The sequence below is a fragment of the Saccostrea echinata genome, unplaced genomic scaffold (genome assembly GCF_033153115.1).
Source record: "Saccostrea echinata isolate AGI-Se365-2 ecotype Australia unplaced genomic scaffold, CSIRO_AGI_Sech_v1 ptg000046l, whole genome shotgun sequence".
Lineage (NCBI taxonomy): Eukaryota > Metazoa > Mollusca > Bivalvia > Ostreida > Ostreidae > Saccostrea > Saccostrea echinata.
In genome coordinates, this window is record NW_026889795.1 from 11,331,561 (window position 1) to 11,403,649 (window position 72,089).

At 33.3% G+C, this 72,089-nt stretch overlaps 2 protein-coding genes across 2 annotated transcripts in view; one reads left to right on the top strand and one right to left on the bottom strand.

Annotated features, from left to right (window-relative positions):
* Positions 1–25,617: 25,617 nt before the first annotated feature.
* LOC133202037 (uncharacterized transmembrane protein DDB_G0289901-like) lies at positions 25,618–52,974 on the top strand. Its single transcript, XM_061337811.1, has 4 exons — positions 25,618–25,683; positions 25,823–26,571; positions 51,798–52,195; positions 52,394–52,974. The coding sequence occupies exons 1-4, from the start codon at positions 25,618–25,620 to the stop codon at positions 52,972–52,974; spliced, it is 1,794 nt and encodes a 597-aa protein (XP_061193795.1).
* A 17,504-nt stretch (positions 52,975–70,478) lies between these two features.
* LOC133202038 (uncharacterized) overlaps positions 70,479–72,089 on the bottom strand; it is a 23,822-nt gene continuing 22,211 nt past the window's right edge. Inside the window, exons 8-9 of the mRNA XM_061337812.1 lie at positions 71,929–71,959; positions 70,479–71,152 (exon numbers count right to left, since the gene is read on the bottom strand). Coding sequence (XP_061193796.1) covers positions 70,809–71,152; positions 71,929–71,959 — 375 coding nt within the window. The 3' untranslated portion in view covers positions 70,479–70,808. The remainder of the gene's footprint in view (positions 71,153–71,928; positions 71,960–72,089) is intronic.

The following is a 72,089-nucleotide window of genomic DNA, read 5'->3' on the forward strand; positions in this document are numbered from 1 at the left end:
AAAGATGTGATGTTGCAGAGTGTTGGTGAGCGTCGACGCAGATTTTTTTAATCATGTGTTTTTTCGTTTTGACACGTCTAGTCTTTGTCGTAGTTCTGAACGCTGTAATCTATATCGTAAATAAATTTAATTCATACCTAGATCTTTACGTCCTCTAGTTTTAAATAAAATACTAGAATTTTATTTGAGATCGTTTTTTTTTACTATAGGATTTACATCTATGAATAGATAATCATTTCCTAGAAGCTTCAGACGGCGTGATTTTCTCAGTAATTATAATGAATATAGGCCTATATGGAAGCTTAAACGAATGCGATTTTCATATATACGTGTATAGACCAGTTTCAGGTTGCATGCTGGACATGAACGTATTTTAAAAAAATATCGCAGAGGAAATTGTTTTCCTCTGTAAGATCTTCTCTAGCATTTTCAACGCTTACATCGAACATGTACATTGTAAGCATTGAATCATCGGCACATATATTGCGTAAACATTTGTTGTATTAAATTGTTTTATGCGTCGTATTTGGTAAAAAAAAAAAATGAAACTCAACTCAGTTCTTCTAAAAAGAAGAGAAAGGAACCGTTTCTTTTTGCAAGTTTTCACAAATCTAGCAAAAAATACGCATGTAAGAATGACAGACGAAATCAAGAGAGGTGAAAAATTAATTTAATTTTTGAAAATTCACGAGGACATGAACAAAGACGCTTCACCTCAGCATATTTCATGAACCGCGTGATCATGAAGCGCAAATTTATAAATGTCATTCAACTATTATTTTGGAAACAAAACAGTTTGCACTATAGGCCTATAGTTTTGACGTCAAGTGTGGCATTATGACGTCACAATGGAGATATGTAGGCTTACCTAGTTCATGAGAAAATGAACTGTTTTCTAACTTGCAATGAATGTGTAGGAAAAATATCTGCAAATGTAAATATTACGTAGCAAATCAATAAAATTTGTCAAATAACATAATAGCTAGGATTTATTTTATATACGGTATAGATTGCAGATACAAGTTCTCTGAAATAATCTACTCATTCAATGTGTTCAAGTGACTACCCCCCCCCCCCACCTTTCCGATTCCAAGTCACAGTGCAGAGACCTCGATGAGTGTTTAGAGCATGAACAATTTGGCCCTTGGACCACTGTGCACTGGTTTAGAATGTATATATTTATATTGAAATAATAACGGAATGAATATTTTGGAGATGGAAAAAAAAATGTGCATATTGTTGTTTTTGTGTGTGTGTGTGTGTGTGTACATGATACTTATATCATTCTGCTATCATTCTGCTCTACGTATAAAATGAGCAACCACCACAAGATTTTCAGAAAAAAATATTTTATTAATCTGTACGTACTGTTTTTTTTTTTTTTGTTTTTTTGTTTTTTTTTTTTTTGTTTGTTTGTTTTTTTTATATATAGTCTTTTAACAGATTATGCACTTTAAAGGTTCAGCAACAAACCATCAGATTAAAACTTATGAAGTCTTTTAATATTTTAGGAAAGGGGGGGGGTATTGAAATGCATGTAGCTTAAAAAAGAATGTGATGACCCCACTTCATATTTTAACCATAAGTCACTTATAATAATTGTTACAAAATATATCAATTTTAGGAAAATTCATTGGGCAATTCGCGGGTATGTTAAGGCTACACCCAGAGATATCCTACTTGCCTTCACAATATGACGTCATAGTAAGCTGTATGACGTGAACTAATGAAATAATGATTTCTTAATATCTATATTTAAAGTTTAATTTCAGGTCCAAGAAAAGAATGGAATCATTCAAAACATAACATAAACTAAATCTTGTCGTTTTTGGGTGGTATAAATAGCTAATTATTTAGCACGGGGGTTAAATACCAAACCCATGACGTCATAACTATTGATCAAATATTTGCCGAGTGAAATGAGAATTCATGTAAACAAATATATGAAATGGGAGTTTTAAGGCATATACCATGAATGTTATGTGTGATTCATAAGGAATTGAAGATTAAGAATCAGGTACGCTGATATATTCTTATCATGTTTTCTTATAATGAACATAGTCAGTGCTTTGAAATCCCGATCAGCCGTTCCTCTGTCGTTCTATAACAACAAAGATGCAAAAGTTCAACACTATGCCGCATACTTTGAAATATAATTTTTCTTTGTATCGAAAGCTTGTATTCTATAGTACTTGGAAAGTGCTGCTAGAATCGTGTGGTTAACATGAATTGATAAAAATTCCTTGATCGTATGTATAAAATGTAAAAATTTTGGTAAGGTTTCATGCGAAATTTTGGAATATTTTTTTCTGTATCAGGAGAGTAGGATTCTAGCAGCACTTTTCATGGCCCAGTGATGTTTTTACATAATCATTTTCACTCAAAGAAATGAATTATCTCCGGGGTAGTGTTGAACTTTTCACTTTTTCATTAAAGCAATTTTTCTATTTATAGACGTCACGTAATGACGTCGTAGTGGAGTGCTTCTTTTAGCCTAAGACTCAATGACGTCTATACAATGGATAATAATAGTAAATGTTTTATCTATGGTTTTTCCGATTTATCAATGTTACATTTTACGAAAAAAGTCTAAATTCGCCGAAATATGATCTGGGTACTGCCTTAACATACCTGCGTTTTTTGTCAAGACGTTGAAAACTGCTCTTGGGGTGAAAATATTACTGCAAATTTACAATGAATACTCCCCAAAACAACTGTGGCATTACTATATCTATCAATAGCTTCCGATACAACTTTTATTTTCAATGAATATAAAGCATATTTAATATCTGGTGAAAATTATTTAATTGTTTCAATTTTGATACCTGTATGGCATACTTAAAATTTCACTACATAAATATCAAAATATTGAAAATCGGTGGTTACCATGGCAACTATATCTTCTTTATAACCCTGATGACCATGGTTGACATTTTCATATTATGATACCATTAACGTAAGGCAAACTATATGTAAATATGAGAAAAATTCATAGATCGGATTTTTTTCACGGACCCTTGCAATCTCTTCCCTAAAAAAACCTTGACGAATTAGCGCTTCTCTCACTGTTTTGCCATCGTTCAGAGGTCCTAGGTAGGTAAGGTCTCCGTCCGCATCAGTAATATCGTCACTCTCTTCTTCTTCTAGTATAGGAAGGTTCAAATCAACGCAAATATTATACAACTGACAGCAAACATATGTAATCAGGCAGCATTTCTCCGCTTCATGATTTAGAGCACCTCCGGTTTTATGAAGACATCTATGTGTATGTAAAAATAATGCTTTACTGGCAAACTTAAGTTACATGTATATAATGAAGAATAAACTATATAAGATGTACAATTTATATACATGTGAATTTATCATTATTTTTTTTTTCCGCTTTAGAATTTAATTTATATATAAAGGGATTTTTAAAAACTTGTAATTTCTCTCCTAGCTAGCATGTATAAGTATGTCAACCCGATCGAACTCTGTCCAAAATTTCTTCGTTGGACATTATTACGATTATACATGTAAAGGACACTTTCTTCTCCTACCTGAATCGGGACTTTAGAACCCCGAAAACCTGTTTCACAACTTTTGAACCCCGAAAGCCTGTTCTACAACAACAAGGGTTTTTCTATGGGATCCATTGTAATTCTGTTACCCTTTCGATTTAGGGTTATTCACTGGAGTTAAAAGCCAAGGCCTCAAAGGATAACCGGAGTCGCCAAGTAACCAACCGTCAATTTCCCTGCTCTCAAACTTGCATGCAATACCAGAATTTGCCCAGATCAAGGCATCGTGTGTTGCCCCAGACCATTTGCTCACTACACTCAGAAACCTAGGATATAATAATAATAATGTTATTAAAGTATACGCTGATATGCTCATAAAAGTAACCCTTAGTTATGGACATATACATGACACGACTGTATGAAGCGGGGGAGGGGGGACGTGCCCCCAAATTTTGCCGATATAAAGTATACTTTAGAAAACATAGCTAATACATGCGCGTGTCCCCCTCAATAAAAACACGTCTCATTACCTTTTTTTTTTTACTTTCAAGGATTTTTTGGTAGTTAATAGTGCCCCCAACTGCAAAAATATGGCTGCCCCCCCCCCCCCAACTGAAATTGCCTCCTACGGGCCTGCATTCAGATTTCAAATTATTCTCTCTTTCTCTCCAATTTGGTTAAAAATTAGACTTGTATTTTCGCTCCTCTGCTATACATGTACGCTTCAATTCTGTATTGAAGCGTATAGCAAAGGAGCGAAAATACAAGTATTTTAATTAGATTGTCTTTTTCTCTCACCGCAAATCATATATTTTTTTTACCATATTCAAAGGAAATTTCCGTCGATTAAAATGATTGCAAAAATAAAGGTTAAAATTTTAGATTCTTATAAATATATAGGGTCTTACTTGTCAGAATCGACAATAGCTTGTACATTTACGTAATGAAATCCTTTCCGACATATGTACAGGTGCTCGCCACAATTTGGCGCCGTAATAGGTATAAGTGTGCTGTCAGTTGCCCCGACCACGTTAGGAAACCCTCGAGTAGAAGTTATGTTTGGTTTTCAGAATGTCCGCATCATCAGTGGAAAATTTGATGATGCTCAAAGAAGTGGATAAAACTTCTATAACTTTTTCAATTGATCTGCAAACAGAGTATGATCTCGAGAGTTTGTGCTATAGATTAACCGCACATTGCAGCTTTTGTTCAGCTTGCCAAAATATATTCAAGTTTTTACCTCATGAAGACTTAAAAAAAACCCAAAGGAATACAGTCTATAAATCTCTTGAATCATAAGTGCTAATTCAAAAAAAAAATTACAAACATGAAGCATTATTAAATATGCATTCAATTCCTTTCATTATTGTAACATGCGCCGACCTGCACACTGATGACTTTGAAATTCCAAGGGAATCATCGAAAACTCTGTTCTGTTCCCAAAGCCAAAAATCTTAGAGCAACGAAGAGCTGAAGGGATTCTGGCAGACTTTGTGAGCGCTGTGTCAGTCTTTCCAACTGCTTACCAACAATATCTAAAAGTCTAAATATCGACCTTCTGTCCAAAGGGAACCTCTTAATAATTTCGTCATCAATGTATGAAGTCAATGGATTCAATCTATCTCCAAATACACACTGCCGCTTCAAACTTTTCCGAGACGCATGATCGTACACCCGCAAAAACGCTGCCATTTTCAAGTACTTGCGTTACGACGTAATTTTACGTCACCTCTGAGGTGACGTAAAATTACGTCGTTAAGTACGACGCAACGTGATTTAAGACGCTTTCGTGAAACGCCGAAATTTAGCTACGCACTACTTACGTTGCACTTACGTACTACGTACAACTTACGATGCTCTTGTGAAACGATCTCTAGAAGTTTACAGTTTATGTATAAATTTAAAATTGGACCCTTAAAAAATGCGGTTCTACCTCAAGTTTGTTAAATTTTAGTAATTGCCCTTTTTCAAAGGACTAGTATTCGTAAAATATGCCGGTGAAAAACACCAACTTAGTTAAGATGCAAATAAAAATGAATATCACGAATTGATTTTTGTTATATTTTGAACGATATCTTGCTTGGGTATTACTGACAATATTTTGAATTATTGTATATCGTAAAGACATAATATAATTAATTTCAAAAATGCATAAATATTTAGTAAACGTAGGAAGGCAACTTCAATTTTGATAATTGTCTTGCGTCTTGACACTACTGGAAAGGGTTAATTCCCCTTTAATAACCCTGTATTTTAATTAAAAAAAAAATAGGAATCTTTCTGATTAATTTAATACTTGGTTTTCGAATTATCAGTGTTCAAGATACCAACGTTCAACTTTATACTCCTATGTTTCATTTTACCAACCTCCCCCTCCCCCTTTTTAATCTACACTTCCTGAGGATACGTCCATATCAATATGACTATTCATGGATTTGTTGTTCTTGAAAAAAAAGATTTTCCCTATAAATTCCAATGTAAAATTTTGATAACCCAGTGTGGGTTGAACTTACCTAACCTAATCATTTGGGGTGGGGTCATGATTTGAATAAACTTAATAATAATAAATATAATACTTTATTTAAAGAGGGTGACTCGATTAGTGCAAAGCACTAGTCTTCCTCGGGGACCTCTATGCATGTATAGTACAATTATGAATACAACAGTACAATAGTCAGAGAAAATACAAGTACATAACATAAGTGAAATACATTTGAAAAATATATCTTATTAAAACATAGATACAAGTTACAAATTAAGACATTAAGAAGTGTTGCTTTCATTGATAATTTTTCTACATGAGCTAAAATATTGGTTTACAAATGAACTGCAAGATTAACAATAAATGGAAATTTTTATGGCAACTACACTCTATATATCCATGCAATACCTTCCAAAAATATATGTACGTTAAAAAAATTCAAGCAACCTTTGCATTCATAATCACTCATAAATGTATATTTCAGAGAGCCCTTAAGAAGGATGGTGAAACAAGAAGCTCAAGGTCATTAACGTTTACCTGAGTATGACACATCATTATAAATGATCCATAGAAGTATAAAACTGGAGGTACTGTGAGCGAGCTCACAAAATAATACTCCCCGATTCAATTTTTTTGAAGTGCCCATTCATATTTTGTTATTTGTGACCTTAACTAGACAAAAAACCCTTGGTTTAAAAAAATGACGTTCTCTGGTCACAAGTTATCTTTTAGGGAATGTGGACATCCAATGTTTCTACGATGGAAAATTATAGACTTGTCATGAATTTAGTACTGTTTATTTCAGTCACATTGAATTTGCCACAATGAACTATGGTCAAAGTCAAGGACACGCACGCATGTCATGATAAATCTTTAGAATAAGTACGACTTTCTAATGATTCTCCATTACAGAATTTTAGCCTTTAAAAGAATTTTATGCTTTTTCTGCTAGTGACCTTGACCTTCTTGGAATGACATTTAGTTAAAGTCGTGACACACCCTCTGGTCATGGACAATTTTTTACCAAACTATATAGTTATATACTTTTATAAACTTCCAATGATTCTCTATTACAAAGTTATAACCCAGATAAAAATACTATATTTTTTCAGTGACATTGAACTTGCCACAATGATTTTTCATCAAGGTCATGACATATTCTGATATCATAAACAATTTCTGTACCAAACAATTCCAATGATTCTGCATTAAAAAGTTATAGTCCAGATAAGATTGCACAGATAGACGTACAAGGTGACTCCTATCTACCCTCTAAACTGTACTTGCCCTCACTTTGTCACTATTTCCATTCTGACTAAATAAATCAATAGTGCTTGATTTAATCTTATTCCCTTTCACACTGGCCCGTCTTGATTTGGTGCACAAATACAAGGCGTTTTTGTCTCTTATCTAATATTTACAACTCTTTCGATCAGTAATAAAAAGAAGAATTTAAAAGATTTTCCAAAGTTTCTTTTGTAAATATTTTATAGCTCATTGTGGTCCCAACTCACCCCAGAGGGTCCTGATTTGGACATTGCCCTAGGATGTTTCCTTATAATTAAGATAAATCAAGACGTTGTTGTTCTTAAACATGTTGAAAAGAAGAATTTTAAACATGTTCCCTTATCCATACCCATGTATAACTTTGAACACCCATAGTGTCCCTCCATAACCCTGGGGGTCATGATTTGCAAAAACTAAAATTCACACTACTTGAAGGTGCTTGCATATAAATATGATAAATCATGATTTTGTATTCCTTGAGAATGTTTAGATTTTTTTAAAGTAAGAAAACATTGATCGCGCATTGTGGCCCAATACTTCACCAGGGATCACAATTCGGACAAATTTAAAGCTACACTACTTGAGGATGCTTTCATATAAATATGCCTTATCATGACTTTGCTATTACTGAAAAGAGGAATTTTATTTTTTCATAAGTATTCCTATGTAAAATTTAGATTGCTCATACTGGCCCTGTGATACCCCCGAGGGTCATAATTTGAACAAACATGAAATACTTTAAAGACCTTGCTGTTATTGAGAAGAAGAATTCTAAAGATTTCCCCTATATATTCCTATGTCCATAGTACCCCGCCTACCCCCGCGTGTCATGAATTTAAAAAAAAACCCTTGAATTTACACTGTCAGGAATGTTTGACATAAGTTTCATCTTTCTGGTCCAAGAGTTCTTGAAAAGAAGATTTAAAGGAAAAAAATATCTATTTTCACTTTTTCTTTATTATCTCTCCTTGGAAGAAGGTGTGACCCTTCAAACGAAAAAACTTGAACCCTCTTTACCCAAGAATACTCTGTGCTAAGTTTGGTTGAAATTGACCTAGTGGTTCTTGAGAAGATGACGAAAATATGAAATGTTTAAGACAATGACAACTACGACAAAGACAGCGAACAGACAAATTTTGATCAGAAAAGCTCACTTGAGCCTTTAGCTCAGATAAGCTAAATATTATGAAAGTACGTTTTGTATTATAAATGATGAAAACTCTTGTACGTTTCTCTTTTTCAATTGACCTGTCATTTACATTATTTACAGTGATTAAATATCATAAGTGAATAGCAAATGAGATCTCTCAGTTGACTAAAAATTACCATAGCTTCACCCTAGCACCAAAGGCCCTAGACCCAGGGGGTAAGAAATACACATTAATGGAAAGAGACACCCTAGCCAATTATTACCAAGGTAAGTATCAAATTTATAATTCTGGAAGAGGCACCATTGCTCATCATAACAACTACACATTAAGTTTGTTTTCTTCATACCATGATCAGAGAAGATTTTCAAAGAATAACGCATTTTCTTTATATAACCAACAAAGTCCCTCCTTAACACCTGAACCCCTGACACAGGGTCCACAAATTTCACAATTTTAAAAGAGGCACTCTTGCACATCATTACTGAGTTTATTTGCTAATTATAAATAGACCGGGGGAGAAAGACGTGTTTAAAAAATGTGTGCATTTTCCGAATGATCGAAAGAGTTCTACCTTAACTCCAAGAAGCCTGAGCTTGGCGCCATGAATTTCAGATTTTTTGTGAAGTGCTCGATGTTCATTTAAAATTTCCCAACTATTTGACTGATTGATGTCCAGGAGTAAAGAAGATTTTTAAAGATAGTACTAATTTTGATGGTTTCAGCCCAACCCTTCGGGTCCCAGAGGTGCAGGGACTATAAAATTAACAGTTTTGTACCCCTTGTGCCATTGATGCTATATGCCAAAATTAAAATCGGTTCTGCAATTCAATAGAAAATGTTCAAAATTTTATGGCGTGGACAGCAACGGAGGAATAATAATAATAATAATAATAAATGTATAAATAATAATAAGCGCACTCATCCTGTATTAGATCGAGTTCTACGATAACCTTTTAAAATTTTCATAATATTGTCATTAAAATGTTCCAGACGACAAAGAGAAGACAGCGCCTCATGAACTTCATATTTTGTTTGAAATTTCTACATTTTTTTAATGTCGAATCCTCGCGTCTAGTATGTTATTTGTTCAAAATATCAATGATATACATGTAGCTAAAATTCGCTGAGATAGGCATCCAAGTTTCACGCATGCATTTTTTTAAGAATTCCACTGTAGGTCTTACACATCGTTCATTGTAACCATGTTCTCTGGCTTCAACACTGCTGTTTTAATATCTTTTACATCTGACTTGACTTCTTGCACATCTGACATAAGTGTCTTCAACATTTCGTGATTTTCCATGTAAAGCTTTCGTATAATCAAATCTTCATCTTCCTTTTTTAAGGTCAGTATTTTAATATCCTTAAGTTCAGCCAAGTATTTCTTTCCAGTGAAGGCTTCCAATCTTTGACAGATATCTGACATCATAGACCAGTTGTCATCGAATTCTGTCTGAGGGGTGGAGGCAGAGCTCACATGTGCGGTCAAACTGTTTCGGATTAACCTAATTCTCTCGATATCATCACCAACTGTCACCTCTCCTGCTGCAGGCTCTTTTCCCCATTTTCCACTTGTTGGTTTAGGGATCGTTGAACAAATGTTTCTGATCAACTTGTATGTTAAAGAAATATCGAATTGCTTATATCCAGAATTTTTTGTTTCTTTAAGAAGATCTTGATTTGGGTTCAATTTCATTTCGTTTTTCCTTTCTTTTCTAATGAATTAACTTTGTTCTCAATATCAGAAGGAGGTACTTCTGATTCTAGAATATCTCTGTATGCCTGATTTAATACATCGTTCATCGCCATTCCAAGTTTTGCAAATCTAGATCGATCCCACAGGTCTTGTCCAGAGGCCACCTGAGTGGTAGAAACAAACACCTTTTTCTGAAACATAATAATCTTCTATCAAAATAAAATTAAAATAACATTTAAGGGGAATTAATATTTCAACAAAACATTTTCATTGAATAAATGTTGAAAACGTTACTTTTGATGTACAATATAAGTTCTGGGTTTTTTTCTTTGATTTTTTTCTTTTTTCAAATGAATTTGTTTTAAAAAAAGCTTTACTTTTTCTTTTCTTTTTTAAAATGTTATTACACTGAATATTTCAAAATATATACAAAATCATTGTATTGACCATAGATTTGTAAAATGTTGACGTTATAGGACATTCTATCATCAACTTTTATTTAAATTGTTTACCTTGTTTTAGAAATTGTTCGTACGTAGAGCATGCTTTTGAATATCGGATAAACTGGGAAACATAAACTGCATATGCTATTGATCATGGTATATTGCCCTATGAGTGAGGGAATTTGGCGATAAAAAAGAGGAAGTCATCACGTTTATCATAGAATTTGTTATTAGGTTACAATTAATGTCTTTTTCTAATAAAATATCCAGATATGAATCAGATTTATCAGACTCTTTCAGATCTTTCATTTCAAGTTCAAAGGGATAGATCGAATCAACGTAGGTATTACTATCTAAAGTGTACCCTCAAACATTTTGAAATATGAGGCTTAACTCCAGTGAAAATTGATAATTTTTTTAGCAACGTGGGCAGTCTCTGCGTCTATGGAAAGAGGGAGGTGCCAAGCGTGGCTGTCCTGGCGCAAGCCAGCCGCTAATTAAGATGTACAAAACAGCCATTTACATATAATGACTAAATATTTACAAACATCAAAAAAGAAGCATTTATCAAACTTTTCTATTGTCCCGAAAAAAAATAATTGTTTACTTATTAATAAGTTTTTAACTTTGTAGCCTTTGACGTTTATAGTCCATTGCCTGATGCAGCCAGGTCTTTGAGTTTTCTTTCAAACTGGCACCTACTTTCGCACATTATTTCTTTGATTACATAGAAATGAACGAAGGTAATCAGAGATTACAGAGCTAACCTCAGCGAATGTTGTCTTTAAGTAAGGCAAAATCCCACATTAAACTAATAATCTAGTAGTGTACATCCCAAGATGCAATATTTTAGCAATTTTGATATGATAGAACTTGCAGTTACTTGGGAATGAACTTATACAAAAACTTTAAACTAGTCACGCATTCAGAAAATTCATTCAAATCCAGCTTCTGAAGCAAGTTTTAGAATGTTCATCCCTTGTTGCATCATCCATGCAAGTTTGGTTCATGTAAGCCTTATAGTTTCTTGGTAAAAATTGGTAAATCATCTTGAAAATGTAGGTCGAATCCAGAATCCGAAGCAAGTCAAGTAGTTTGCATCCTCTGGTGTATGTTCCATGTTTGGTCAAGGTACAACAAATAGCTACTTAAGAATGAATCTGCTCTAAAATAGTTTAACCTGGTCCTCATCCAGAAAATGGAGTTACAAACCAGCATCCCAAGAAAGCCTGGTAGTGTGCATCCTTTGATGTATCATCTATGCACATTTGGTCAACATAGATCTTATAGATACTTTAGAATACTTTAGAAAAACTTTAACCTGGTTACTCATCTGGAATATGTAGGTCAGAACCAGCATCCGAATCAACCCTGGTAGTGTGCATCATTAGATGTATCATCCATGCAAGTTTGGTCAACATAGGGCTTATATTTACTTTAGAATCAACTGCTCAAAAAACTTAACCTGCTCACTCATCTGAAAAATGTAGGTCAGATCCAGCATCTGAAGCAAGCCTGGAAGAGTGCATCCTTAGAAGAGTCATCCATGCAAATTTTGTCAATACAGGGCTTATAGTTACTTTAGAATGAACCTGCTCCAAACACTTTAACCTGGTCACTCATCCGGAAAATGTAGGAGAGATCCAACATCCGTAGCAATCCTGGAAGTGTGCATCCTTAGATGTATCATCCATGCAAGTTTGGTCAAAATAGGGCTTATAGTTTCTTGGAAATGGGACCTGCCCCAAAAACTTTAACCTGCACAAAAAACCTTAACCTGCTCTAAAGCCATTGACCTGGTCATTCATTTTCTGAAATTGCAGTTTTTGAAACCTTAACTGGTACAAAGAAACTCACTAAAAGCATCTTCCAAGCATCTCTTATTGATGTGGGGCATAGAAGTACTTATTAAGAAACAGCACCAAAAACTTTAACCTGGGACGCCAACGCTGACACCGACGCCGAGAGTATCACATAAGCTCCCCCCAACTTCGTTGAGGTGAGCTAAAAATGATTAAATCTTAATCAATAAAGTATCATCTAAATGTTGAATTGAAGGCCAAGTGCAGGTTGTATCCATTTCTTCAAGTCTAAGGACTAAAATGTTTAATACACTATGTTATGGTACGTTATGTATTGATCTGCTTATAAATACTTTTAATCCCAAACGAAGATTATTGCGAAATACCCAAACATTTACTAGTACCTCTAGATATAAATTAGTAGGACAGAATTTGTCTAAAATAGAAAGAAAGTTCCTAGGTCCATAGCAAGCGATGAAACAATCGTTATAAAAGAAACTGAAAAGGTAGAGTGGTGGCTATTATGCACGCAACTCATTTTGAAACAAAGATAATGCATCTACTTTCCCCTGAGGATTATTCTGTATAGAGATTGTTCTTTCTGACGTATCCGTATAAGTATCCGTATCCGCATACGTATCGAGGTGAGAGAGGCATCTCGATCTCGATGTCTAAACTATTTAGTATAATTTCAATCGTAGTTTGTTTGGTTTTAAAGCAGCCCCATTCATTTAATAATAGCATATGGTATTTTTTCTAATAAAAAATGTATTAACCTGCTGTAACCGTCTATCATTTCGCTGGAAAATTTTTTTAAAAATAGATAATGAAATTAAATAAATTTGTATTTTTTTTCATTATATTGTTTAAAACTTTGATTGCAATTTTGTTTAAAAACATTTATCGGGATCCCCCTCTCTCCCTCTTAACATCAGGACATTTTATTGATTTATTCTGTAATTAACATTAGATGACATAAAAGTTACCCCCCCCCCCCCACTCACACTAAAATGCAAAAGACGTTGATATCCACACAATCAATAAAATCTTGTAGCCGTTTTCTAAAGAGAATTTGCTTCCAGACCCTTACCAATATATGCTTAAAAATGCCAGTTCACCCCCCCCCCCCCCCCCCGGAACACACACAAATTTTCATAGCGTCTGTTGACTTTCTTCATTCTTTTTTCAATGAACTATTTGACAAATACCTGTATGTCTTCCCTTCCCCTCCTCAGTTGAAATTGCGTCTTTCGTGCCTATTCTCATACGGCTTGATTTTGCTTTATATTTTGTCCTTTCAGCAGTATTAACTTGAAAAGACTTCATGGCGACAAAAAATAGGTAATGAAATGAAAATGCAATTGTTAAATTTGATTTTTCCTTTTAGTTCTCTTGTTGTCGTACATGCGTATTATATATAATTCATGGTTTGATATAGAAACTGTTTCATAATAGGGTATTCATTATTTTAACTCTCTTTTTATAAGAAAGAAAAGAACATTAGGCTAAAAAATTCCAAAACAATAGATTGATCTATTTTTTTCTATGCTACCTTGTCCATCCAGCTGATTTTTATTTTTTTTTTTTTTGTTAATTTTATTTATTTATTTATTTATTTATGCATTTTGGCCCAGATCGGGACAAGTGTGAGTCAATTCAACATGCAGTTTACAGAATTGAAGAGAAGAGGCTGCTTCAACGTAGAAGAGCAATAAAAAACACAGAATAAAGGATAAAAGTTTTGATCTCGCTTGTACACAAAGAATTACAGTAGTCTTAATTGCAATAAATAAATCATTAAGTAAACTTTAGTCAACATGTATATAAAGTAATGTGTAAGACATAAATAAAACATTTTCTCCGTTTATCTCCTTTTATCGACAATTGTTCATTCATCCCCGATAAAAACTGCGTGTAATTGCATCACTTTCAGAAATGGTAGTCCTTTCTCAAGCTCTCTGGAATTTCGGATACGGCTATCACCTAACAATTTGGGGAATTTAAAGTCTTCAAACCATCCCAATTGCCAGCTTTCCAAAGCTTTTTTGGAAAACTATGTCCATCATATATAATCAAATGATATACAGAATGTTAATGATGATAAAAAAGAAAATGAGGATGGAAATTTTCAGTGACCCCCCCCCCCCCCGACACACACACACACAAACATACACACATCTTCGCTAGCCAAGGGTTTCTGATACGCTACTCTCCTCATAAGTAGCGTATCAGAAACCCTTGGCTAGCGAAGATGACATACACACAGAGTATGCAGTATGGTCAAATTAATCTTTCACAGTTAATGTATATGTAATTATTTTTGTGGAAAAGAGGAACTCAAAACTTAATATCCATACCCCCCCCCCCCCCACACACACACACATACATACCCAGTAATGGGTTTTTAAGAGTTTGATTAATTTCTACACATTTTTATTGTCAAAGTTTTGCTAAGGTGACTTGTCATTTTTTGGTTTCTCCCTGCCTCGGCCCAGCTTCCCCCTTCTCCACTTTGTTAATCAATTTTAAGTGTCTGCTTGAGGTATACAAACTTATACTCAACTAGAATGTTTGATCTCTGACATCTCGTACAGTTAAACTTTGTTAACTCAAATCCTTGGATATATCGAAGTTTTAATTGGTCCAATCAAGTTGCATGAGATAACGAGCGTTGACTGTATGCATTATGGGGAATATGTCTTGTACTGGTAAAGGTTACTTCGAAAATGAAACAATAATATATCCTGATATTGAGAGAGAGAGAGAGAGAGAGAGAGAGAGAGAGAGAGAGAGAGAGAGGAAGTCCCTTTTTAACCTTTTTTTTTAATTTTTAAACAATTTAATGAAAATATACATACTTTTTTACTAATTTTATTTTTTTTTAAATCCTTCCATAAAATGATAGGTGTGAACAACAACTTGATACGTTTTATTAGAAATATTACTGTTTATCTTATTTTCCAATGAATGAGGTTAAAATCAAACAAGAAACGATGGAAATGGTACCCAACGGTTAAATCATCGGGATCGAGATGCCTCTCATACCTCGATACGTATAAGGATACGGATACGTATACGGATACGTCAGAAAGAACAATCTCTTATAGAAGTTATCGAGATGATGAATTATAACAAATCTGATTCTATGTGATTCCTTTAATATTCTTAGGAATTTTACACGCTACATTCCTTGACTCTTTTTGTAAACTTGAATATACTGAAAATCACTTTTATTTTTTGCGTATTTACGCGAGAATAAAGTGAGCTCGCGAAAATTTCATTCTCGCGTATAATACTATTTCTTTAGATCATATAGAGGAATAACCACAATTCATGAAAATTATGTCTCGCTAATAAAGAGTCAATGACTATCTCGCGAAAATAAGGTATCGCAAAAATTTCATGATATACAGTAGTTCACAGAAAAGTTGAAAATCATTTGACATTCTGAGCATTTGTAAAATAATTGTAAAATAATTCATAAATACCTACATCTGTTTTTCCTTCTGTGTGGGTGGCAACAATGAGGACTGGTGCTTCAGGACCGCCGAACGATTTGATGGAATTTAGCCAGAATTCTACATAATCTATCAAAAAAAGAAAAATATATTTATTGTAATTCACTAATATTTTGTTCCCATTTATGCTTTCTTTAGTTTCACATTTAATTGAGCCATTATAATAAGTAAATTAGGCATCAAAAATTTATTCCTGCAGCTTAGATTTAACGAGATCTATCAGTTTACCGGAGTAACATTTCGCTCCCTGAGGAAAAAAATCGTATACTGTGAACTCAATAATTTTCTTAGGATTTTTATTTCCGTTGTTTTCGAGGTATAGAGAGACCAGCGATTCATGTCTACCACGAAATGTAATTTTACACATATATTACTACTCAACAATTCTTCATTCATGAAATTAATTCCCCAGGAAACCTTTTAAAAAGCCACGAAAAGTTGACCCCACGGAGATAATTTTACAGTATCAAATAAAACATTCTTTAAGAAAAACATGTATTTGAAGAATGTTATCTTATTTGAGATACGATTTTCAAAACTATGTTGTTCTTCAGAAATGTACACATTTTTCGGGATTGATATATAAAATTTCTCAAGTGTCTCAAAATTAAAAGTAAGGGCATAAACAGTACCTGTTGGCTCAGAAGAGTTTAAATACCTTTGAATTTCCATGTAGAAAAGACAGAACCCTTTTGCTCTTCTTCTTCACCAATGACAACTTCTTCAAAGCTCTTTGTCATGTCCATTACCAATATATAGAAAGCTGATGATCTCATGTAAATTTGGTGGCATGCGTAATATGCAAATTGTCCAGCGAAATCAATCATGCTGACACTTATCTCATTTTCCTGTGCGTCCAATATCTTCATGATTATTTCCGGTGAGAGTGTTTTAGCAATTGTGTCCTCGGCTTGAGATTCTGATGCTTTGTGTTGAAAACCGCTTGCTGTAGTTGTAACACTTTGATCTTTTAGTTTGTCATCAGAGATAGAAGGAAGGTTAATGATATCTTCCTCCTCACCCATTGCTTTAGTAATCTCCTCAGGAATATCATCTGTGCCCTCTATTTTAGTAAGATCGTCTGTGTCATCTTTCATTCTTTTATCAGCATCTTCATTTTTGTCAGTCTTCTTTGTAAGCAAGGATTTTGGGACTCTGATTAAGGGTTTTTGTTGAAGATTAGCTGTGCATAAAATGAAGCATAAGGTTTAGAAATAAAATGTCAAACCTAAAAAAGAAATCAAGCTGAATACTTAAAGCTTTGCCTCTTATTTAATCAAAGAATAAGAATAACCAATGCTAATTATAACGGTTCTCCAAACGGCTCCCCCATTCCTTTTAAGTTTTATGAAATTAGCAAATGCTTTTGAATCACATATCTAATCTCTTTCGTTCATATTCTCTTGCTAAACTGACAAGGTTTGATGGGTTTTTTTCTACACTATTTACTTATGCATATGTGTTTATATTAGGGTTTAAATGCACTTCACAAAAAAAATGCAAAAAGGTTTGTTTAGTTAAATAATTTCACACATATATGCATTTACTGAAAATAATCTTTGTTCTGCGCTATATACTACAAAACATGTGCGTGCGTGTAAACTCTAAAAAAGTTTCATCTTAATAAGATAAGTAGACTTTTGCCCAGGGGAAGACAAATAGAAGGAAGGAAGATGAATATGACAAACATTAGCTGCAGAATTGCAGCTTTCTGGTGACTAAAATTCGGACAGACCAACCAGAGATCTGTCCGAATTTTCTCAACCAGAGAACTACAGTTCTGCAGCTAGACAAACGCTTTATGCACCGGCAATATTCATGACAGGGCATAAGAATGGTACAAGCATGCAAGATTTTAATCGAAAATGAGTAAATTCTTCTAACCTATTAAAGATCTTTCTGTCACAGTAAATATGTGCTCGTAAACTTGTAATCCTCTTGTTGGTGTTGTTTTGCCAGCTCCACCACACCCAACAACAATTCCTCTTACATGTCTTACTGTTGTCACTTCAGACTTCATGTGTTGCAGAAGATCTTCAGTTGGGACCTCAAGATCTGATGAAAATTGCAATTGACATTTTTTTCTTAACATACCTTAGACAGTCTGCATTTCTAGCTTGATTGCTTTAGTACAGTTCCGAAACAAAATTATGTAATCTAAAGCAACTATATATTTACTAATAAAATGCTTATTACATTAAAAACAGCATTAATATGCTAACCCTAACCCTAACCCTTTTTAAAAATATTATGTTACAGTAGATCTTATTATTATTATTATTATTATTATTATTATTATTATTATTATTTGAAATTCAATCCTGTTATATTTTTCTTTTATATGTTAAAGAAAGCATTTAAAGAGAAAAAAAATGTTGTTTAATGTTATTGTGTCTATTGTGTCCAAACATGAATAAGATAATGAAGAAGAAAATAATGTCAGCACTAACACTAACAATTCAAAAGTTATGAACAAGTCTTTAGTTTTTAGAAAGGAGTACAAACTCCAAGGTCAAGCTCATAGTATCAAAATTGTTGTTACCAAAGGGAAGGGCTAGTCACAATAAATACGCATGTGAAATATGAAAACTCTAGCACCAACTTAACAAAAGTTATGGCCGAGGTTCAAGTTTTTAAAAAGTAGGCCAAACCCCAAGGTCAAAGGGTCCAAAGTGTTGGATTCCAAGGAAAGGACTTGTCAGAAGGAATTAACCTGTGAAATATAAAAGTCCTAATACTAACATTTCAAAGGTTCTGGTCAAAGTTTAAGTTTTTCAAAAATTGATAATTGAAAGCCCTAGCACAAACAATTTGAAAGTTATTAAAAAAGTCTTAGTTTTTAAAAAGTAGGTCAAACTACATGGTTAATACCACAATTAATAGTGGGGTGGGGGGATTCTGTAACTCTAAATTCTCGGAACATTTTTTATAGGCTGAAATTTGCTTGTGTTCAACCGTACAACAGAAGGTGGGGAGGTTTGGGGAAAGCAGCTTCAAAATGACAATTTACAGAGTAAAATTATACATGCTATACATATCAAAAAGACTATTTCTCAGGGAAAAAAACGGACATGCCCCCCACCTTCCGGCGTACTGAGGGCCTGTTTAAGAAGTAAGGACATATATGGGCGAGCATGGTGAAATTTCCACAATGTTAGATGCAGGGCAAAATATATTAAACCAGTTAGCTAAATGTTGACATAAAATATTATGAAGTAAAACTGCACAAGATTTCCCTTATTCATGTGGACATAAAAATCATTAATATATGTCTGAAAACAAAACTGAATGATCGATTGATGATATATTTTGTTAGGTCCCATTCGAGAATTTTACTCGTATAGAAACGTCGTTTGCTATGCTATGGTGTTACTGAAAAAAGAGATAAAATTTGTAGATAAAATTCTGAATCTTAAGAATGAGGTTTTAAAAAACAAACTTTTTAATTTCATGGAAATTATCATACCCTTTCAATAGAAAAATCCAAGAAAAAGGCGCAAAGATAATTTATTCGGGATATTTGCCGCGAAATGATTAAGGCACCCATTTCGTAGAAGACAAATAGACTAATCCAATAGTTTAGAAACGCAGAAAAACTGTTACAGGGACATGAACGTGTAAGGTATCACAAAGAATGGTGCATGCAAAAAAAAAAATGAAATTCATATTTTGCTTCTGTCATATGATTCATTTTTTTCTTCTTTAAGCTGTTTTTTGTTAAAATAAAGGAAACAAATTCCGATGTAAACCAGCTTGCACAAAATCTAGTTCACTAAGCATGATCTTAGTTTCAGACCGTGGAAAAATTGATCATTATACTGTTTAACGCTCGTGGAGTCAGGCAAAAAACATAGGCTTCTTTATTTTAAATTATACGTGTATGTAATGGAGAAATCTGAAGAGATATAAATAACTAGTGCCATAGTGCTCAGGTGAGCGATGTGGCCCCTGGGCCTCTTGTTTCTTCTGCAAGCTTTTTTTTTTTTTTTTTTTTTTTTTTTTTTTTGTTTAAATAAAGGAAACAAATTCCAATGTAAATCAGCTAGCACAAAATCTAGTTCACTAAGTATGATCTCTTAGCTTCGGACCGTGGAAAATTTTCAGGAATCACTGTCTAGTTAGTAGAGTATGCCGGGGCATCAACGATAGTTGGAAACGTGGGATAATTTGCATAACGGGCATCAACGATAGTTGGAAACGTTGGATAATTTGCATAACGGGCGAAGCCCGTTATGCATAAATTATCCCACGTTTCTAACTATCGTTGATGTCCCTGGCATACTCTACTAACTAGACAGTGATTCCTTATATTTCCATTTTCATTTCATTGTGAAATAAAATTGTAAATTTAGATTTTAAAAATGTAGACTCATAGATTTAAATTACACGAGGCCTCACATGTCAATTTCAATAGTCCCCGCCCACTGACGTCAAACACAAAGACAGCAGCACGAGAATTAGATGCATATTGGGCCTTCTTAGCTCCTGACCTTTCGCTTGGCGAAATTTGCATTCCGGTAAAATGATCAGGAAATCAACTCAACTAACTTTCAAAGAGTTATCACAGAGAAAACAAATAGAAATGGAAATATTTATCCTTACACTGCCAGACGCCCGTGGCGTCAGGCTATAAACATAGACTTCTTTATTTTAAATTATACGTGTATGTAATGGAGAAATCTGAAGAAGAGTTATAAATAACTAGTGCTGGTGACTAGAACACTGTAACCCCCTCCTCCAACCCAGGCCCAATATTATGGATTCTTCATTCTACACGCTTGTGTCACAGGTGGTGAAAAATCAAGTCTCAACCGGGACCTGAACCCAGGGCGTCTGGCGTACCGTGCCAGCGCTCTAACCACTGAGCTATAGATCGGGTCTCAATTTCTACAAAGAGGGGGAATATGTCACCGGGTTCACAGGTGCGTGAATGTCAGTCAATATATCGGGTCTCAATAGCTCAGTGGCTAGAGCGCTCGCACGGTACGCCAGAGGCCCTGGGTTCGAGTCCCGGTTGAGACTTGATTTTTCACCACCTGTGACACTTGTCATAAACAACTGAATATATACACACTCTTAATGTAACCATAGTTATTTTATTCTCTCTATCACATCTTTTACTATATTATTCTTTCACATTCATTTTAGATTATTAACATGAAATTAATTATCAGACTATATTTATGATTACAACAAAATGTAATTGTAATGTAATTACACATAATAGAATGAATATAGTCATTGTAACTGACTCCCGGGTATAATCTTTAACGTTGGTTATTAGTATGTACACACATGATTTTTTTTTATATACAACACATAACAAATAAAGTAATGTGTGACTTACCTGTTAGAGAATCCTCGTATATCACACGGTATATGTTTACTGTGTTGTTTTCTGAGCCTACCCACAGTAGGTGTGTGTAATTATCATAACTAAGGCCGCATGGTTCGTCTATCCCGTGCTCTGAAGTCTGTATCTGTGACAGAAATTTACCATTTTGATCTAATATCTGAACTGTGTGGGTGTTATTATTACACACCAGGATGTGTGACAGTTCGTCTGTACAGATTCCACGTGGAAATAGTCCTGATCCTGATGGAGGTCCTCTGTAGGAGAAACGATGTTTACCACGACCATCTGTCACCACTACACCACGGGACCAGTCAGACACAATAACATCTCCATTGCTGTTCTCTGTGATGTATCTAGGTTCTATATACAGTCCCCGCCCTGTGTTGTTGTCGTACTGTATGGTCTGTATGATTTCTCCTGTGGAGTTATACCGGAATAACTTGGCTTCTATATATATATCAGTATTAACCATCCCGACCAGCAGGTCTCCAGTGGAGGGAGAGCTGTAGATACACTCTGGTTTCCATGGTGCTGTGTTATACTTTATTAATTTAGTCTTTATCTTGTTATCTGTAGACAGTTTGTTGATGTTATAGTCACTGTCTATATAAATCAAAACACCGTCATTGTTCACGTTGTGTACTCCCCATATACTACTTATATCTGTCAGATGATGTAGTTTATCCCCTGCTGTGTTTGTCAGGATGAGATTGTTCTATAAATCACTGATCCAGAACCGGTTTGACGATACACGGGAAATGTGACGACCACCCCTAACACCTGTCACTCTGACAGATTTCTGTAACACAAATCTAGACATCATTTAGAGCAGACAGTTATTTTATCTTCATCCTGTGGTTTAACTCCATAAAAGAATTCAGTGTTGAATTCCTCAGTCAGGGAGATTTCTCTGTAAATTACAACATTGTACTAGAATTATCTATATCAATAACAAGTCTCTATTTCTTCTGTATAATGTATTTAGATCAGTAATTTGTTTCTCTTTACACTTAATAAAATGTATCTTTCTGATACATAAATGCCTCTCTTTTCAGATTTTGAATATTGAAACCTCAGTCCTATCTACTTGATTACATATAATGATAATAATAATAAAAATAATAATAATAATAATAATAATATGTTTATTTACCAATCAAGGCCCTAGGGCCCTCAGGGGGCATATACAATTATTTCATAATGATTACATATAAATATTAAATTATATTGTGATATGAAAGGATATAAATCATATCTATCATGAAGGTACAAATGAAAGTTGTACAATACCACAAGTAAGATACTTGTGAAAATGCAAGGTTTGCAACATTATCAAAATAGTTTGAAACTGGGTCAATATGATTTATAAAATTCATCAATAACAAAATCTTTTTTACACTGTACACTAAATCATATTTATAAAATACTTTAGCCCCGGTGTACAAATTATTAGGAATCTGTACCCACAAGTACAAGAAAACATGCATATCTGTAACTTATACTTAACATACAAGTGCTTAATTTTTACAGAGTTCTGTGCCCACTAGAACAAGAATGTATAGCCCCCCCCCCCCCCCCCCCACCAAGAACACATTTGTACCTTATACGTGATACTAAATCCTTACAGAATTATGTGAACCCCCCCTTCTCAAGAACGAAATTGTACCTGATGCGTGGTACTAAATCCTTACAGAATTATGTGAACCCCCCTCCCCAAAAAGGCAATTGTACCTGATACGTGGTATAAATCCTTACAGAATTATGTGACCCCCCCCCCTCCTCCATCAAAAACACAATGGTACCTTATACGTGGTGCTGATTCTTTACATTGTATGGAGACATTGGTTGGTGAAATGGAGATCTAATCATGATATAAAAAAAGAGCAGTATTAGAAAATCTTTGACATTATTAAATAAATAGACATTTTGATAGATAAATGTACTTATATGAACTTGACATATAATATATAGCTCTAGACGTTTATACATTTCACAGTTTTTAAAGTAAACTATCCCAAACCATTTTATATCATATCAATAAAACAAGAGGCCCATGGGCCATATCACTCACCTGAACACTTTGGCTCGAGAAAAACTGAAACCATTGAATGAGAAGGTGAAGGTTTATAATATAAAAATCTACAAACAAAACAAAGAACTAGGCACGCTTTTCTCAATACCCTGCTACATTTTACATTTACACCCATTTAATCAAATACTATTTGCAATTTGGCCAAAAAATCTTTGTTGAATGCAATTGCAGAGAGGAGTTTAAGGGTAATTTAATAATATTTTTAATACCAGTGTAAAATAATTAATTACTCTTAATTAACTCTTAAAATGAAGTGTTTTAGTTGTAAACCCCTTTGAAATTGTAAAAAAAAAAGAGAGAGAGACATTTGTCGTTTTTTTTTTTTTTTTTTTTGTCCTTAAACCTATGTTTGTGAAACAGCAAAAGCCTTGGTATGAAGTTGAAAAATAAGATTTTTTATTACCTGTAAAGAGGAATTTTTGTTTCACGGGGGAAAGGTGATTTAAAAATATTTTCAGTTTATATCGATTTCCATGGCGAAAAATCTTTAGAGTTATCTCCCTTTTTTCACAAAAAGTTATGATTTGTAAAAATCCATATAAATATCTATATGAAAATGAAAAATAGTTCAAATTTAACTTTTGAAAATTGACTTAGAGGTAGGCGGTAGAACAATATTATTTTCCGGTCAAGTGGTTCCTGGGAAAAAGATTTTTAAAAGATGCATTTAAATTTTTACTATTTCTACATTATTTCCACTTGAAAAAGAGTGTGGTCCTTTCAATTGAACAACCTTGAATCCCCTTCACCCATGAATGCTTTATAGCGAATTTAGTTAAAATTGGTTTAAGTGGTTCTTGAAAAGATATCGAAAAATAGGAAAATTTTAATACGACATATGACAGGCAGAATGGCGCAGTGGTAGAGCGTCTGCTCTAGAGTCGCGGAGTAGGGAGTTGATCCTAAAGTCGCGGGTTCGAATCCCACTGTGAGACGTGAAGACCGGTCCTTTGGATGAGACCGTTTAAGCCGAGGTCCCATGTCGCAGTAGATGCTGGCACGAAAAAGATCCTTCACTTCTCAATGGCCTCAAGTGCCAAGTATAGGTCAAAATCTGCAGTTCCTCACCGGCAAGTGGTGGCGTCTTCATATCAGTGAAAAATTCTCGAGAGGGATGTTAACAACAGACAAGCAAACGACAGACAGACGGAAGCCGAACGTCCACTTTAGCCTTTGGCTCAGGTAGCTAAATGTATATTCATTCAAATATATAATCTATTAATTCCTTAAGGAAATACATTAGTTAGAAAAAAAAGAATGGTTACATCCATTCGATATTGCTTTCTTAGAGTTTCTATGGTGATTCCATTGCTATAACAAACACTAGATCTGCTTTGACACTTTATATAAAGTAACAGAGAAATATTTACCACAGTGATTTCCCTTTGGCTATACACAGTGTACCCTAAAGTCTGTGTCACTGCCAGACATTCTGTAAGGAGAAAACAATGTCGCATTAAACAGGGCCGCCACTCCCCTCAAATTCGGACCGAATATCGGACACAATCCCAATGGCACAAAGTGCTAGATTTTCCCAATTTCGTACTTCAAAATTTCCCAAACACGTGTAAATAGTTGAAAGTGGTTTTGAAAACTATAGGATGCAATAAAGAAAAAAAAATAATGTTGTTGTGTAGTAGCCTGAGTTATCGTTCCCGTTATGCTCCAAATAGAAAAAATCGAAGCATTTTTTGAAAGCTTCATCATTTTTATTCAAATCCTATTATCGTGTTAAATGAATAAAAGAAAATTGATTAAACCTGTATAATGATGGTTTCTCTCTTTAGATAAAGTTCTATCCGCCACGTTCTAGAAGACCTGTCAACATAACAACTTCAATAACTTTTGCTTCGAAAATAGATACCTCCACAGAGTCACATATATAACTCTTTATTATTATCTTGATTATATTATGTAGATGTAAGTTTTAAAATCAATGAAGTCAATGTAGTATTTATCATTATATTATGTGGAGTCAATATATTATTGATCAATATAAAATGATATCACTCATTGTCTCCTCTTCTTTATCACGTTGTCTAAATGGCTCCTATTGTATTTACCTATAAGAGATAAAATGGTTGTTTTTTGATAAAAGAAGTATGGGAAAGATGTATAAAACATGCACTTCCATTATTAAAAAAATCAAACTGAACACACATATTTGTTATTCTTTTTATGTTCATGAAAAATTCTGCTCTGTTACATATTTGATAATATTCTCATTAATTGCAAAATATTCTATATTAGACCAGTTAAGCAAATTCTCAAATAAATTAGACTTTTAAAGATGATACCTGGTATTAGAGGTGATCTTACTGGCATGGATAGTGATGTGGATGGTGGTATAAGCAGAGTTTGTGTGGTGCCGGTAGTGATATTGGTGATCAATTGAAAGTCATGTTAATGATGGTATAAATCGTGTCTGTGTGGTGTGGGTAGTTATATTGGTTGGAGTATAAGACTGCGTGGTGTCGTAATGATATTGGTGGGAGTATAAGACTGTGTGGTGTGGTAATGATATTGGTGGGAGTGTAAGTCTGTGTGGTGTGGGTAGTAATATTGGTGGGAATATAAGTCTGTGTGTTGTGGGTAGTAATATTGGTGGGAGTATATGTCTGTGTTGTGTGGGTAGTGATATTGGTGTGAGTATAAGTCTGTGTTGTGTGGGTAGTGATATTGGTGTGAGTATAAGTCTGTGCGGTGTGGGTAGTTTTACTGGTGGGAGCATAAGTCTGTGTGGTGTGGGAAGTGATATTGGTGGGAGTATATGTCTGTGTTGTGTGGGTAGTGATATTGGTGGGAGTATAAGACTGTGTGGTGTGGGTAGTGATATTGGTGGGAGTATAAGTCTGTGCGGTGTGGGTAGTGATATTGTTTGGATTATAAGACTGTGTGGTGTGGGTAGTGATATTGGTGGGAGTATAAGTCTGTGTGGTGTGGGTAGTGATATCGGTGGGAGTATAAGTGTATGTGGTGTGGGTAGTGATATTGGTGGGAGTATAATTCTGTGTGGTGTAGGTAGTGATATTGTTTGGAGTATAAGTCTGTGCGTTGTGGGTAGTGATATTGGTGGGAGTATATCTCTGTGTGGTGTGGGTCGTGATATTGATGGGAGTATAAGTGCGTGTGGTGTGGGTAGTGATATTGGTGGGAGTATAAGTCAGTGTGGTGTAGACAGTGATATTGGTGGGAGTATAAGTCAGTGTTGTGTAGGTAGTGATATTGGTGGGAGTATAAGACTGTGTGTTGTGGGTAGTAATATTAGTGGGAGTATAAGTCTATGTGGTGTGGGTAGTGATATTGGTGGGAGTATAAGTGTGTGTGGTGTGGGTAGTAATAACGCATTCCAAAATCAAAACAGAAAATCTTTTTTTCTGTTTTAGGCATTTTGGCCTTAGGTATTGACAAAATCTAACAAAAAAACACAGTTTTATAAGATATTTATTGATAAGATTGTAAATCTTCAGCATTTTTCTAATAGAATTACGATCTAGTGTCACAAACAAATTGAAATGTAAATATATAGAGGAAATATTGACAATTTAGCAAGATTTTACGGAGTAAATTTCCCCCAAAAGAAAATCACCGATTCACATAGCAAAGATAACAAAAATCTACAGAGTAAATTTCCTCTAAAAAATGACATTGATACAGTTTACCTACATTACAGTACCGACCAGACACAACCTAACAGAAAGCGAACCCAGAGCGCACCCCGGGTTTGCTCTCTGGGTTCGCTGCGGGTTCGCTTGGGGTCCGCTAGTGCTGACCCCGAGCGAACCCGGAGCGCACCCGTAGCGAACCCGCAGCGAACCCAGAGCGAACGCTGAAAGCGAACCCCAAATTCAGTAGCGGTCCCAGAAAGCGAACGCGCGTTCGGTGTTGCGTAACAGAGCTGTCAATCAGGATTAGCGATTAACTCATCAGCGCGTCGACCAATCAACATGCCGAACAGGTCTGTCAATCAGGATAAGTGATAAAATGCGTTGACCATCAGCGCATCGACCAGTCAACATGCCAGTTTATAATCTAAACATTGTACAAGCAAAGCGTGTGAATGTACTATGTAAAAATATTATTAATATGATTTTTAAACATGATTTTACATTTGTATACTTTAATTCTCCAGACAACATGCAATATTTACACATCTATTTTCATTATTTTTTATCTTTAAAATCTATTGATACATTATATATTTTTATTATCCAGGTAGCATGTTACATGTATAGTTAAATATTTAATTTCTTTATATTTTTAAAATCCATTAATATATAAATATACATTGCGTAAATTTATCAGACAATTAGTACTTTAATTTATAATAGAAAAAAGAAGATAATAATGGTTATAACATATGTTACTAAAGAAAAAAAAAGAAAAAAAAATGGTCTTCGATAAATTATAGAATTTTTTTATCTTAAGATATAGTATAAGAATATTATTATAAGAACAGTTAGTATAAGAACATGTACGTGCTTTAATTTAATTATTTTTTATTAATTATTTCAATTTACATGCACGTTCTAATTTATCCAGATCAACTTCAAAAATATCGATCTTAATAATTGATCATGAAAAAAAAAATTAAATCTACATTGTACAGAATAAATGTGAATTATGTCAATACGTTAATTGGAGGAAAAAAAATCTCATTTAACTACTATGATATTTTTTAAAATTAATCTTTTACCAAAATTTAATAAACAGCTTGATTTAAATACATGTATACAGGGAAAGATTATTTTTTCAATTCTAATTATCCTACATGTAGACCTTACATTGTATGTTTTTGAATTTTTGTAACTACATGTACTTGCAAGTCAGACAAAAAAAAAAAAAAAAAAAAAAAAAAAAAAAAAAAAAAAAAACGCAAAAATTCTTGTCACTTTCCTTCGCGTCGATATATATAATTATACAGGTTTACATGTTCACGAACCTCTTACATGTACTACATGTAATTTTCGAAATACTTTATATGAACATAAAAAATATACTAGACGGGTACGTTAGGTACTTGTGCATGAAAAGTACACGTAATTCCAACATTAATAAATTGAGCTTGCAAAGATACCTTAATACAGTCCCTGAAACGTTCTACTTTCCCATTTTTCCGTTCGCTCACCGTTCGTTCACCGTGCGTTCACCGTTCGTTCACCGTGCGTTCACCGTTCGCTCTCCGTTCACAGTCTTGCGTTCAGCGTTCACCGTGCGCTCGCGTTCACCGTTCACAAAGCGTTCAGCGTTCGCTCTTCGTTCGTTCACTTTGCGTTCACCTTGCGTTCAGCGTTCACTTATCGTTCAGTCTTTATTGTCATTCGGAACTCCGAAAGGAAAGGACTTATCTTTTTTTTTTAAGTAAGGATTTACAGGTTTTGAATTTAATTATTAACATATCGTGTTTTAAGAATCATTATTTCATGGGAAAAAATTATCTACAATATTTTTTTTATTATTCTTACTTAGCTGTTAGGTTATTTATTAAATTTATCTGGAAAATAAATGTTGTTATAAGTACATGTGCGTACCTATGTAGTACGATGTTGAAAAATTAAATTTTAAATACGGGCAAGATACAGATACTTCAAGCACTGCAACATTTTGTTGTTACGTTAAAGACGACAAATCGTTAATAGATAGATAACAAACGAAGTCAGTTTAATTTACCAACTGCAGCAAAAATACGAAAATATTTATTTCTATCACATTTTTTTTCTTCAAATAATACAGAAATACATGTTAGAACTAGTTCTGAGAATTATAAACAGTACTGCGGATATCCAGTTAATTAAATATCTTTAGAGCGAATTAAATTGATAGTGTGGTTTAAAAAAAATATTTGCATAAAATGTAATACATTATAGAATTTTTTTCTACTTTACATATATAAAGTCTTTAATTAGAGAGAGAGAAATGCCTTTATAACATGATTATCATTTATATAACCAAGGTTATTCTCCAGTAATGATATTGTCCACCATAACTTTATATGTTTGATATTCGATATGATTAAAAGCCCCCCCCCCATTCCCCTAAATCGGTTACGTAGTATTTCCAGTATATTTGAATTAACATTTAAAAAGAAGTTAATGTGTTTTGTAGCACAAAAATTTCAGTCTCAAAACAAACATGCATCTAAACAAAGTCATTAAACAATAGTAGTTCAAAGTATACATGTGCCGGCGGTGATATTTTAAATTGGCAGGGAGTTTGTTTCAAATTCAAGCGGCTTAATCATTCCAAGTGTTTATTCCCAATGTATTTTATTCATTTATTTATTTTGTTTTAGAAATGTTGGAATCAGATCTAGAAATGATAAGAAAAAATGTTAAAACTTCTTGGAAATACTAACACTCTGCCTTCGGTGTGGCGAGACTTTCACACCTGCACAGCGTCGAATGATTTTGATTGACAGGTCAAGCACGTGGACTTCGTGTGAACTTGAAGCAGGAAAATAAAAACCGATTATGACTGTAAAACAAATGGATTTGTTGATACAAAATAGCTACTTTCACTGCCTGATATTTAGAAATAAATTAAGAATTTTTTGTTTGACATAGGTACAAACGTTTGAGGAAAGGGGGGCTAAAACCGAATATCTCTCTCTCTCTCTCTCTCTCTCTCTCTCTCTCTCTCTCATTTGTTTAATAAAAATTATGACAGCATATTACTGAAATATCAAGTTGTGAAAATTTAATATATAACAAATAATATGATTGCCTCTTTGTATCATCTTGTCCGAGTATAATCACGGCCGGGAAATGTCTACAGATAAATGTAGAAGTCTGTTCAATAAATCATCATAAAAAATAAAACTGACACATAAATATATTATTGCCTTAAGATTTTAAAATACGAGTGTATTTATGCAATACGTCCACATACCTTTGTAAAAAAATTTATTTTTTTTCTCATTATTTTACACGGAATCGCCTTGGCACGGAAATTTATGTATGGTTGTTACAACCGTTGTAATTCATTCTTTAAGTCCGTAGTTTTCTCTTAAATCCACATTATTTGTAATGGTTTTATATATCAAATAAGAATAAACATATTTATTTTACAACTAGATTAATTTTATCTTTTAAACTACAGCGTTAGGTAACAATGTTCAATGTTTTACGGCGATAAAAAATCGTGTTATTAAAAAGTTGAATTTAAACATCGTACATATGTGCAGAAAATATTGTAAGAAACTTAAATTACTAATTTTACATAATGTGCATGTATCGTTTTTCTTAGGACAATTTTCATTGATTTGTTTATTTATTTATTATTTATCTTCTTTTTAGCACCAGGCTATACAATAGAATACAATAGAATAGTTTTAATGCAAGGAAAAGATCAGAGGCATTCCGAATAAATCGTTCATCTTGCGTTCACCGTTCACTTTGCGCTCGCGTTTGCGCTCCGTTCGCGTTCTGCGTTCGCTCACCGTTCAGCGTTCACACATCGTTCACCAAGTTGCGTTCAGCGTTCACACATCGTTCACTCACCGTTCGCTCTGCGTTCGTTCACCGTTCGTTCAGCGTTCGCTCACCGTTCAAGTGGGAAAGTAGAACGTTTCAGGGACTGTACGAAAACTAACATATATTTTTTCATTACATAGGTACCTGTATTTGAACTTTGTAATTTTCATAATTATTTAATTTCAACACTTTAATAATTGTAGTTTCAAAGTGAAGCCAAGGTCATCACGTATCGGTAATCATCCACCTGTTTCGAAAATATTGCGGGTATTAAGAGCAATTGCTGTGAGTTTTTTTAATTGACACTTGCTAGCTGGATGTATACTGTCTCCATGGTCACGGTATACCTGAGTATATACTCCCCCTACATTCGATGCCCCTTAAGTTACATGTACCTCGTCTGGGCACGTTATCAATGAGAAATTCAATTCTTTTTTTTTTTTTTTTTTTTTTTTTTTTGAATTTGGAAACGTCATAGTTCTTTGGTAGAGTACATGTTCAATGCATATAATTTGCTGCCATCTGAATGCTGAAAATCAGTAAAATAGCTTTACGAGAGAGAAAGAGAGAGAGAACACTGTATATCATTTGAAATTAAAATCGATACAACCGGCCCATAGAAAACAATTCAAGTACGGAGAGGGAGGGGGGGGGGAGCTCATCGAAATAAAACAATAAACAAAAAAAAACAAACAAACAAACATCGGGCGTTATTACCTTAATTTCATCTACTTAATCATGCGAGTTTAAAGTTATTGAATTCAGGTTTTGTTTGTTTTCTTTCTTCTATTTATTCATTTTTAAACATTTAGAATTTTGTTTGTTAACATGCCGCTCCAGTTTGTACATGTATGTAGTGGGGGGGGGGGGGGGGGGGATCAAGAACCAGTAAGGAACACAAACTATTCAAGTGATCATTTACATGTATTTGAAAACAACTTTAAAAAAAATAATATATTCTTTACAGTGGATCAGTTATTAGTTTTTGTTTGTTTTGGTTTTTTGATTATTGTTTTTTTTTTTATAAGTCTTCCGTTAAACTCGCCTAATAAAACAATGATTTATAGCATGGAAGTAAATTATAAATGATCTGTAAAACGAAACTCAAGTTACACTGTATGAGAATTTTTAGTGATTATCATGACCTACATAAACATGTAATGGACGACAACCTAGCTTAAATATAAACTGCTAAATATGAAAACTTAGCATTTTACGTGTACAGTATGTCACAGCTATTTTATAGATAAGATCGTAATTAAGTTATTTGTCTTTCAAACATTTAAATTACGATTTAGCAATTACAATTGCAAGTTCCAACTTATTTTAAAACGCATGAATAATATAAACAAATGAATTTGAAAGCTTTTTTTATTAAGATACTCTTATCAATTTCACTCCATCCGATACATCGAAAATAAATTTAACGCCTTTTTTTCGAGATATACTTAGCTTGTAAGTTAAGAAAAATAAAAGTGATAATTCTACGTCGAATGTACGGTGAAATTCTTGAAAAATTATCAACGTTCTCCATATTGTCACTTACATGTACATGTTTCGATCGCCATAAAAACAGTGATGATCGATTTCACTACTATAGTTGGAATATACAAGGGGCGGGGCTTACTGGCGGCAAGATTAAAGCGGGGTCCGCTTCACGCATGAGTGCGTAAAGCGAACCCGGAAAGCGAACGCCGGGTTCGCTCTAGCGGACCCAGAGCTGACCCCGAGCGAACGCAGAGCGAACCCGAAGCGCACCCAGAGCGGTCCCAAATTTTCTGAAAGCAAACCCACAGCGGACCCCGAGCGAACCCAGGAAGCGAACCCGGGGTGCGCTTTGGGTTCGCTCTGGTGTTAGGTTGTGTCCGGTCGGTACTGTATTTCAAAGCAAAAACAACAATCTTTTAGATAGCAAGACCTTACGGGGTAAATTTCCCCCCAAAGAATATCACTGATAAAGTATTCACTCTCTTATAAAAGCAAGCATTACACTTTGGAAATCGCAGAACTCTACAGGGTAAATTTCCTCTCTAAAATGACATTGATTCAGTTTATATACAGTGTTTTAAAGCAAAAGCAACCATCTTGATGATAGCAAGACTTTACGGGGTAAATTTCCCCCCAAAGAAAATCAATAATACAGTATTTCTGATTCGCAAACATCGTGAAGATGGCAAAAATCTACAGGGTAATTTTTCTCTCAAAAATGACATTAATGCAGTTTATACACAGCATTTAAAGCAAAAACACTAATCTTTTAGATAGCAAGACTTTAGGGGGTAAATTTCCCCCCAAAGAATATCACTGATACAGTATTCACTACTCTTACAAAAAGCGAACATTACACTTAGAAAATCGCAGAACTCTACAGGGTAAATTTCCTCCCTAAAATGACATTGATTCAGTTTGTATACAGTGTTTGAAAGCGATAGCAACCATCTTGATGATAGCAAAAGACTAAGGGGTAAATTTCCCCCCCCCCCCAAAGAAAATCACTAATACAGTATTTATGATTTGCAAACATCGTGAAGATGGCAACAATCTACAGAGTACTTTTTCTCTCAAAAATTATATTGATACATTTTATACACAGTATTTCAAAGCAAAAACACTAATCTTTTAGATAGCAAGATTTTACGGGGTAAATTTCCCCCCAAAGAATATCAATGATACAGTATTCACTCTCTCATAAAAGCGAACATTACACTTAGAAAATCGCAGAAATCTACAGGGTAAATTTCCTCTCAAAAATGACATTGATTCAGTTTATATACAGTGTTTGAAAGCAAAAGCAACCATCTTGATGATAGCAAGACTTTACGGGGTAAATTTCCCCTCAAAGAAAATCACTAATACAGTATTCATGATTCGCAAACATCGTGAAGATGGCAAAAAGTCTTCAGGGTAATTTTTCTCTCAAAAATGACATTGATGCAGTTTATACACCGTATTGCAAAACAAAAACATCCGTCTTATAGATAGCAAGACTTTACGGTGTAATTTTCCCCTCAAAGAATATCACTGATACAGAATTTATGCTTCACAATATCTTGGCGGTAACAAAAATCTACAGGGTAAAGAACTAAGTACGTTACGTATTATTCGAAGGCCCACAATTTTTCGTATTTTGATATACAAGTTTGTAAAAATATAACTACTATGTACATGTAGAAGAAGATTGGTAGTTTTCATATCTGCATAACAAAATTTCGCAAGTACGTTGATTAGAGGTATTCACATGATTTAAACATCCGTTATTTCCGGAAATTGCTATTTTTTCCACTATTTTTACAACAAATTCCCAAAATTGAAGTAGTGCACACTCCTCGAGCAAAATAAAACATATATATTTGAAAATAATTTGATAAAAGACAAGCAAAAAGAATGGTAAGAATTTGCTCGAGGAATGTGCAGTATGTTAATTTTGACATTTCATGACTATTTCCGGTGGCGGATACCGAGTTAGTCGAGGGGCGATTTCTTATCTAGGAGTTATAATAATGATGTATTTCGTGTAATAATGTTAAAAAATAAATTTATCATTGATTGACTATATTTATATTGCTCATACAAATATATTTTTCATGAAAATAGCATAAAAGCTAAAAAAAAATGTTTATAGAAATGACAAATTGCAATATTGTTTTATACAAATAAGCCGTACACTTGATAAATGCTGCCAGGAAGAAGGGAAGAGATCAATTTTAATAATATACTTAATAAAAATGTTCAGCTAACAAATGAAATTACTAAAAGTATTACTGCAGAAAAAATGCTTAAATCCTAGCCTTTATTTTATTTTGCTACTTAAACGGCCTAGTTGACGTCTGCATGTATGTATATGAATTACGCAATAAACTCAAAGATGACGTCACAATAGGTCCCCTTGCAACACGAACATTTTTTGGAAAGGGGAGGGGGATAAATTCCCAATCTTTTGGATGCCGTTTGTCAGGACTGATCAGATTAATTAATATTCTGAAGTCTTGTATTTTCAGTCATTTATACAAGTGCACGGTTGATGTTTCAATATATTTTCAGATTTTATAATTCCACGCACAATATAAGCGTGTTGCATCTGCACAAGTTCATATTGTAGACATTTGCCTGCCGTTAATATTATGCATATAAAAACAAAGGCTCATATTTCACCTAGTAAAATTTATTTTTTACCCGTATATTCTACTTAAGATCATTCCACATATACCAGATTTGTAATTTCTTATCTGTCGAGGATCCAGTGACTGGATGAGAAAGCGACAGAAGGTCCAAAAAAGAATTTCTGCCAAAAAAAAAAAATTAATGAAAAAGCTGTATCAGACGAGGGGTTCACTTTTCAACAAGGTTACCTGTCACTAAATTGTTTTACCCCATTACGGCGGTGTATGTGCATCACACAATTTAATATAAGTACTGTGGAACAAAATTATCTGTCAGTGTGAACAAGACTGAAAACAAGTAATTTATCAGGCACGAAGAATCAGGGGAGCAGGACCCCTTCCCACTTTTTTCCAAACTTTGAAAATGTTCATTCCAAGGCTACCCCTCCCCCCCCCCTTTTTTTTGCTGCAGCATAGGTAAAGTTAAGGAATTTAGTGTACTGGGGGAAAATTGGTTGTGAAAAAATAATTGTGAAAAAAAGTTTGAACTTTCCGTGACACGGGCCCTCGGTTTTTAAGGTCTCATCCGAAAGACCCGAAACTTTCACTTCAAAGTGGGTCGCCCGCGTGGCGCAGTGGTCAGAGCGTTTGCTCTAGAGTGGCGGAGGAATGAGTTGATCCTTACATCGGAGATTCGAATCCCACTGTGGGATGTGAGACCAGTCCTTCGGATGAGACCGTATAAACCGAGGTCCCGTGTCGCAGTAGGTGCTGGCACAAAAAAGATCCCTCGCTGCTCAATGGCCCTAAGTGCAGAGTATAGCTCAAAATTTTCAGCTCTACACCGGCAAGTGGTGGCGTCTCCATATGAGTGCTACCTATTTTTTATCGACTTAGGTCCACAGGCACTTGTTTCGTATACGGGGCACCCTACTTATAAGTAGGGGTGCCCCGTACATGAAACAAGTGCCTTTGCTTAGGTCGGTCGCGGTCGTGATTTGAACACACGACCTTCCGATCACGGAGCGAGCACTCTACCTGAAATGGATTGAAAAGCAGGCATAAAGGCCTAGGATCTTTCTTCCCATAGGTTTGGTATCGAAGGCTTACAATACTTAATAACATATCATATTGATCGAAACTTTAAGCAACAAAGTCGAAACTTCAAGCAACAAAGTCGAAACTTCAAGCAGCAGTATTTATCTATAATTATATGTAGTATTTAAAAAAGATCGTAAATGTGTTCTTCAAAGAAAGTAAATGTTTATGCATGTTTATTTTGATTCATTTTATTTATTTATTTATTTTTAAGCTATACTAAGTTGGTGAAAAAAGCCTCAATAAATTGCTAAAGAAAATGCGATAGAAAATTACCTATGCCAGCTATCCAAGAGAAGTGCTGCATCTCTACCAGCTTGTAAAGGGGTGGGGGTAGGGGTTGGGATGAAATTTGATTCGTGCATTTGAGAAGGATCATCCAGTGACATATAAAATTATTAATCGAATGACAGTACTTTTTTCAGTTTTTTTAAACTTTCTCAGATGACAAGACAGAAACGTTTTAAACACATTTTGTTTAGATGAATTCGTGAATGACGCCGCGACTCGTTGGAAAGGATGGGCTGGGGAGTTTGCCCTTTCAATGTTATCTATTAATTAAAATTTTAAATACTTTTCGAAAATATCTTTAATGCTTTCTCATAAAATTTCATAGGGAATCTGACATTCTATAAAGTAGTGTTAAAAGTTTTAATGCAATCTTAAAATCAAACCAAGTAATTCGCATAAAAAATATTGTCTAGCTTTTAAAAATCAAAATTTTCCTTGAATTAGAATAATCAGATACTTATAATAAACGTACTATTAAATATATGCATTACGCATCTCTCTCTCTCTTGTTTTAAAATCATATAAATTAATCTTTCATTTGAACGTATATTGTCGGACCCAAAAACCAAACTGTTTGTCTGAGGCCGTTATTTAATCCATCGATGGGTCGACAAAACTCATTTTCCCATATATTAGTCAATAAATGTTTTGTTATACCTTTGTATCTTGTGCTGGCTTTCATGATGTAAATTAACTTAAACCACACTGTGTTTAAACTTGGTCAATTTCGTCACTGTCGAACACCAACGAATGCAAATGAGATTTAGCTGATCCCGCCCACAATTTTGACGTGAGCGGTCTAGTTTCTCATCGACGGGTCAAATATCTTACTCCGCAGCCAAACATCGATTTTTTTTATGACCATTCAGTACAACATTGGAAAGGTGTATAGATGTATATAGAAACCAGTTTCTAAAGTTTTACAAAATTTTGTGTTGTACTCTGAAAATCTTCAGAATAAACTCTGAAAATATCTCAAAAGCGATTTGTGCATATGTGTATAAATGATAGAGGCTGGATTCGAATGATTAAAACTCTGTATCAGACAAGGGCGTTCCGTGAGAAAATGAATTTTCTGTAAAAATCTTAACAGAAACTTTGAGTTGGTAAAGTCAGGGAAAGAGAAAGGCGCTTCATGGTTGCTGATCTTGTAAATGCTCAGTTACGCGGTAAAATAATAATAATAAAAAACATGGACAAACAAAATTATGCTACTGGTACGATTGTTAGCAAAATAAATTAAAATTGATAGAGAAACGTTTTTAGTAAGTGGCTATTGGGCCAAACTCTGTGTAATGTAAAGGGAGAATTTTTTTTAAAAACACCATGACGCAATGTTTTTTGACGTTATAATGCATCTCCGGGGTTACCAAAGCATATGAATTTTAAAATTAAGTAAATTGATTTTTGTTAAGTCGAATGGAATGGAACTTCACACATCAACAAAATAAATATTTGATATAAAAATGTGTTCTTTTTTAATATTTCTTGAAAGTAATATAACGTTCTTTCCAACAACCCTCGTATTTGCGTAACGTCGCTAGGTTGACGTCATAACGTCATAGTGTTATTTTCCAAAGAAACTCTCTATATTCAGATAGCTTTGTAGGAAAATTGATTTGAGATAATTACAAAAATTAAGCTGAATTTAAAAGAGGACATCTTAGACATGTTCCAAAAAAATCTTCATCAGATTTGGGGACAGGGCCGATTTTGGTCCATAACGTACTTTCTTCTTTCCTCTCAAAAAATATTATTGGTACAATTTATCTTATACGTAGGAAAAGCGAAGATTACACTTTGAAAATCGCAGAAAACTCTTCAGGGTAAATTTCCTCTCAAAGACGATATTGATACAGTTTATATACAGTAATTAGAAGCAAAACGCCCATCTTATTTTAGATAGCAAGACTTTTGCGGGGTAAATTTCCCCCAAAGGAATATCACTGATACAGAATTTATGCTTCACAAGATCAATATCTTGGCGGTAACAAAAAACTACGGGGTAAATTTCCTTTCAAAAAAATATTATTGATACAGTTTATATTATACGTAGAAAAAGCAAACATTACCCTTTAAAAAAAGCAAGTATCTACGGAGTAAATTTCTCCCCAAAAAGTATCAAAGATACATTATATATTATATTGAAAGCATGAACAAACATTACAACTTGATGATAACATTACTTTAGGGGGTACCCCCCCCCCCCAAAGAAAATCACTGATACAGTTTATTTTATTCACAGAAAAAAACAAACATTACGTACATATTTAAAACAACAGAACCTTACAAGGTAAATTTCCTCTCTTAAAATAATTTGATACAGAACTTACTTTTTACAGAAAAAGCATACATTACATCTGTACATCTTGATGACAAAAAGACTGTCTGGGGGTAAATTTCATCTCAAAGAATATCAATAATAAGATATATTATTCAAAGCACGAACAACATTACAACTTGATGATGGCAAGTTTCGATCTATGGGGTAAATTCCCCCTTCCCCCCAGAATATCTCAATGATAAAGAATACATTTTTCACAGGAAATGCAAACGAGGTCTTTGGGTAGACAAAAAGTACTATTTAAAAAAGGAAATACAAACTTAAAATCTTGATGCTAGCAACACTCTACGGGATTAATTTACCCTCAAAGAATATCAATGTCGCAGTGTATTTTATAAAAAGCAAAATCAACAAACATTAGATCTTGATAATAGGAAGAGTCTACAAGTACCCCCTCCCCATCTGAACTAAAAATTTTCGGAGTTAATTTCCTCATGATCAGTATCTGACAAACTGTTCAGTTATATCGAGATTATGTAGTAACAGTTTAAATTTTTTTAATCAAACTTGTTTACAATATCTTCATTTCGTTGACATATTTTCAAAACTAAGAAATACAGTATTAATTTCTCTCAAAATCTTTTTTTTTAATTCGGTACTTTTTATTCAAACCAATGCAGAAATCAATGTTACAAAGTAAATGTCTATAAGTTTTGCTACATTTATTTTTAATATTGATTATGATTCACAGTTAGAGTTAATTTTAACGGTTACTTTTCAATCATTTTGCAGATTTGATGACTCCCTGCATTTTTATCAAACCGATACACACTCTATTACCAATATTTCTCCACTTGATAATTTTCTTCTTAAAATTTTACGTCTCTGATATTTTGTCTTTCAAGCAAAAAATAACTTAAAAACGTACATGTACTACACGGACGCTTTGCACTTTACTATTTTGCTAGTATCACTAAAAACTTTCAAAACAATGATTTGCTAATCCTTATAATTTTGTTAAAACCTCCAAAATCGTTCCAACGGTAATTTCTTGTAATATATAATAAAATATCAAGAAAAAGAAATACAATTTTACTTCTCCCTGATTTATAAATGAAACACAGGAAAAAAATTAATGACATAAAATTTTAGGATAATGAATGTATAATTTTTATATTACAAACGATGTTTCTAACTAAATACCATGCAAGCTGGAAAAACTTAATATTAAGGTTAACATAATATTATATCTTGTAAATATAAAATAGAGTGAAGCTTCTCGCATCTTTCTTTCCCTGTTAAAGGAATAAGATTTTCTTTTGTCTCCCGTTATTCTTTCTTTATTTAAACAGCGTCCTATCTCTGACCGAAGTTCCATTTCTATGCTTTTCTACTGGCTGATGCAATAGACAGATTGCGGATTGCATTTTCCAAAGGAAATCTGGCAACCATATTCTGAACCAAACCAAAATCCACCTAAGGATGAAATTTTAAGACTCGTAAATCACCTCATCATATAGTTTTTCAATTTACTTCAATTTTCCAAACCATTAGGGAATTTTATATGATTTCATGACAGGCATGACGGATTTAATATTGCGCACAAGAGTAGAGTAGCAGGTGCCTGCTCCGAATTTTTGTAAAACAATCTATCTGTTTATTTGCTGTGGAAATTTCATTCAGTATTCTAAAGACCCCCCCCCCCCCCGACAACACATATATACACATACATTGAAATGCTTCTTTTGAGATTTATGCTTATTTGTGATATGAGCTAATATTAAAAGATTATCAAAACAGTTAAATTCACTTACTATAGTATTTTATTTGTAACAAGAAAAGTTCAGACAGGACATATAATTACATGGATTACTGATGCCCTCTAGGTCCATCATGTAAGTTTTATTTAAGGGAAAGTGCGAGAGGTAACTGAGAGCATATAGTTTTACTGCAACCTAAATGTTGGTTAAAGTGTTTAACATTTCAGCTTCAGTTATTTCACGTAAAATAGGAAGCAATCAAGCTCCGAAATCTTCAAGCTGGGCAATGGAATTGTAGATCAGGAACAAATTCAAATGCAGATACTTTATATATATATATATATATATATATATATATATATATATATATATATATATATATATATATATATATATATATATATATATATATATATATATATATATATACAGGTAAACTTCGGTATCTCGACATCGGATATGTCGACAACCTGGGATATGTCGACGTCCGTCCGCGGTCCCGGCAGTATTTACTATATAAATGATTTGCAAAAACTCTGATATGTCGACCTCGGTAATCTCGACAACCCTGGTTATCTCGACGTATATTCACAGTCCCAAGAGCAAAATTTACCTGGTATATGTCGACATCAGCAATTTTCTGCTCCACTGAACCTAACTGTTTGTCAGATAGGGTCGCTCGTCACGCACGGACGGCTTCGGGTATCTCGACGTCGTCAAAAATTCACACCTTTCACACCCATGTTTTGACTGCACGCTGCTTAATTAATTCTATAGACTGTGTTTGTAGGTGAATCCAAAGCCCCCTCGGCGTCTTTGAAACGTTAATTGCTTAATATTTAGCTTGGGTAATATCACTGATAAATCTACACGATTCTGCTTAAATTTACAGGTGTTTATTTATGTCGAAACCTAACATAACTTTTAAAATTGAAAAAGATCACTAAATTACAAAGACTAATAAACATATTGAATAAATTCAAACTAAAGAATTAAACGATGTTCTAATAATATTTTGTAGTTAAAATGCATTCAATAGGAAATAATCCGATTAACGACACGATTAACCGAATCATCCGTAATTCATGCATCTGTAATATCACTACGTTACTTTAGATACACAAATCTCTTAAAAATATATTAATGCACATTCTCCTGAATGAAATAAGAAAAAAAAATGACGCATTTAATATGTTTTCGAATCTCAGATGTCGACTTTATCATGTTTATACCGTTCGGTTCGAAGTTTATAGAGCGCATTTCGTATCCTGTTCTGACAAAAGGCAAGTAACACGCGAATATTGGAAGGAAAACTACAAAAATTTAGAACGATTTCGATAAAGAGAAAGAACAAATTTTATAAATAAGATTTTTAAAAATAACTTCTTAGATTTTTAATAAAAATAGAGGGGTTGCTGAAATAAGTTGACCTACAGTCTATATTGAAGTCATGTACGTATAAGCTTATACACATGTATGTGTTTGGTTATGCAGTGAAATCTTGGACGTCAAGTCTCAACTCTGATATCTCGACACCTCGGATATCTCGACATTTTCCGATGGTCCCGTCGATGTCGAGATAAAGAAGTTTACCTGTATATATATATATATATATATATATATATATATATATATATATATATATATATATATATATATATATATATATATATATATATATATATATATATATATATATATATATATATAGTGAATATATAGTAAATATAATTGTATATTTACCTTTATTGTTCAAGATTTGATCTTGAATTTGTAATTGTTCCATTCAGCACAGAACAGTCACTTTTGTACCGAATCGTCATAAAAGTACACTTTTGAAACACTCCTTAAATACCTGTGTTCAGGAAACTGTGAGGTCATCTAGCCTGTTTCCCTTTCCCTAAATTGCTTATAGTGTTCTCTGTGACCTTGGCGTGGATGAGGCAAGGAACAAAGAGAACGGACGCCGCGCATATCAATACAGCCAATAATATTTAAATTCCCAACGCACAATCCATCAAGTATGAATTTAGGGAATATTATAGGGAAACGACCAAAATCAACTGTTTTCACTCAAAAATTAAAATAAACACATTGCGTTTAAGAAAATTATTGAACATATTGAATTGAGGTAATCTGTCCCTCATCATTGTACTGTTTACTTTCCCGGTGCATGAAGTCCTGTTTATTCAACCCGTTGCATTGGATAGCATTGCGGTCGTGTCATAAATCTGACCTTAGTAAGGCTGTTATTTCTAAATTTTCTCAGCAGCTAAATATGTTATCTATCAAACCTAAGAGCATTGGAAAAATTCTGTGGATTTTCCCAGGTGTAGTTTTAGAGTGAATTTAATCCAAGTGCAATTAACGCTAATCTTTTTATTACCCATGCGAGTGTTGCGAGACAAATTATGTCAGCAGTGTTGAGGGAAGGATCAATAACTTTTACAGATTTTAAAATTAAAGCTTCAAAACTTAATTTTCAGAGAACAATTTGAGGCCCTATTTTTTTTTTATTCTTTTTTTTTGGGGGGGGGGGATGATTTCAATATCCTACGGGCTCAATAATAATAATAAATTTAAAATGAAGCATATAATTATAGGAAATAAACGAGATAACAACAAACAAAGTAAAACAAAAAGGAAATTAAAATAAATATTCGAATCTGTAACCCTTAATTTGATGGTAGAAGGTATAAATATGTCATAGGTTACTAATTTTACCTTATTTCATTGACCACGGAAGTAGTGCCAATTAAAAACACAGTTTTCCCCCTTAAATATGTCAAATGATGTATACGGGTAGATTGGGCTGAATCTAGGGTATAGAACGGAGGGAGAGTGTGTGGTGAAAAGAATTAAAATTTAAAATATTGAGAAATATATATAATTAAAAAAATCGCTAAATTCCAACAAAATTTTAATTAATTTTAAATAAAACTGAAATAAATTCCACATGCAAAAATGTAGAAGAATGCGTGGTAACAAAATAATTAATCATATCAAAGGAAATAAATGCTAAAATTATCAATGACATCCGAAGAATATATTTGTAAAACTAATTTTTTCCTTAGATCCACCTATCCAAGATTCTGCCATCAATTGTCTCAAATTACTCTTAGGGGAATATCAGTGATTAGCGTTAATAGTACTTGTATTGAGTTCACAGCTAAATCGGACGGGATTTCTTGGGATGCACAAGCTGCCCTCTTTGAATTTGGTGATTTTTTAAGGTCATTGAATTTCATTCCATTATACTAAGTTACTTGTTTTACATGTACTCTACTGCAATCGCATATGCATAATTCATTCATGTGGCAGTAATTATTGCACTGTTGAATTTTTTTTTTCAAAATGTAACAAAAATCATGAACAGTTATTCCTTTCCTAAGAAAGTTCATCTATCTATACTGCTACTCCTTTAAGTTAAAAAAGAAAAAAATTAAATTAAAAAAATAGATATTAAAAAAGCAATATTGATAGAAGTTTATTCCGAATTTTAAAAAAATGATTTATGAGTACATCATTCTTAACATTAAAAAAACCCCTTTGTATTCTTTGTGTATTTCTTTATATCTTGTAATACCATGATAAGCAATAAAGTGTAAAAGATTTTTTTTTTCTTCCAAATTAATTGACTGAATTGCATGGCGACTTCTGCAGGATGGGCGATGCGATATCATTGCCTTTGAGTACGAAAGAATACATGCTGATCACACATTGCTACTAATCGTTAACTAATGGGTTGAAAATCTGATAGCCATCTATACTTCGCTGCGCGGGGTTGTTTTGTATAACGAGGAATAGAGAAAGTCATTGTAAACGATACGTTTTTGAACTAAAATAAAATGACCTTGACTATGACAATCGCAATCATCTCGGACCTTTCCGGCATAATCGATTGTCGAAAATGTCTGCTAAAGTAACAATTCTGTTCTTTGAAAATTTTCATAAATAATTCTGCCTATATGTGCAGTGTTTAAATGTTCAATTATTAAAATTAATCACAGAAAATGTTATAATAAGAAGTTAGATGAGATTAATACTCGAAAACCACTCGGGAATTCCTTTTTCCTTCTTTCTACTTATCAAATGTACGATTGCCGATATGAGCTTGTTTAAAATAATGGTACACGGCCTCTACCATGTGTTTTATTTTTTTTTTTTTTTATATACATGTACATTTCTCTTAATCTGTACATATACGCATGTACATGTATAAAAAATATAACGTGTTATAATTTCGAAAAAATACATGTAAAGATGAAAATATAAACAACAGAAGTAGATAGATTTCGTCACTATAATTATGGTACATGAATAAAATCTTTATGTTTAAATTTTTTGTCTATCATTCTTTCATTAATTTTTGCACTTGACATCTGATACTCCGCAAAGAATACAGCTAGGAAAGGTAGACACCGGCATATAGAAAGTAATTAGAAGGTGGATATTTTTTTCTTTAATTTTTAAAATGATGTACAATATATTCGAGTTTTAAAGTCAAGAATACGTTTTATCAATATTGCTTTTCAATAGCTATTTTTTTTTTTAGTTTATTTTTCTCTTTTTTCAACCTAAGGTTGTGTCAGTGTAGAAAGATCAACTGAAAAAAGAATAACTGTTCATAATTTTTTCACATCTTTGAAACCACATATTTTGTATAGTAATAATAACTGCCACATGAATAGATGATGCAATTGCAGTAGAGTATATGTAAAATGTCACCAAGTTTTAAGGAGGGCAACCTGTGCTTTTTATAGATCAAGATATGGATGCTAAGAAAATGGAGAAATTATCTTAACTTAGGTCAGTTTTCTGACATGGCCGCAATGCTATCCAATAAGAGGGTTGATTAACATCTGGAATTCACGCAGCGGAAGAGTAAACAGTAAAGTGATGATAAAGAGATCACTTCAATTTTTCTCCCGCAATCACCCATTGATAAATCCACGCATTTTCCTTGAACGCAATGCGTATAATTAATTTTGTCCGTTTCCCTGTAATGTACACTAGATGATGAATAGTGAGTTGGGAATTAAAATATTATTGGCCGTATTGCGTTCATTTGCCTTGTTCCCTGGCTCATCCACGCCAAAGGTCACGCAAATTAGGGAAAGGAAACCAGGCTAGATGACCTCTCAGTTTTGTGGACGCAAGTACTTTAAGAGTGTTTCAAAAGTGTACTTTTATCGACGATTCGATACAAAAGAGACTGCTTTGTGCTGGAACTGAAATACAAATTCAAGTCCAAATCTTGAACAATCAAGGTAAATATAGAATTTTATATATGTCACGATATATGTATGTATGTATTAGGAAGTATCTGCATTTGAATTCGTTCCTGATCTACAATTCCAATGCCAAAGCATAAGGATTTCGGAATTTGGTTGCTTTCTTTATTAGTGAAATAACTGAAGCTGAAATGTTAAACACCCAACCCAATATTTAGGTTGTAGTAAAACTATCTGCATATGCTATCAGTTACCTCTTTCACTTCCCCTTAAAAAACGTCCATGATGGACCCAGAGGGCATGCATATAATTATATGTCCTGTCTGAACTTTTCTTATTACAAATACAATACTATAGTACAGTACCGACCGGACACAACCTAACACCAGAGCGAACCCAAAGCGCACCCCGGGTTCGCTTCCTGGGTTCGCTCGGGGTCCGCTGCGGGTTCGCTTTCAGAAAATTTGGGACCGCTCTGGGTGCGCTTCGGGTTCGCTCTGCGTTCGCTCGGGGTCAGCTCTGGGTCCGCTAGAGCGAACCCGGCGTTCGCTTTCCGGGTTCGCTTTACGCACTCATGCGTGAAGCGGACCCCGCTTTAATCTTGCCGCCAGTAAGCCCCGCCCCTTGTATATTCCAAATACAGTAGTGAAATCGATCATCACTGTTTTTATGGCGATCGAAACATGTACATGTAAGTGACAATATGGAGAACGTTGATAAATTTTCAAGAATTTCACCGTACATTCGACGTAGAATTATCACTTTTATTTTTCTTAACTTACAAGCTAAGTATATCTCGAAAGAAAAAGAAGAAAAAAGGGTGTTAAATTTATTTTCGATATATCGGATGGAGTGAAATTGATAAGAGTATCTTAATAAAAAAAGCTTTCAAATTCATTTGTTTACATTATTCATGCGTTTTAAAATAAGTTGGAACTTCCAATTGTAATTGCAATTGCTAAATCGTAATTTAAATGTTTGAAAGACAAACAACTGAATTATGATCTTATCTATGAAATACCTGAGACATACTGTACATGTAAATGCTCAGTCTTCATATTTAGCAGTTTACATTTAAGCTAGGTTGTCGTCCATTACATGTATATGTAGGTCGTGATAATCACTAAAAATTCTCATACAGTGTAACTTGAGTTTCGTTTTACAGATTATTTATAATTTACTTCCATGCTATAAATCATTGTTTTATAAGGCGAGTTTAACGGAAGACTTAAAAATACAACAACAACAATCAAAAAACCAAAACAAACAATCAAACAAAAACTAATATCTGGTCTACTTATAAGAATATATTATTTCTTTAAGTTGTTTTCAAATACATGTAAATGATCATTTGAATAGTTTCAGTTCCTTACTGGTTCATGATCCCCCCCCCCCCCCCCCTACTGAAGCGGCATGTTAACAAACAAAATTCTAAATGTTTAAAAATAAATAAAAACAAGAAAGAAAACAAACAAAACAAGAATTCAATAACTGTAAACTCGCATGATTAACTAGATGAAATTAGGATAATAACGCCCGATGTTTTTTTTTTTATTATTATTGTTTTTTTCGATGATCCCCCCACCCCTCTCCGTACTCGAATTGTTTTCTATGGGCCGGTTGTAGCGATTTTAATTTCAAATAATATACAGTGTTCTCTCTCTCTCTCTCGTAAAGCTATTTTACTGACTTTCAGCATTCAGGTGACAGCAAATTACATGAAAATGTACTCTTCATGCAACGTACCAAAGAACTGTGACGTATCCAAATTCAAAAATAAAAAAAAAAAAAAATTAGATAATTGAATTTCTTATTGATAACGTGCCCAGACCAGGTACATGTAACTTAAGGTGCATCGAATGTAGGGGGAGTACATGTATATACTCAGGTATACCGTGACCATGGAGACAGTATACATCCAGCTAGAAAGTGTCAATTAAAAAACCCACCGCAATTGCTCTTAGCACCCGCAATATCTTCGAAACAGGTTGATGATTACCGACACGTGATGACCTTGGCTTCACTTTGAAACTTTAATTATTAAAGTGTTAAAATTAAATAATTATGACAAAGTTCAAATACAGGTACCTATGTAATGAAAAAATATATGTACGTTTTCGTATTAAGGTATCTTTGCAAGTTCAATTTACTAATGTTGGAATTGCGTGTACTTTTCATGCACAAGTACAAAACGTACCCGCCTAATATATTTTTTTATATCCATATAAAGTATTTCGAAAATTACATGTAGTACATGTAAGAGGTTCGTGAACATGTAAACCTGTATAATTATATATATCGACGCGAAGGAAAGTGATAAGCATTTTTGCGGTTTTTTTTATTGACTTGCAAGTAGTTACAAAAATTCAAAAACATAGAATGTAAGGTCTACATGTAGGATAGAAAGAATTGACAAAATAAACTTTCCCTATATACATGTATTTAAATCAAGCTATTTATTAAATTTTGGTAAAAGATTAATTAAAAAATATATATCATAGTAGTTAAAAAAAATGAGATTTTTTTCTCCAAATTACGTATTGACATAATGCACATTTATACTGTACAATGTATCTTTAATTTTTTTTTCATGATCAATTATTTAGATCGATAATTTCGATGTTGATCTGGATAAATTGAAACGTGCATGTAAATTGAAATAATAAATAAAAAATAATTAAATTAAAGCACGTACATGTTCTTATACTGTATCTTGAGATAATAAAATTCTATAATTTATCGAAGACAAGTTTTTTTATTCTTTTTTTTTTAGTAAGAATTGTTATAACCATTATTATCTTCTTTTTTCTATTATAAATTAAAGTACTTATTGTCTGATAAATTTACGCAATGAATATTTGAAATTAATGGATTTTAAAAATATAAAGAAAATAAATATGTAACTATACATGTAACATGCTACCTGGATAATAAAAATATATAATGTATCAATAGATTTTAAAAATAAAAAATAATGAAAATAGATGTGTAAATATTGCATGTTGTCTGGAGAATTAAAATATATAAATGTAAAATCATGTTTAAAAATCATATTAATAATGTTTTTACATTGTACATTCACACGCTTTGCTTGTACAATGTTTAGATTACAAACTGGCATGTTGACTGGTCGATGCGCTGATGGTCAACGCATTTTATCACTTATCCTGATTGACAGACCTGTTCGGCATGTTGATTGGTCGACGCGCTGATGAGTTAATCGCTAATCCTGATTGACAGCTCTGTTACGCAACACCGAACGCGCGTTCGCTTTCTGGGACCGCTACTGAATTTGGGGTTCGCTTTCAGCGTTCGCTCTGGGTTCGCTGCGGGTTCGCTACGGGTGCGCTCCGGGTTCGCTCGGGGTCAGCACTAGCGGACCCCAAGCGAACCCGAAGCGAACCCAGAGAGCGAACCCGGGGTGCGCTCTGGGTCCGCTTTCTGTTAGGTTGTGTCTGGTCGGTACTGTAAGTGCATTTAACTTTTTTGATTATCTTACGATTTAGATCCATATCACGAATGAGCATCATTCTCAAAAGAAACATTTATAAATGTATGTGTGTATATGAGTGTGTGTTGTGGGGGGGATCTTTAGATGAATGCAGTTTCCATACAATATATACAAAAATTCGGAGCAGGCACCTGCTACTCTAGATCTACTCTAGTGCGCAATATTTAACCAATTATATCTGTCAAGAAATCATATATAAATGCCTAAGGCTTTGGGAAATTGAAGTTTTTGAGACTTAAAATTTTCATCCATAGGGCGACTATGGATTGGTTCAGAATATGGTTGCCAGATTTCCTTTGGAAAATGCACTTAACAATCTGTCTATTGTATCAGCCATGAGAAAAGCATAGTAGTGGAACTTCGGTCAAAGATAGTAGAGGAGGACGCTGTTTAAGCAAAGAAATCGTATTCTTTTGACAGAGAAAGAAAGATGCCAGAGTTTTTTTTTATGTTTTGTATGTTTTTCTATGTTTAAAAGGCGTAATATTATGTTAACTTTAATAATTAGCTTTTCCAGCTTGCATGATATTTAGATAAAAGTATCATCTGTAATATAAAAATAATATATTATTCATATTCTGTGACATGAAATTCAGCCCGATTTTTTTTTTGTTATCAAGATGTAATGTATGTTTTTTTCTGTAAACAATATATACAGGATTAGTTTATTTTATGAGAGGAGATTTACCTTGAAAAGTTCTGCTTTTTTTCAAAAAGTAATATTTGTTTCATTTTGTGAATTATATAAACTGTATCAGTGATATTCTTTGTTGGGGGGTGGGGGTTACTCCGTAAAGTCTTGCTAAGTAGGATGTAAACTGTATCAGTAATATTTTTGAGAGGAAATTTACCCCGTAGATTTTTACTACCTCCAATATATTGCGAAGCTTAAATTTTGTATCAGTCATATCCTTTGGGGGGAAATTTACCCCGTAAAGTCTTGCTATCTACAAGATGGGTGTTTTTGGTTTGAAACACTGTATATAAACGGTATCAATGTTATTTTTGAGAGGAAATTTACCCTGTAGAGTTCTGCGATTTTCAAATTGTAATATTCGCTTTTATAAGAGTATTGAATACTGTATTAGTGATATCTTCTTTGGGGGGAAATTTACCCCGTAAAGTCTTACTTTCTAAAAGATTGGTGTTTTTGCTTACAATTAATACGTGGAAACTGTATCGATGTAATTTTTGAGAGGCAGTTTACCCTGTAGATTTTTGCTATCTTTAAGATGTTGTGAATCAAAAATCTATATCAGTTATTTTCTTTGGGGGGAAATTTACCCCATAATGTCTCGCTATCTAAAAGATGGTTGTTTTTGCTTTTAATTACTGTGTATAAACTGTATCAATATCATCTTTGAGAGAAAATTTACCCTGTAGAGTTCAGCGATTTTCGAAGTGTTGTGTTCGCGTTTTCTACGTATAAGATAAACTGTATCAATAATATTTTTTGAGAGGAAATTTACCCTGTGGATTTTTGTTACCGCCAAGATATTGTGAAGCATAAACTCTGTATCAGTGATATTCTTTTGGGGGAAATTTACCCCGTAAAGTCTTGCTATGTAAACGATGGATACTTTTGCTTTCAAATACCGTGTATAAACTGCATCAATGTCATTTTATGTTTGCGAATCAGAAATACTGTATTATTGATTTTCTTTGGGGGCAAATTTACCCCGTAAAGTCTTGTTATCATCAAGACGGTTGCCTTTGCTTTCAAACACTGTATATAAACTGAATCAATGTCATTTTTGAGAGGAAGTTAACCCTGTAGAGTTCTGCGATTTTCAAAGTGTAATGTTCGCTTTTATAAGAGAGAGAATACTGTATCAGTGATATTCTTTGGGGGGAAATTTACCCCGTAAAATCTTGCTATCTACAAGATTGGTGTTTTTACTTTGAAATACTGTGTATAAAATGTATCATTATAATTCTTGAGAGAAAAAGTTCTCTGTAGATTGTTGCCATCTTAAAGATGTTAGCGAATCATAAATACTGTTTTATTGATTTTCTTTGGGGGGGGGGGGGGGGGGGAATTTACCCCGTAAAGTCTTGCTATCATCAAAATGGTTGCTTTTGCTTTCAAACACTGTATATAAACTGCATCAATGTCATTTTTGAGAGGAAATTTACCCTGTAGAGTTCTGCGATTTTCAAATTGTATGTTCCTTTTTATAAGAGTAGTGAATACTGCATCATTGATACCTTCTTTGGGGGGAAATTTACCCTGTTAAGTCTTGCTATCTAAAAAATGGTTCCTTTTGCTTTGAATAACTGTATGTTAACTGTATCAATGTCATTTTTGAGAGGAAGTTTACCCTGTAGGTTTTTGCTATCTTTAAGATGTGAATCAGTGATTTTCTTTGGGGGGAAATTTACCCCGTAAAGTCTTGCTAAATTGTCAATATTTCCTCCAAATATTTACATTTCAATTTATTTGTGACACTAGATCGTGCTTCCATTAGAAAAATGATTTTTCACAATCTTATCAATAAATATCTTATAAAACTGTGTTTTTGTTAGATTTTGTCAATACCTAAGGGCAAAATGCCTAAAACAGAAAAAAAAAAAGATTTTCTGTTTTGATTTTGGAATGCGTTTAATACTGGTGGGAGTATAAGTCTGTGTGGTGTGGGTAGTAATATTGGTGGGAATATAAGTCTGTGTGTTGTGGGTAGTAATATTGGTGGGAGTATATATCTGTGTTGTGTGGGTAGTGATATTGGTGGTAGTATATGTCTGTGTGGTGGGGGTAGTGATATTGGTGGGAGTATAAGTCTGTGTGTTGTGGGTAGTGATATTGGCGGGAGTATAGGTCTGTGTGGTGTGTGTAGTGATATTGGTGGGAGTATAAGTCTGTGTGTTGTGGGTAGTGATATTGGCGGGAGTATATGTCTGTGTTGTGTGGGTAGTGATATTGGTGGGAGTATATGTCTGTGTTGTGTGGGTAGTAATATTGGTGGTAGTATATGTCTGTGTTGTTTGGGTAGTGATATTGGTGGGAGTATAAGTCTGTGTGGTGTGGGTAGTGATATTGGTGGGAGTGTAAGTCTGTGTGGTGTGGTTAGTGGTATTGGTGGGAGTATAAGTCTGTGTGTTGTGGGTAGTAATATTGGTGAGTCTGTGTGGTGTGGTTAGTGGTATTGGTGGGAGTATAAGTCTGTGTGTTGTGGGTAGTAATATTGGTGGGAGTATACGTCTGTTTGGTGTGGGTAGTGATAATGATGGGAGTATAAGTCTGTGTGGTGTGGGTAGTGATATTGGTGGGAGTATAAGTCTGTGTGGTGTGGTAATGATATTGGTGGTAGTATAGGTCTGTGTGGTGTGGGTAGTGATATTGGTGGGAGTATAAGTCTGTGTGTTGTGGGTAGTAATATTGGTGGGAGTATACGTCTGTTTGGTGTGGGTAGTGATAATGATGGGATTATAAGTCTGTGTGGTGTGGGTAGTGATATTGGTTGGAGTATAAGTCTGTGTGTTGTGGGTAGTAATATTGGTGGTAGTATATGTCTGTTTGGTGTGGGTAGTGATATTGGTGGTAGTATAGGTCTGTGTGGTGTGGGTAGTGATATTGGTGGGAGTATAAGTCTGTGTGTTGTGGGTAGTAATATTGGTGGTAGTATATGTCTGTTTGGTATGGGTAGTGATATTGGTGGTAGTATAGGTATGTGTGGTGTGGGTAGTGATATTGGTGGGAGTATAAGTGTGTGTGGTGTGGGTAGTGATATTGGTGGGAGTATAAGTCTGTGTGGTGTGGGTAGTGATACTGGTGGGAGTATAAGTCTGTGTGGTGTGGGTAGTGATATTGGTGGGAGTATATGTCTGTGTTGTGTGGGTAGTGATATTGGTGGGAGTATAAGTCAGTGTGGTGTAGATATATTAGTGGTGGTATAAGTGTAGTCTCTGTTGTCTCTGTGATGCGAGAAGGAACATTGGTAGGGTATCATTGATATCTGTGAGATGGTGGTGGTGTCAGTGGTGTGTGTGAGGTGTTTTTGGTTTGGGTTAAGGTACTGTAAACGTATTAGATGTGGCTGTGTATTCTTTTGAGCGGCTTTGGCAGCAACCGCTAAATTAAGTACAAAGCTAAAGATCTTGCACATATACACAGAAATAAGAATGTAAAGAAACGCGCTAAATCAAATCTACGCTAATTTATTCAAAAATTAATTTCAGCCAAATATCGTACACGCTAAATGTAACCCATTTTATTGAAAACAAAATACTGATATTTAAAAAATTATACTTGAAAGACTTTTTGCCCCATCTGAGCCCCTAATTCAAGTGGTAAGCCCCTTTTTCTTGATATAATTTGAAAAGTCTTATCGCTTTGCATAACTTTTTTAAAAATATATTTTAACAAAATATTTACAGGTATAAAGATATAAAAGAAAATGTGTCAAATTTTGTGAGATGTTTCCGAGTCTTTTTTTTTTTTTGGGGGGGGGGGGGGCTACCGAGCTTTGGCGCCTTTTGTGCTAAAAAGATTTGGACACCCATTTGCATATCTACAAACGTCTCTCTAACTGCAAGGAAAATTTTGACTCAATATCTCAAGTCGTTTAGGAGGAGTTTCCAGGACAATCCGAACCTTTGAAAATCAGAAACTCCTTCATTTTTCAGGACAGGAAGTGACGGCATCAACGAAGAAATTCAAAATAGGTTCACATCAATACCTATCAGATCTGAAAGTTTCATGAAAATCGGTCAAGTCATTTCCGAGAACTCGCGTGCAACAATCTGTAAGAATAATAATAACTAGATACTCGTTGCGAGCAACGAGAGGTCTTCCGTCCGAATAACCATCCTTAACTGTTATATTCTTTGCACGTAAAATTACATTTATATCTGCTCGTTGTAAAGACACCTAAAAATTTAACATGGGTCTTTAAAAAGATTTTTATTGATAAAAAAAAAAAGTAAAAAGAGCACAGAGTTCACAAAGAGAAAAACAAAGTTCAACATCATTGATAAAAATGAAAATGTAAATTTAAGCAAAAAATTCAGATATAGTCGGGATTAAACCAAGATCAGCTGCCCGAAAAGAGCTAGGTTCACTTTATGCATAAAATGGCCCTGTAGATATACAAATTTATTGACTAACACTTTATGTTCCATTTTAAACAACAAGATAAAGTAGAGACTTAGTGTTTTCATTTCCTATTAAAAATTTTCTCCTTATAGCCAAGGTCTTGGAAAACAGGGCTCATGAAATTGCAATGTTCTTGAATTTTAATGAAAATAAGTATATTTGAGTACTTTCACAGAAGAGAAATAATATGAGCATACCCTCTGATCTTAGAAAATAAAACAGGTTTTGTAATCCTCAGAAATAGTTCTATCATTTTATAGTTGCATATTTAAGATCAGAGGTTACGCTCTATATTAAATATCGAAAAATAGCTTTAAAAATTGGCTGTTTTGTAGAATTTTTCACGATATGAGGAAAATGACGCATTTCATGACGTCATAATGCATTGGCTAGCCAGAAAATTACGTCATTTTTGATAGATACGCCGTCATTAAAGGTCTAAATGATATTTAATGCATTGTCAACTAAAACCAAGCAGTTTCAGTTTTTCTGAAATTCACAGGGCCAAAAAGGCCCTAAATGAACCTTGTTCTTTAATATTGAAACCACTACACTAGCGCAATGTACCAGCCATCACCGATGTTTACCTTGCACTCATTCCCTGAAGTAACGAGTGTCAGGCAGGTTAATCTTTTTTTCTTATAGTGTGGAATTATAGGATGAAAACTAGCCAGCTAAATTTTGTGCAAGTACTAGTAGATTTACATCGGATTTGTTACTTGAGTTTTAACAAATAACTGATAGCAGAGAAAATAATCTGTTACTGATAAAAACTAAAAAAAAACTATTGTGTTTACTTCCTTTATTCTTTATGCATTCAACTTTCTATTCTATGCAATTCCAAATTCAGACACGTCCGTGTAATCTTTTTCTGTACTTCTACACTACTGCATCAGACCATTTGTGAAAGGCGAGTCAAGATAATTATTTCGCGCCAAACGTCACGAGTAAATCTTCTCGCCTTTTCTTTGGAATGTGTCTTCAATTGAACAAGAATTCTGAGAGTATTGCATTAGCAATACTAGTCCCCTACCGGCAAGTGTAATCTGGTTCCCGTTAAGAATTGAAAATGCCATAATACAGTCAAAAATCAATGACGCGGGACGAAATGCAAACTTGATCTATAAGTAATCAAGATGAAGTCACATACCAAAAATCAGCTCAATATCTGAAAGCGATTAGAAGAAAATTGCGGAAAACCCCTAAAAATTGAAAAAGCCGTATTTCCGTCAAAAATCAATGAAGCGGAACGAAATGCAAACTTGATCTGTAACTCCTCAAGGTACACTCACATACCAAAAATCAGCTCAATATCTGCAAGCGTTTAGAAAAAAAAGTGCGGAAAACCAAGTGGGACAGACTGACAGACAGACAGAGGGACAGACAGACAGACAGCTAGACAGACGGACGGACAGACTCAGAGGAAACCTATAGTCCCCTCCGGTTTCACCGGTAGGGGACTAATAAGTGTACGTGATAGCTTCAATGACATTTAAAAAAAAATATGTTGCTATAGCCTGATTTTCTAGCCTAAGAATATATATTTATCACACTGTACATATAACATACTGTATACGGACAAGTAAAACAAATGCAGCGCTAAGTTTTCTTACACATTTTATATTCCTCTTTACCCCCAAAGTGGATTATTCCAATTAGTAACACATTAATGAAAAGACTGGATTGTTTCGCAACAAAACACATCTCGCCATATGACGCTCAAGGAATCTGATACCTATTATGTTCAGTAACTTGCATCTATAAAGGAATATTGCCCTACTAAAATCAAAGAAAAATATCATTGCAGTTTATTTTTCTCTCATTTGAAATTGCTATATGTTATTCAATCACCATGAGAAAGTAACAAATTCTACTTTCAAAATACTTCGGCAACTCTCCAATTTATGATACAATTGCATAGGTATCTAGCTACATATACAATTGTGTATTAACATGTTTTCCTCGTTTTGTCATATCACAATTGCATCTATGCACAGTAATTAGGGCAAAATTCAACTGCAAACTCCTTATGAGGGAGTAAAAAGACACGCTGACATTGTGCCGTCAAACACCGCTGCTCTGACGTCGAACGACGTAGTCCCCCCCCCCCCCCCCCTTAAAGATAAAATCTTGTATTTGAGCCCCAAAAAGTGAGAAAAAATTCGGACATTCTTTGGATTGAATCCGGATCGCCCACGTGAAAATTCAACATGGTAACCATTACGCTATCAAACATCGTGGCTTAAAATTGAAAAATGATAAATATTTGGAGTATGGGTTAATCAATTTTTAAACAAACTACATACTTAGCATTTTTGTAAGACTCTTTATCTAGCCTATCAACATCATAAAAAAATAATGAAAAACAAAAAAGTTAAAAAAAAATTACCCTTTTTAAATCACTTCCTGTGACGACCGGAAGTGACGACGACACACGAAATGTTTCCATCACACATCTACAAACCATACCTGAAAGTTTCAGACTCCTATCTTTAACAGTTTCTGAGAACATTCATGGACTAGATTTTTAGTGGAAAAAGTGAAAAATCATAATAATTCCCGACCGGAAGTAAATTTTTCCAAACTTTTTCAATATTTCAAAATGGCAAAAACGCACGATACGATAGGATAAACGCACGATACGATAGGATACACGCACGATACGATAGGATACACGCACGATAGGATAAACGCAAAACACGATAAACGCAAAATACGATAAACGCAAAACACGATAGACCTGATAAACGATCTTCACGATAGGATAAACGCAAAACCTGATAGGATTGTTTCAAAATGCGAAACTTTTTTGACAAGACGAAAAGTTTCCTTTTTGATATACTGTAGTATGATAATTTAAATTACTTACAAAGCCGCAATTCGAAATGATAAAACATTTTAAATTTATCGTGATAAAACATTTGAAGTAATGATGCTTTGTAAAAGATACGGGGTTTTTTTTTTGTCATAAAATTGATCGTCATGAAATTCAGACTATAATTATTTTAAGATTAATTCCACTCTATGATGTAAATTAGGCGATTTTTTGTGTAATTATTATAAAAATGCCGAAATTCCATCGAATCGTTTAATTTGAATTTTGAGTCGTTTAATTACGGAAATTTTTAATTTGTTAGTGGCTCAAAAATTCCGTAGACTAGCTAAGTTTTACACCCAAATGCAAGAAATTCACGAAACGCTATAAATATATTCATTATTTTAACAAATAAATTATGAAATTCATAACAAATATTGATTATTTTTACGGAAGAAAATGTAAAAATAAAAAAAAAAAAATAAAAAAAAAAAAAAAAAAAAAATATTTGGATTCAATATCTTTTGCTAGAAGTCTGCGATGTATCCAAAATCGGCTTTAATATCTTGTATTTAAAAATTCAAATTTTACGAAAAAAAATTACTAGTCATAATTTAGAGGGGAAAAAATGAAAAATTATTGTTATAATTAATTAAAAGCTAACGCTTTCTCCTACAAGTTTTTACGAATTTCCTTTAATTTATATTTTATATAAATTAATTTAATATTTTTTTTACGTTTTAAACTTGCTGAAATTGCTAGTTGCATTGAGACAGAATGTGCACTGGACTGTGATTAAATAATCTATCCTATATAAAATACATATGTCACACATATCCCGTGCACATATACATGTAGAAATTATTTATTCCAAGTACATACATTGTATATGTATATATGAGGAAGGAGACCGGCCGAAAGAAATCTAATTTAATAAAAATTAATGAACGTCACAAGATCTGTCATCATCTATTAATAAAAAAAATCACATTTCCATTCTTTTGTATTTATTCTGGTATTTTTAATGTTATAGGCCTTCTTAAGATTAAGAAGGGAGCACGCAATCGTATACCAAAAAATGATACAGTGTACTAACTTGTGTAATATACAGTAGAAATATAATGCTTATATAATATTGCCCATCTACAATAATAAAGTCTTTAGCCTCTTTAATTTGCTTTTCAAAACATTTCTTTTTAGACCCCCCACCCCCGCCCCCAAATGAATGGTATTGCTTTCTGACTTCTTCAATATAGTCATGTATTAAATGCAATCGATATATAAACACTAAGAAAATTAAATTCAAGGTATTTACCAGTCTTGAGTATTACGGCAGAACCGAGCGATTTCTTTTCCTTTTTTTTTTATGTATCTCTGAGACGCCTTTAACAACGACAGACAACACAGAAAACCCGAAGATCCAGAAGTGCTGTAACAGTACCATAAGCGCAGTTTTTTTTTAATTTGATCACACCAATCACTTTTATGACTGTAAACCTATAAAAATTACATAAAAGTATACAAATGAACTAAATCAACGGAGTTTGGGGGACAAACCTCGCCTATATTTTATTTGATTCAATCATTCAATTTTTGATCTGTAACGGAAGTGTACATTTACCAGTTTTCTTAGTATAAAATCTTTAATTGTTAATTAAGTGTTGTTCTTACAAATTATGAACAATATCCAGAAAATAAGTAGATGCATTTCATTGAAACCCAGTAGGAGTCAAGGTAAATACTTGACACCAGGTGAGAGAGGAGTTCAGGTATATCTACGTTGAATACACACGGGCCAGTCATGTTGGGGAAAGGGGGGGGGGGGGGTCTTGACCTGACAAGAAGACCGTGTACTGATTAGGCAGGTACATATACAATGTAGGTGTCAGTTCTCTTGTCACGGGGCGCTTCCACTTGTCATTTAGTTACGGTATATTTTAGTTCATTTCCAAGTCGAAATAGGTAAGTTGTATAATAAAAATTAGTCTGGTTTTGTTTATCTATTTATTTATTTTGTTTTGGTTTTGTTTTTTTAATCTCTAAGTGCAGTAATTAAATATGAATGGCAAACATCTATATTATAACATATATATAACATATAACTTATCAGATGAAGAATTGAATGGAGCATGTTCATGTCTAATGAATTGTCATTAAACTTGTAGATAAACATAGAAACAAATAAATAAAAAAATAATAAAACGGAACAACAAAACTTGCGCGCATAGACAAAATTTATGTTTCTGTTATTGATAAAAAAGGATAAATCTAATACAGATGCTGCTATTTTCTTTTTTCATTCATATTTTTTTTTTTTTTTTTTTTTTTTTTTTTTTTTTTTTTTACATATACCTAATGTTTTATGTTTCTATAATTATCAAAACAAAGTTAATAAAGATCTTGCTTTTATGACTCTGACTGTGTAAAGGGATTTATTTATAATATATAATATTTTATTTATTTATTTATTTATCTATTTTCTTAAACAAATATACCAGAGTTAGAGTATTAATTTCTCTTTTTGTTCAACAGTTAAATTGATCCTAAATAAATTAACAAAACGAAAAATGAACTCGAGATATCTCGGGTGTTTCTTTTCAAGGTAAAGATAAAAAGCGAGGGTTTCCGAATGCACACGATAAACGCAAAACACGATACACGATAGAACCTGATAAACGATCTTCACGATAAACGCAAAACCTGATAAACGGAAAACACGATAGAAAACGCAAAACCTGATAAACGGAAAACACGATACGATAGGATACGATAGGATACACGCACGATACGATAGGATACACGCACGATACGATAGGATACACGCACGATACGATAGGATAAACGCACGATAGGACACGATAGAATTGTAAAGAATAACGATGCGGGTACTGTAAAATAATAGAGAAAAAAAGAAACCGGACTAAAACAATAACGACATATCGAAATAAAATAATAAACAAAGTAAAAATAATATGTTCCCCAAGTTTGTTTTGGGAACATAAAAAACACTCACAACCTTCAAATCGAATTTTTTTTTGTTTTGTTTTTGATAGAGACTGGGTGCCTCGCATACACCCAATCCAAACAGGTCAAAACAGTGGGGGAAAGGAGGGGGGTGGTTAGACCAAGCAAGGACAGATGTTTTGTTTCCTTTCAAATCGAGTACAGATTATTTATTTCCAAGATCTGCTCCCAACCCTTCAGAACCCTTAGAAATGTTTACTCAGTTGCTGCTTGTCAAAATAAATCTGAAATAAATTTGTTGTAAAACTGAATCTAGAATTAAAGCTGAACATAATGAGCAATGAAACAATGCTAGAAGTCAATAAATCAGAATCATTATCAATCTTCAAGATTAAGGTAATGATGTCAAATATCAAAATATAATCTGAAATGTCTTGTAACTAGTAATGCACAGGTAAAAAATAACTAAAGCTCTGTCTCTTTTGGTGCAAAAGTTATAACAAAAGATAAAAATTTTGATGTACATGTAAAACATAAAAGCCCTATCTTTTTTTCATACAAAACGCACGACAAATGTAAAAAAAAAAAAAAAAAAAAAAAAAAAAAAAAAAAAATGAAAAAGACTTTATAAAGGTCATGAGGTCTAAAAACCATAGGTGCATATGCCAAATATGAAAGCCCAATCTTCTCTTATTCAAAACCCATCAGCAATGTTAAATTTTTTAAAATCATGTTAAACTTCAAGGTCAAGGTCATAGAATTAAAAATCATAGTATATTTGGAAAGGTCTTTTCACAGGTACTAGTCAAGGCCATGGGATCAAGGTATTGCACAAGTCACATATAACTTAAACTCCCTATCTCAATATTAAAAGTTTTTAAAATTAGGTTTAGCTTCAAAGGTCATAGCATACTTGGAAACGTCTTGTCACAAGAAATACACGTCAAATATAAATACCCTATCTTCTCTCCTTTAAAAATGATCGGTAATGTTGATTCTTTTTAAATTTGGTCAAACGTCAAGGTAGTCCCCTTCTTTTTCTCTCCACAAGGTACATGTTCCTAACTCAATTTCGGTCATCCCCGCTTAAATCTATTTTGTTAATATATCAATCATTAACCTACCTTAAATTAACATTTTTTCCTCAAAAATTACCTAGATACATTTTCAGACTCGCGAGGAGATACAAAGAATTTCCGGTTGGGGTTATGAATGTAGGATAAAACCAGAGATCTCAAAATGGAAAACTCTTAACTCTCTGGTTTTATCCTACATTTATAACCCTTATCGGTAGTTCTTGTATTCCGTCTAGTGTCTTTAGGCTCTTCTACACCTCGTAACTTGAGATATATTCGAGAAAAAAATACTTTAGAATTTACTCTGGTTTTGTATAGTTTGTGTATTGATATTTTGCCTGGCACCGCCTGTAAGAGAGTCTTACAAACCCTTTAGAGAGGAAGTCTGTCAAGGTAAAAGTATGCAGTTAACTGAGAGCGACACCCTACTCTAGTCTCGTTCAATCAGACTCTCGGCTGTCTCCGTTAACTCCGAAGAGTGGAGATGCTGGTCGGAGGTTACGGAGACAGCGTAGCGTCTGACTGAACGAGACTACACCCTTATCATAAACAACAAGAAAACATTGATGTTGCCATCAATTGTCACCAGGAAAATAAGTGAAGTGAAATATCATGATTCTTTTGTTTAGACGTGCCTGTAATTCCTATATTCTTAAATTTAGGCTGGAGGCAAAGTACCGACGCCAAATATTTTTTGTGAAAACAAAACTTGAGTGAATGGTCTTTTGATAGTCCTTGAGTTTAATCTGACAGCACCTGTTAATCAAGGAAATTGATCTCCCAGATTAAATAAAATTGGTTTCATAGTCCTGTACTTATAACTAAGAAGTTACTTTTACTACTTTATACACAAGAAAACATTGATGTAACCATCAATTGTCGCCCGGGAAATAAATAAACAATGGAAATGAGTCTTGATCATCAAATCGCTTCGATATGTGTGAAAAAGGCATGCGTCTAAATGATGGAGACGATAGTCGAGAATATTTTGAAAACTTATAGTCGGATGAAAATCGAACAAAAACGATACCCTTTTAAACTTTATCAATTCCTCAAGTAAATGTTGGCTGCATAAAATATAATTTGAAACCAGACACATGCAACACCTATTTTCAAAAATGTCTTTCACTTAAAGAATATAAAACACGAACTGTGTAAAGTACTTTTTTACGTTTTTATGCGATAAGTAAAATTCGATGTTCTAAAAGAAGGGACCTGTAGTTTTTTTCGATAGTAAATGATAAGCAACTTTATATATTAAATATGAAAACATATATATTTTTACAGATTCACTTTATGGAAGTAAATATATTATGTATCTCGTAATTTATAAAGGGAAAGAACATTCTGATTAACAATCTTTTTAATGTTTAGAAAACCTTTAATTCTGAATAACTTCTCCCACCTCAATCCCCATATACCAACTCTTAAACTTATATGTATAGAGCAGCCCGGTCCTCCGGGCTGCAATAACATAGGCGCTGGGTTTCAGGAGGGTGTATTTTGTTTATTGTGTTTTTCTAGGTGTGTCTAAATACACTCATATAAAAGTCGCTGAAATTAGCACGTTTTAAAATGTCATATTACTGAAAATAAAAAGAGTGAAGGTACGACAGTTGACATCTTGCATTATCGGGGACTATATAGCTAGGTCATTTCACTTACTGCACACGCGCACACACGAGCGAACCTGTATGTTTAATGCCTTTATTATTAACCCCTGACACACTAACATGATTTTACATCATTAAGAAGATGATATCCCTATACAGGTCTCAGAAGACATCTCTATAAACATCTCAGAATGTAAACGTTATGTACAGGATCTCATCACACTCTGTCTTCCAACATTCTGACAGCCCTACACTATAAACACGAGGGGAGGTCAAAACACAACTTTTTTGCTGTTTGAATTTTTAATCGTCTGGTTTTAATTTTTCTCGGACGTTAAATGTCACATTCTAGGTCATTTATGAGATGGGAAAGAACCGTATAAGATTTTAAGAATATTGCGAATTCACTAAAAAAAATTATTTATGTTTTAAGTGAAAATATTGAATTTTGATTCGTTTCTTCTGTGCAAAATGTCTGCATGCGGAAGAAGGAAGAAAAATAGCACTGTTGAGGATAAGAGGTATTAACATAATGCAGATTGAAACCAGTACTTACAATTCGGAGCTGAATTGTCCATATCGACAGTAAAATCTTAAATTAAAAAAATCCCTTCAAAGTATACCTGAAGTTATGTTCCGCTGTGATCCCTGAATGGATTTAAATATGTATTTTAGGCCTTTCCATCTGTAGAAACTTGATCAACATGCCTGTCTGCTTTAAACGGAAAGAGGAAATTTCCGTTTTTTCAATTTCATAAAAAAAGATTCACAGTGGATTGGGGTTGTGTGAGTTCAAGGAAATGTAGAGTTTTAGAAGAATTGATCCTTGACACTGTACACAATTCTCCATCACTCATATCTGTATACATCATGTGTATTTTTTTCCCATGATGATCATTCACACACTGTTCAACCCCCTGATTTCATGTTAAAAGTTACAAGCAGTTAGAAGCCCGATGCAGATATTATATGATCCATATTGACTACAGTATGAGTAAAACGAGAAAATAAAGAAAAAAAACTCACAACCTTCAATTCGAAACATAGGTTTTTGTTTTTGTTTTTGTTTTTTTTTTTTTTTTTTTTTTTTTGATAACAGAGACTGGGTGACTCACAAACACTCCAACCCAAACAGGTCACAGGCATTATGATTAAATGTAGATTAACATTCAAATACTAATATTTACATTAACTTCCTGTTTCTGCACAAGAGGCGAAGTCTTGAGAGATTTAATTATTGCATTAGGGAACGCCTATTTCTTCAAGGGTGGTGTGAAGAGGGGGGACTGGTATGTTTAAAAAAATCATACCAGTGTAGGACAGATTATTCACTTTCTACATGTTTAGGGAAAAAAAATATTTATTTTCTTTTTAAAAATTTGACTCCCCCCCCCCCCCCAAGAAAAAGAAATTGCCAAACTCCAACACTCTATTTCATGGGGGAAAAGGGAGTAAGACCAGGCAAGGACAGATAATTTATTTCCTTACCAATCGAGTACAGATTATTTATTTCCAAAATCTGCACCCTTTTCAGAACTCTTAGAAATACCTACTCAGTTGCTGCTTGTCAAAATAAATCTGAAATGTATTAGTTGAAAAACTGAATCTAGAATTACAGCTGAGCATAATGGGCAATGAAAAAAAAAGAAGATAAAATCAGTAAATCAGATTCAGAAATTACAGTGTCAACCTTCAAGATCAAGGTCATGAGGTCAAATATCATAACACAGTCTGAAAGGTTTTGTCACAGGTAATGCATATTTGAAAAAAAAAAAAAAATAGGGAAGCTCTATCTCTTCTGGAGCAAACGTTATAGCAAAAATTAAAATTTCTGATAAGTAGGTTAGAATTTTAGATCAAGATCATGAAGTCAAAAATAATAATTCTTTCTAGAGGTTGTTGTCATAGTTATTGTGCATGTAAAAAAATGAAAGCTCTATCTTCTTTCATTCAAATGTTATGACCAATGTAAAAAAAAATAGAACCTTAACATTTACATCATGAGGTCAAAAACCAAAGATGTACATGTCAAAATATGAAAACCAAATCTTTTTTTTTTTCTAAAATTATCAACAATGTTTTTTTTTTTTTAGATTATGTTAAACTTTCAGGTCAAGGGTTTAAAAATCATAGTACATTTTGAGAGGTCTTCTCACTGGTAATGGTCGAGGCCATGGGGTCAAGGTAATGCACATGTCATATATAATTTTATTCTTTATTTTCTCTCCTTCAAAAGTTATCAGCAATATTTTTTTTTTGGAAAATTTGGTTTTACGTCAAGGCCAGGTGGTTAAAAAAAACATAGCGCACTTGGAAACGTGTTATCACACGTGTTACACATATCAAATACAAATACACTGTTCTCTATCTTCTTTCCTTCAGATTTGTCTTCATGATCTTGATCTAAAATTCTAACCTACTTATCAGAAATTTTAACCTTTGCCATAACGTTTGCTCCAGAAGAGACAGAAATTCCTTTTTTTTCAAATATACATTACTTGTGACAAGGGAGAAAAGAAAGTTATCAGCAATGTTGAAATGTTTGAACATTTTGTCAAACTCAAAGTTCAAGGAAAAAAAATCGTAGATTACTGAGATTGATGACTGTTCGTTATTATATTGAAATTTTATTCACGCAGCATAGAGCATAGTAAAATCAAGCTTGTTTAACTTTTTAAACCAAATATTTTCACAGAATTTATAAATATATAAGAAAAAAATGATTCATTGATTGTATGTATTTTTTTTCCACTCATTTAGAGATTTACAGTATGCCTGTGAAGGGCTTCAAATTTAGACCTATCCTCGACACGTGGGGTCATTGAGCAGTGAGGATTCTTTATCGTCCCAGCACCTACCGTGACACTGTACCTGGCTTTTAAAGGGCCCATCCGAAAGACATGTGACTGTCGCTTCATTGTCTTAAAAGTGGAGCTTTACCAACTTTATTTCACTTTTTATTTAAACAGTGTTTTTCCCTTCAAGCAGCAAACCAAAATTATATATCTTCTTTTGGACAGCATACTAGTATCTTTCTGTACTCTTAGGCAATTCTCTAATCACGTGAATAAATTGAAAAGCACAGAAGCCTGCTACGTGTTTATATTCAACTTACAATCTTCCGTTGTCACAAGAATCAAAGAAAAGACACGGCCATTATTCTATAAGTATTCAAATGCGTTTTTGTTAATGCAATGCATGATATTAATTTTGTCACCGAAAAAAATTTAAGATTGAGACATTACTTTCAAAAGACACTGATTCATGGTAACATAGAGTAACTGAATTGTTTTAGGTAGTTTTTAGTTATTTCAAGGATCGATCTCATTCAGAAGGCTTTGAATAACAAATATATATGATATACATTTTCAATAAAAAATGGAATAAATCAAACATTACACACAATATTTTTTATGTCTGCATTTAATGCTAAAAATCTCTTTTTCGACAAGAATGATTACACTTAGATATACAAGTACATGTATAAATTACAGGAGTGCAATAAAAAGGGTAAAGATAGCGAACATTGTTAAATCTCAAAAAAAAAAAAAAAAAAAAAAAAATTCCACAAACAATACAAAATTGTGAACAGTGAATAATCACTGGCCCCTGGAAATTCCATAGGTACGTTCACGTGCCTAGGGGGAGAAAGCACCCCCTGTCGACCGGTCACATCCGACGAGAGTCCTTTGTATTTATCAGGAAGACAGAAAGACAAGAAGACAGGAAGTCAAATTCAGTATAAAAACAAAAGATTTTGGCAATGCTGTCATTATATTATCACCAAATCACCAACAAAAACGTTAAATATGCAAATCATGCTGTAGATATCCTTACAACTATTTTCACTCGTATTTTTTTAATTAGGCCTCAATTTTTTTTTCATTTATTTTTATTCTTGCTGTCTGATATATTTAGTGTCAACCTACTAGGCATGTACATGTAGCTATGGTGTGGAAATCCGTCTGCTGTGTCTCTTTTTACAGGACCGATGATTCTAGTGCGGAAAACGGTCTGCTATGCAGCGTCTCTTTTTACAAGACAGGCAGGTAACTTTACTGTGAAAAACGGTCTGCTATGTCTCTTATCACCCACAAGGATGTACCTTTGATCTTGGAAAAGATCTCATCGCCCAATAAAGCCGGCATATCCAGTGAGGAAAACGTTCTATTATGTGTCACATTAATATCAAGGCCAGGGTCTCTGATTTGTCTGTTCTGATTAATATTATGTACAATGTTACATACAATTGATTCTAAATTGATATAATAATATATATATTTCAAGCAATAGTAAGGACATTGTTTAGAAGATATCAAATTCGTAAATGTGCTGTTCAAAAGAATGTCACATAAGAAGTTGCCTTGTCAAATGATAAGAGGGGCATACTTGTGACTGTTTTCCAAATCATACAGAATTTTTTTTCAATTTCCAAATCATTCCGAAATATCACTTTTATTCGAGATATCGATAATAGAGTTAACATAGTTCAACTGTTTATTTTTTAATATGATTGAAAATATTGCACGGGGACTGTTACTTAAATTAGTACATGACAAGGGTAACGATAACGAACAATGCAATTCTGTGAAGACGGTATAAATCATTACTGGATAGCATCACACAAAATGTGTTTTAAATGGGACTCCTCAAAAGAATCTGTTCTGTTTCTTATACTTAGACAACTATTCTCTGCAATTAACTGATCTAACATAAGCATTTAATTCTTGTAGTAATGGAATTTTGCTGTGTGAATTACCTTTAAATATTACTCTGCTTTATAAAACGAAACAGTAAGTACTCTTATGCCAGGTTAGGATTAACACGTGAAAATTTAATTCAGAGTCAATATTTAAGCTTGTTCTTATAGGCCTACATAAAGAAAAATAAGATCATATGGAATACTAAATACTGTATTTCTTAAATTAAAATTACACAATCATTCCAATATTACAAATCTCAAACAAAAGTCCTTTGCAAATGAATAATATAGTGCATTCAAACTTTAACTGCGATCTTCAGAATGAGAAATAATACATTTCTTTTTTAGAAATCAAAGTACTCAAAGAAGTTAACAGATGTTATGTCTTGAACTTACAATTACGCAATCAATCTATACAATCTCGCTCGGGACAGAAATATATTGTAGTTTGAATACATGTAGAATATACAATAACACGTTATCAAAGCATTACAACAACACAAAAAACAAGGTAAATAAAGTACATAAAATATACATATTCAGTACAGGATATACGCATGTATACATTTAGAACACAAAGATATAGACACAGATATACGTAGTCTTCAATACTTTTTTCATACGCATTAATTTCGTACAAATGTATATTCATTTAAATTCAGAGCAAAATGATAGACATGCATATATTCAGTACACAAGGATATACACATAAACTCAACACACAAAGCTATATTCATACATTCAGTAAATGGTATAAACATGCATTAAATAAGCAAATTATATAGATGTATAAATGCAGTAAACATAAAAATATATGTGCTTTAAATCAAAAAGACAAACACAGGTAATGGGAAAATGATTACAAGTAACTTATTTCAGGCTTTTTCAAGTGAGCTGAGAAGCCAAAGCTATATTTTAAAAAAGAAATATAAAAAAGATAAAACAGAAACTCGTAGGTGCCAAAGTTTGAATAATTTTCCAAATTTTTACAGAATCTGAAAAAAAAAATCATTAAATTAATTAATTGGAAATATTCCACAAATATTTATAGACAGAGAGATGGAAAGGCATACCAACTATGTGATTTCAGTATACACCTAAATTCATCGGTCAGAAGTACATTAAATGAAATGCTGATTTGGTAGTTAATTTTCAGACAGACAAGTGGAACGTGATCCCTGCATTCTAGTATTTAATCATTTACATGAAAATAGAAACGCAATGCTGATTTGACAGTGCAGTTTCTTTTTATTTATAATTGTACACAGATAAGTAAAAAATTAACGCATATAAAATTCATAATAAATGTGAACAGAAGTCTAGGAAAAAATGAAAAGCAGTATTCATTTCAGCATAAAAGAATAAATATTGACAAAAGAGATAAAGTAAGACAGCAAATCCCATGTGTCCAAAATGCTAATTTGCATTAAAATATGATAAAAACTCAATATCATACTTTTCTTTTGCTATGTTTTGAATAAAATTTAGCAAAAATACTGAACTTGTACTTATTTTAACAGGATTGACCTTCTAGCTCTTTTAATGCTATTTTTATCTATAAAAATTGCTTTATTTATATTTTTTCAGTTCGGGAAGATGCAATTTGTTTTCATGTGCCATTATATGATTGGTCAGAAGGATTACCAACTTGTGCATTCTATTTATTTATTGCAATTTACGGTAATCGTTCTTGTCATCCATACATAGAAACCATGAAAATCTGTAAAATAAATAAATATGGGTAATAAAAATACTGGCGTTCTTTCAAAAAGTCTAGAATAATTTAATTTACAATACAATATTTCATTATAAATTGAAACACTATGCTTTAAAATTATTTTTAAAAAAAATCAAATAAGCTTAAACAAGGACACACAATAGAAAAATAGGAAACTGATAGAGTATGCTTTATAACTTGTGAGTCTCCTTTATACTTGCAATTAATCTTACTAAATCGTGATTCTTTGAAAAAAAATATTATTTGCAACATCTTACAACATGACGAGCTAGATAATTGCATTTTTACTTGTCTGAAATACAAATAAATCCTGGTCTCTGACACAACTTTCAATTTAAAGGGAAAAAAACAGAACTCCTGGACTTTTGTTAGTCTTCACATTTATAGAATTAGTCATCCCAATCATTATAAAATTTGTTTCAAAGTTTTTTGTTTGTTTGTTTGTTTGTTTGTTTTTTGGTTTGTTTTTGTTTTGTTTTGGGTTTTTTTTTTCGCTATTTTTTTGTTTTTGTTTTGTTTTTGTTTTTGTTTTGTTTTGTTTTTGTTTTTACAATAAAATCAAAACAAGATGGAAACATTTTTTCCCCAAAAGATTTACCAATTAATGTTGTTATGTTTACAATGGTGAGAATTACAATTAAGATTATTATTTCGTCAGATATTTTTCTGTTTCAGGTTTTTACATATTAATTCAAAAACTTAATTTTACAAATTATTCATTTTTATAAATTTCAGTACCATTGAAAATCGACCCTTGTCAGCTAAGTATCATTAAATTAAAAAAAAAAAAACATTTGGCATGAGAAGCGTATTGAAAAAAAAAGAAGACAAAAAGACAGACAAAAACACACATACATTTTACTGGTCTTTGGCTAACATGCACAGGTACTAGCATTTATAGAAAACAAAGCTTTGCATAAACGAGATATCCTCTTGAATATGTTAGTTTAAGTAACAAATTCATGATCTATGCTTACACAAATTTCGATTATAAAGTACATAAAAGGTAAAGAAAATTGACACGCTTTGCTTTATAATGATGCAATAAACTTTACCATAACGTTACCATAATCACAAACTTCTTAAGTTATGATTATCTTAGTCACATTTTTCGCATTTGACAAAAGAATATATAAGTGGTTAGAATCACTCACTCATCAATCAACGGAAGGATGGTATTTTTTCATTATATACAGAAAACAATGTCTTACAGTCGAGAAATATATATGTACATATGTAAAATATTCTAGCAACTTTTTTTTTCATTTCGGGGTCTACGGTCTTGATTTAAAAGATTGTATGAATACGTCGCTTATAATTGTATATACATATATATTGAGTGAAATATTTAAAAAATATATATATTTTTGTAAAACAACTGAATTATTTCTTCCCCATGATAAATGTGAAACTGCTTTATCAGATTGTTCACTTAAAATTCTCTGCAGGTACTTTTCAGAAAAAAAAAACTACTTTGAATGTTGAACATTGAATACACAGTTGTGCCCTCTAGGGCATGATTCATACATTAAGAGGAAGCTCACAAACTTTTTTTTCTGTGGTTTCTTGCAAATTTCCATCTATTAGTCTTTTTTTTTTTTTTTTTGTAAATAAGAACAGTCATTCATTCGAATAAGAAAAATGGAATTCGCCTTATCACATATGCTTTACAGAAAGATTGATTGAAATTTATTCTGTTTCTGGAGAAGTTTAAAAAAATTTAGACATTCACTTTGGAAACAAAGAATGAGGAAGCCACAGATCGTCTTCTTGTTTGGGTATAAATAATTGGCAAAACGAATGAAAGTCCCCGCCAGATTGTAACAATGCACATCCTAGCATCTTTACTGTAGGTTTCAATTGACATGTTTTTCTCCATTCATGCAAAAGGCTTTTGATTCTCTTCAGAACATTATCTCTGTGGTCTTCAATGATTTGTTCAATTCGGCTAACTGTAAGGCCCAACTCTAGACTCAACTGGAAATATTCTCGTCCAATGTATCCTGCCACTTGATCCAGTTCCTGATCGGATAAGACTTTTTCCAGTTTATCATTTGGAATGTTTTTTATAACTATTGAAAGCAAACAATACACATTTATTGCATGATAGTGAGGGAGAACAATATGAAACAGATATAATGAAATATATGGAAATAACGAACAATATTCAAACACGAAAGTCCATTCAAACAATACAAATCAGGAGCAGAGCAAACATGGTCCTCTAACATATAAGAGGTGGAATCAGCTGCCATGGAAGAGTGAGCATCCCCTGCCGACCGGTCATACCCGCCGAATGCTCCTTGTCATGATCGGGAAATAACGGAAAATTTATAATGCTATGTGAAACACGTCATTTTTTTGCAGGCAAATACGACGGTCCAGTGACCTTCTAGATCAATTAGATTCCGTTTTACTAGTGATTACAGTTGTATTTATACGAGGTATAATAGTTTATACTTGAGAAAAAAAGTTCTTGAATATTCTTTTATAGATAATATCCTGGTAACAAAAGGAAAAAAAATATTAAACTCTTTTTCTATCTCAAAAATGCGGTATTTGATAAATGGTATTCACAACCTTCCATGGATCGAAATAGAAAATGAAGCATTCCATGCATATTATAATTTTTAACCCTTACAAAATACGAAATAACTTACATAATTAATTTAAATATCGAACGTTCGTCAAGGCTAACATTTGTTCTAGGAATGCAATAAGAGAGAGAGCATTATGGATTCAGAAAAAATACCTAATTAATAACATGCATTTTATTCCATCTCAAACTCATTTGTTTATCATCCTAAAGTAACAACATGGTAACAAAGTAATCATATAGTACACCTACCTTTCATATCAAAATAGCTGGTTTTGTAGACCTGAAAATTGGAATGAATCTCTATAAAATTTTAGTCAATTCATATCTAGGACTAAAAAGAGTAAATACAATTACTTGTAAGTGCCAGGAAAATTCAGGACAAGGTGGAGATGAGGGAAGGGCATAAGAGA

Coding starts and splice junctions, on each gene's coding strand:
- LOC133202037 (XM_061337811.1), top strand. CDS start 25,618: ATGATACCTGGTATTAGAGGTGATCTTACTGGCATGGATAGTGATGTG. Junction 26,572..51,797: donor ATTGGTGGGAGTATAAGACT/GTGTGTTGTGGG, acceptor TTGTGTGGGTAG/TGATATTGGTGGTAGTATAT. Junction 52,196..52,393: donor TGTTGTGGGTAGTAATATTG/GTGAGTCTGTGT, acceptor GTGGTAGTATAG/GTCTGTGTGGTGTGGGTAGT.